The sequence below is a fragment of the Lampetra fluviatilis genome, unplaced genomic scaffold (genome assembly GCF_964198595.1).
Source record: "Lampetra fluviatilis unplaced genomic scaffold, kcLamFluv1.1 SCAFFOLD_322, whole genome shotgun sequence".
NCBI lineage: Eukaryota > Metazoa > Chordata > Hyperoartia > Petromyzontiformes > Petromyzontidae > Lampetra > Lampetra fluviatilis.
In genome coordinates, this window is record NW_027621489.1 from 48,736 (window position 1) to 104,332 (window position 55,597).

Here is a 55,597-nt window from a genome sequence, read left to right on the forward strand (position 1 = left end):
AACACACGCACACAGACACACAGAGACACACACACAGAGAGACACACACAGAGACACACACACACAGAGACACACACACAGAGAGACACACACACACAGAAAGAGGAACACACACACAGAGACACACACAGAGAGACACACAGAGACACACAGAGAGGAACACACACAGAGAGACACACACAGAGAGACACACACAGAGAGACACACACAGAGACACACACACACAGAGACACACACACAGAGAGACACACACACACACAGAAAGAGGAACACACACACAGAGACACACACAGAGAGACACACAGAGACACACAGAGAGGAACACACACAGAGAGACACACACAGAGAGACACACACAGAGAGACACACACAGAGAGACACACACAGAGAGACACACAGAGACACACAGACACACACACACACAGAGAGACACACACACAGACACACAGAGAGGAACACACACAGACACACAGAGACACACACAGAGACACACAGACACACACACACAGAGACCGAGAGACACACAGAGAGACACACAGAGACACACACAGAGAGACACACAGAGACACACACAGAGACACACACAGAGACACACACAGAGAGACACACAGAGACACACAGAGAGACACACAGAGAGACACACAGAGACACACAGAGAGACACACAGAGACACACACAGAGACACACACAGAGAGACACACAGAGAGACACACAGAGACACACACAGAGAGACACACACAGAGAGACACACAGAGACACACACACACAGAGACACACACAGACCGAGAGACACACAGAGACACACACAGAGAGACACACAGAGAGACACACAGAGACACACACAGAGAGACACACAGAGAGACACACAGAGACACACAGAGACACACACAGAGACACACACAGAGACACACACACACAGAGACACACACAGACCGAGAGACACACAGAGACACACACAGAGAGACACACAGAGAGACACACAGAGACACACACAGAGAGACACACAGAGAGACACACAGAGACACACAGAGACACACACAGAGACACACACAGAGACACACACACACAGAGACACACACAGACCGAGAGACACACAGAGACACACACAGAGAGACACACAGAGAGACACACAGAGACACACACAGAGAGACACACAGAGACACAGAGAGACACACAGAGAGACACACACACACAGAGACCGAGAGACACACAGAGACACACACAGAGACACACAGAGACACACACAGAGACACACACAGAGACACACACAGAGACACACACAGAGACACACACAGAGACACACAGAGAGACACAGAAAGTGTTGGGGAGAGGAGGAGGTGGTGGAGGAGGAGGTGGACGACGAGAAGGTGGAGGAGGTGGTGGACGAGAAGGAGAAGGTGGACGAGGAGGTGGTAGAGGTGGACTGCTGCTGCTGCTACGAGGTGGAGGATGGAACCGAGGCTGGGCCATATTCTCTCCAACGCCACCACCCTCAGAGGTGACTACTTTTTGTTAATTTTAAAGCGGCTGCCCCCCTCCCCCCACGTCGGTTCACGGCTTTATCTTTCGTGTTTTTATTTTTCACATTTCTCTCGCAATTTTCTTATTTGAAATGTATGTTTTCCAAATTTTTGTTCGAATTTTAAAGATTTTTGTTGTTGTTATTCAACATTTCAAGTTTCTTTTTCGATTTTCGTTCAGTTTTCTTTAGCAAATTTCTCCTTCAATTTCTCCTCCGAATTTCTCTTTCAAATCTTTTGAGCTCCATTTTATTGCAACTTTTACAATTTTATTTAAAATTTTCGTTTTCAAATTTCCCACTCGCATAGGCGCCGTTGGGGGAGGGGGATACAGCCCCCACCCACCCCCACCCTGAAGCCGCCGCCGCTCCCTATTGGTCGAGCGTGGCGTCACGTGATGCCGAGCGAGCCCCGCCCACCCCGCCGCGCTCATTCGGGTTACCAAATCTGACACGTCCCATCCGTCTCTGACTTCTCACCCACTAAGCGTCAATCTGACTCAGTGAGTCATCGTCTGGCTCAGTGAGTGAGCCAGTGAGTCAGTGGCTCAGTGAGTCAGTGGCTCACTGAGCCAGTGAGTCAGTGGCTCACTGAGCCACTGAGTTAGTGGCTCACTGAGCCAGTGAGTCAGTGGCTCAGTGAGCCACTGACTCACTGAGTGAGTGGCTCACTGAGTGGCTCAGTGAGTGAGTGGCTCAGTGAGCCAGTGAGTGAGTGGCTCAGTGAGTGAGTGGCTCAGTGAGTGAGTCAGTGAGTGGCTCACTGAGCCAGTGGCTCACTGAGCCACTGTCTGGCTCACTGACTCACTGAGCCAGTGACTCACTGAGCCACTGAGTGAGTGGCTCAGTGAGTCAGTGGCTCAGTGAGTGAGTGGCTCACTGAGCCACTGAGTTAGTGGCTCACTGAGCCAGTGAGTCAGTGGCTCACTGAGCCAGTGGCTCACTGAGTGAGTGGCTCACAGAGCCACTGTCTGGCTCACTGACTCACTGAGCCAGTGACTCACTGAGCCACTGAGTTAGTGGCTCACTGAGCCAGTGAGTTAGTGACTCACTGAGCCACTGAGTTAGTGGCTCAGTGAGTGAGTGGCTCACTGGCTCAGTGAGCCAGTGAGTCAGTGGCTCACTGGCTCAGTGAGTCAGTGGCTCAGTGAGTGAATGGCTCAGTGAGTCACTGGCTCAGTGAGACAGTGGCTCAGTGAGCCACTCACTCACTGAGCCACTGACTCACTGAGCCAGTGAGCCACTGTCTCACTGAGCCAGTGACTCAGTGAGCCACTCACTCACTGAGCCACTGACTCACTGAGCCAGTGAGCCACTGACTCACTGAGCCAGTGAGCCACTGTCTCACTGAGCCAGTGACTCAGTGAGCCACTCACTCACTGATCCACTGACTCACTGAGCCAGTGAGCCACTGTCTCACTGAGCCGGTGACTCAGTGAGCCACTCACTCACTGGCTCAGTGAGCCACTGACTCACTGGCTCAGTGAGCCAGACAGTGGCTCAGTGAGCCACTCACTCAGTGAGCCAGACAGTGGCTCAGTGAGCCACTCACTCACTGAGCCAGTGGCTCACTGAGCCAGTGAGTCACTGGCTCACTGAGCTCACTGAGTCACCGGCTCAGTGAGCCAGTGACTCACTGAGCCAGTGAGCCACTGTCTCACTGAGCCAGTGACTCACTGAGTCAGTGGCTCACTGAGCCAGTGAGTCAGTGGCTCAGTGAGTCACCGTCTGACTCTACAGGAGGTCGTGGGTTCAACCCCTGACCCTGTGAGATGTTGACTACCTCGCCTGGTACACAGGATGAATGAGTTTAATCCCTGACCCTGGGAGATGTTGACTACCTCGCCTCTCCTCCCTCTCCTCCCTCTCCTCCCTCCCCCTTGTCCACCCCCCCCCCCCCCCGAAGACTCATCACCATCACCACCACCACCCCCCACCACCACCACCACCTCCTCATCTGAGTTCTCCGGCCTGAACACCCCATCGCTGGTGGCTGCTCTCATCGCCCTGTGCGATGACAACATCGCTTACTTTACCTCCTCCTCATCGTCCCTCGCCACGTCACGATCCACCCCCGTCATCCACCCCGCTCCACCCTCTCCAGCTCCTCCAGCTCCACCTCCTCCACCTCCGCAGTCCGTCAGCTTCCCTGGCCCCATCTTCAGCGACGAGGGGATTGAGGAGGAGATGATGACGACGGATGATGATGGTGGTGGTGGAGATGAGGTGGTGCTGGTGGTGCCGACGGTGGCGTCTGGAGGAGCGGGGGGTGGAGCCTCTTTCTACTTGGACGGAGGAGGAGGTGGTGGTGGAGGTGGTGGTGGAGGTGGTGGTGGAGGTGGTGGTGGAGGTGGTGGTGGTGGAGGTGGTGGTGGTGGAGTTAAGACACGAGGTGGTGGAGGTGGTGGAGGTGGTGGTGGTGGTGGAGGTGTTGGTGGAGGTGGTGGTGGTGGAGGTGTTGGTGGAGGTGTTGGTGGTGGAGTTAAGACACGAGGTGGTGGAGGTGGTGGAGGTGGTGGTGGTGGTGGAGGTGTTGGTGGAGGTGGTGGAGGTGGTGGAGGTGGTGGAGGTGGTGGTGGTGGAGGTGTTGGTGGAGGTGTTGGTGGAGGTGTTGGTGGTGGAGGTGTTGGTGGTGGAGGTGTTGGTGGAGGAGGTGTTGGTGGTGGAGGTGTTGGTGGTGGAGGTGTTCAGACACGAGGTGGTGGAGGAGGTGGAGGAGGAGGAGGGACACGTGGAGGAGGAGGTGGTGGAGGAGGAGGTGGAGTGTTTGGGGAGCGTTTCGCCAACGCCTTCCTGCAGCTGCGCTCTGCAGCCGAGGGAGTGGGGGTCCTGGCCCCCCTCATCCTCCTGCACGCCCCCCGCTACGACGCCACCGCCCCGGGCCCCCCAATCGAGCGCTGGGCTCTGGGGGGCCGGGAGGGGGCCCTGGGGGGTGGAGGAGGTGGAGGAGGTGGAGGAGGTGGGGAGGATACGTGGGGAGAGGATGAGACACGGGGAGGAGGAGATGGTGGTGGTGGTGGTGGAGATGGTGGTGGTGTTGGTGGTGGTGGAGGAGATGGTGGTGGTGGTGGTGTTGGTGGTGGTGGTGGAGGTGGTGTTGGTGGTGGTGGTGGTGGAGGTGGTGTTGGTGGTGGTGGTGGAGGTGGTAGAGGTGGTGTTGGTGGTGGTGGTGGAGGTGGTGTTGGTGGTGGTGGAGGAGATGGTGGTGGTGGGGGTGTTGGTGGTGGTGGTGTTGGTGGTGGTGGTGTTGGTGGTGGTGTTGGTGGTGGTGGTGGAGATGGTGGTGGTGGTGGTGATGGTGGAGGAGGTGTTGCTGGTGGCTGGGGCGGTAACCGTGTCCCCGATTCGCTCCTGGGAGCGGGTGACTTCCATGGTGGTGGTTGCCACTTGTCGTCCACCGGCTCCTCCACCTCCTCCACCTCCTCCACCTCCTCCACCGCCTCCACCACCTCGTCATCCTCGTCGTCCTCATCTCCGGGCAACGGCTACCGGAGTCTTCACCGGGCAGCCCGAGCCGGCCTGCTGCACGCCGCCCACAAGGCGCGCTACGTGGGCTCACACCGCCACACTCTCTTCTTTCGGTGAGACGCTCGCCCCCTCGCTCGCTCGCCCGCCCGCTCGCTCGCCCGCTCGCTCGCCCGCTTGCCTACTCGCCCGCGCGGCTACTCGTTCGGTCTCCCGCTCCTTGGCTCGCTCGCTCGACCGGCTACTCGTTCAGTCGCTCGCTCGTTGGCTCGCTCGCCCACCCGTCTACTCGCTCGCCCGCTCGCCCGCCCGCTCGCTTGCCTACTCGCCCACCCATCTACTCATTCGGTCGCCCGCTCGTTGGCTCGCTCGCTCGCCCGTCTACTCGCTCGCCCGCTCGCCCGCCCGCTCGCTTGCCTACTCGCCCACCCATCTACTCATTCGGTCGCCCGCTCGTTGGCTCGCTCGCTCGCCCGGCTACTCGTTCAGTCGATCGCTCGTTGGCTCGCTCGCCCGCTTGCCTACTCACCCGCGCGGCTACTCACCCACCCGTCTACTCGTTCACTAGCTCGCTCGCTCGCTCGCTTGCCTACTCGCCCACCCGTCTACTCGTTCAGTCGCTCGCTCGTTGGCTCGCTCGCCCGCCCGGCTACTCGCCCGCCCGGCTACTCGTTCAGTCGCTCACTCGCTTGCCTACTCACCCGCGCGGCTACTCGACCACCCGTCTAGTCCAGTCGCCCGCTCGTTGGCTCGCTCGCTCGCCCAGCTACTCGCTCGCCCGCCCGCTCGCTCGCTCGGCTACTCACTCGCTTGCTTACTCACCCACCCGTCTACTCGTTCAGTCGCTCGTTCGCCTCGCCCGCTCGCTTGCCTACTCGCCACTCACCCCGCACGGCTACTCGTTCAGTCGCCCGCTCGTTGGCTCGCTCGCTCGCCCAGCTACTCGCTCGCCCGCCCGCTCGCTCGCTCGGCTACTCACTCGCTTGCTTACTCACCCACCCGTCTACTCGTTCAGTCGCTCGTTCGCTCGCCCGCTCGCTTGCCTACTCGCCCACTCACCCGCACGGCTACTCGTTCAGTCGCCCGCTCGTTGGCTCGCTCGCTCGCTCGGCTACTCACTCGCTTGCCTACTCACCCACCCGTCTACTCGTTCAGTCGCTCGTTCGCTCGCCCGCTCGCTTGCCTACTCGCCCACTCACCCGCACGGCTACTCGTTCAGTCGCCCGCTCGTTGGCTCGCTCGCTCGCCCGGCTACTCGCCCGCCCGCTCGCTCGCTCGCTCGGCTACTCACTCGCTTGCCTACTCACCCACCCGTCTACTCGTTCAGTCGCTCGTTCGCTCGCCTGCTCGCTTGCCTACTCGCCCACTCACCCACCCGTCTACTCGTTCAGTCGCCCGCCCGCTCGCTCGCCCGCTCGTTTGCTCGCCCGCTCGCTTGCCTACTCGCCCACTCACCCGCACGTCTACTCGTTCAGTCGCTCGCTCGTTGGCTCGCTCGCTAGCTCGCCCGGCTACTCGCCCGCCCGCTCGCTCGCTTGCCTACTTGCCCACGCGGCTACTCGTTCGGTCGCCCGCTCGTTATTTCACTCGCTCGCCCGTCTACTCACTCGCCCGGCTACTCGTTCGAGTCGCTCACTCGCTTGCCTACTCACCCGCGCGGCTACTCACCCACCCGTCTACTCGTTCAGTCGCCCGCTCGATGGCTCGCTCGCCCGCCCGGCTACTCGCCCGCCCGCTCGCTCGCTTGCCTACTCACCCGCGCGGCTACTCACTCACCCGTCTACTCGTTCAGTCGCCCGCTCGATGGCTCGCTCGCCCGCCCGGCTACTCGCCCGCCCGCTCGCTCGCTCGCTCGGCTACTCGCTCGCTTGCCTACTCACTCACCCGTCTACTCGTTCAGTCGCCCGCTCGATGGCTCGCTCGCCCGCCCGGCTACTCGCCCGCCCGCTCGCTCGCTTGCCTACTCACCCGCGCGGCTACTCGTTCAGTCGCTCGCATCGTTGGCTCGCTCGCCCGCCCGGCTACTCGCCCGCCCGCTCGCTCGCTCGGCTACTCGCTCGCTTGCCTACTCACTCACCCGTCTACTCGTTCAGTCGCCCGCTTGCTCGCTCGCCCGCTTGCCTACTCACCCGCGCGGCTACTCACCCACCCGTCTAGTCGTTCAGTCGCTCACTTCGCCCGCTTGCCTACTCGCCCGCACGTCTACTCGTTCAGTCACTCGCTCGTCCGCTTGCCTACTCGCCCGCACGGCTACTCGTTCAGTCGCCCGCTCGTTGGCTCGCTCGCTCGCTTGCCTACTCACCCACCCGGCTACTCGTTCGGTCGCCCGCTTGCCTACTCGCCCGCTCGCCCACTCGCTCACTAGCCTACTCACCCGCGCGGCTACTCGCCTACCCGTCTACTCGTTCAGTCGCTCGCCCACTCGTTCGCCCACTCGCTCGCCCGCCTGGCTACTCGACCACCGGTCTACTCGTTCAGTCGCCCGCTCGTCGGCTTGCTCGCTCGCCCGGCTACTCGCTCGCCCGTCTACTCGTTCGGTTGCTCGCCCGCTCACCCGCCCGCCTACTCGCCCACCCGGCTACCCGCCCACTCGCTCGCTCACCTACTCGCCCACCCGGCTACTTGCCCACCCGTCTACTCGTTCAGTCGCTCGCTCGCCCGCCCGCTCGTTTGCTCGTTCGGTCCCTCCGGACGGTACCGGTCTGGCTCCCGACAGAGGAGTGGCAGCCTCTCCTCTGAACACACACACACACACGCACACACACGCGCGCACACATGCACACACGCACATACACACACACCAGAACTGGTCCATCAGACGTCATGTATTCTACAGAGGTACAGACGGTACCGGTCCAGCTCCCGACAGAGGAGTGGCAGCCTCTCCTCTGAACACACACACCCTCCCCCCTCTCCCCTCTTCCCCCCATCCCCCCCCCAGCTCCACCCACAACCTCCTGGAAGTGGAGGCCTACGCTGCGACACTCACTCAGCTCCGATCCCTGCTGTGCCTCCCCCCCCCTCTCCCTCCCCCCCTCCCCCTCCCCCCTCCCCCCCTCCCCCCCTCCCCCCCTCCCCCCTCCCCCCTCCCCCCTCCACCCTCAGCTCCACCCACAACCTCCTGGAAGGCGAGGCCTACGCTGCGACACTCACTCAGCTCCGATCCCTGCTGTGCCTCCCCCCCCCCTCTCCCTCCCCCCTCCCCCCCTCCCCCCTCCCCCCTCCCCCCTCCCCCCCTCCCCCCTCCCCCCTCCCCCCCCAGCTCCACCCACAACCTCCTGGAAGTGGAGGCCTACGCTGCGACACTCACTCAGCTCCGATCCCTGCTGTGCATCCCCCCCCTCTCCCTCCCCCCCCTCCCTCCCCCCTCCCCCCCCCTCCCCCCCTCCCCCTCCCCCCTCCCCCCTCCCCCCTCCCCCCCTCCCCCTCCCCCCCTCCCCCCCTCCCCCCTCCCCTCTCCCCCTCAGCTCCACCCACAACCTCCTGGAAGTGGAGGCCTACGCTGCGACACTCACTCAGCTCCGATCCCTGCTGTGCATCCCCCCCCTCTCCCTCCCCCCCTCCCTCCCCCCTCCCCCCCTCCCCCCCTCCCCCCCTCCCCCCTCCCCCCTCCCCCCTCAGCTCCACCCACAACCTCCTGGAAGGCGAGGCCTACGCTGCGACACTCACTCAGCTCCGATCCCTGCTGTGCCTCCCCCCCCCTCTCCCTCCCCCCCTCCCCCCCTCCCTCCCTCCTCCCCCCTCCCCCTCCCCCCCTCTCCCCCCTCCCCCTCCCCCCCCAGCTCCACCCACAACCTCCTGGAAGTGGAGGCCTACGCTGCGACACTCACTCAGCTGCGATCCCTGCTGTGCCTCCCCCCCCCCTCTCCCTCCCCCCTCCCCCCCTCCCCCCTCCCCCCTCCCCCCTCCCCCCCTCCCCCCTCCCCCCTCCCCCCCAGCTCCACCCACAACCTCCTGGAAGTGGAGGCCTACGCTGCGACACTCACTCAGCTCCGATCCCTGCTGTGCATCCCCCCCCTCTCCCTCCCCCCCTCCCTCCCCCCTCCCCCCCTCCCCCCTCCCCCCTCCCCCTCCCCCCTCAGCTCCACCCACAACCTCCTGGAAGTGGAGGCCTACGCTGCGACACTCACTCAGCTGCGATCCCTGCTGTGCCTTGCCTTGCGGCTGCTGGCGGCGGACGGAGGACGGGGCAGCCTCTTCGTGTCCGGACTGGAAGGTCCCCAGCAGGGGGCAGACCTCGCTGAGGAGCTCATGGGCGAGTACAACACCCTGCTGAAGTCGTGTTTCTACGGCAGGTGTCTGGGGTTTCAGGTGGGTGGGTGGGTGGGTGAGTGGGTGAGTGGGTGGGTGGGTGGGTGAGTGAGTGGGTGGGTGGGTGGGTGGGTGAGTGAGTGGGTGGGTGGGTGGGTGGGTGAGTGGGTGGGTGGGTGGGTGGGTTGGTGAGTGGGTGGGTGAGTGGGTGGGTGGGTGAGTGGGTGGGTGGGTGAGTGGGTGAGTGGGTGGGTGGGTGGGTGGGTGAGTGGGTGGGTGGGTGGGTGGGTGGGTGAGTGGGTGGGTGGGTGGGTGGGTGGGTGGGTGGGTGGGTGGGTGGGTGGGTGAGTGGGTGGGTGGGTGGGTGGGTGAGTGGGTGGGTGGGTGGGTGGGTGAGTGGGTGGGTGGGTGGGTGAGTGGGTGGGTGGGTGGGTGAGTGGGTGGGTGGGTGGGTGGGTGGGTGAGTGGGTGGGTGGGTGGGTGGGTGGGTGAGTGGGTGGGTGGGTGAGTGGGTGGGTGAGTGGGTGGGTGGGTGAGTGGGTGAGTGGGTTGGTGGGTGGGTGAGTGGGTGAGTGGGTGGGTGGGTGAGTGGGTGGGTGAGTGGGTGGGTGGGTAGAGTGGGTGAGTGGGTGGGTGGGTGGGTGGGTGGGTGGGTGAGTGGGTGGGTGGGTGGGTGGGTGAGTGGGTGAGTGAGTGGGTGGGTGGGTGGGTGAGTGGGTGGGTGGGTGAGTGGGTGGGTGGGTGGGTGGGTGAGTGGGTGGGTGAGTGGGTGAGTGGGTGGGTGGGTGGGTGAGTGGGTGGGTGGGTGGGTGAGTGGGTGAGTGGGTGGGTGGGTGGGTGAGTGATTCAGTGAGTGGGTGAGTGGGTGGGTGAGTGAGTGAGTGGGTGAGTGGGTGGGTGGGTGGGTGAGTGGGTGGGTGGGTGGGTGAGTGGGTGGGTGAGTGAGTGGGTGAGTGGGTGGGTCGGTGAGTGGGTGGGTGAGTGGGTGGGTGTGTGGGTGGGTGAGTGGGTGGGTGTGTGGGTGGGTGAGTGGGTGGGTGGGTGAGTGGGTGGGTGGGTGGGTGGATGGGTGAGTGGGTGGGTGGGTGGGTGAGTGGGTGGGTGGGTGGGTGAGTGGGTGGGTGGGTGGGTGGGTGAGTGGGTGGGTGGGTGGGTGAGTGGGTGGGTGGGTGGGTGAGTGGGTGGGTGGGTGGGTGGGTGAGTGGGTGGGGGGGTGAGTGGGTGGGTGGGTGGGTGGGTGGGTGAGTGAGTGGGTGGGTGGGTGGGTGGGTGAGTGGGTGGGTGGGTGGGTGGGTGGGTGAGTGGGTGACTGGGTGGGTGGGTGACTGGTTGGGTGACTGCTTGGGTGACTGCTTGGGTGGGTGACTGGGTGGGTGACTGGGTGGGTGACTGGGTGAGTGGCTGGGTGAGTGGCTGAGTGAGTGGCTGAGTGAGTGACTGGTTGGGTGAGTGACTGAGTGAGTGACTGGGTGGGTGACTGGGTGAGTGACTGGGTGAGTGAGTGAGTGAGTGAGTGACTGGGTGAGTGACTGGATGGGTGACTGGGTGGGTGACTGGTTGGGTGACTGGTTGGGTGACTGGTTGGGTGACTGGGTGGGTGACTGGGTGGGTGAGTGGCTGAGTGACTACGTGAGTGAGTGACTGGGTGGGTGACTAGGTGGGTGAGTCATTAACCCACCTCCCCCCCCCCCCCCCCCCCGCGTCTGCCTAGTTCACCCCAACCATTCGCCCCTTCCTGCACACCCTCGCAATCGGCATGGTGTCCTTCGCGCAGAGCTACGGCAAACACTCTTCAGCCCTCGGTCAGTCTCGCTCACTCACTCAGCCACTCACTCAGCCACTCAGTCAGTCACTCACTCGGTCACTCGGTCACTCGGTCACTCAGTCACTCAGCCACTCAGTCAGTCACTCACTCACTCGGTCACTCACTCAGCCACTCAGCCACTCACTCACCCACTCACCCACTCACTCAGTCAGTCACTCAGCCACTCAGTCAGTCACTCACTCACTCACACCCTCGCCATCGGCATGGTGTCCTTCGCGCAGAGCTACGGCAAACACTCTTCAGCCCTCGGTCAGTCTCGCTCACTCACTCAGCCACTCACTCAGCCACTCAGTCACTCGGTCACTCACTCAGCCACTCAGCCACTCACTCAGCCACTCAGCCACTCACTCACCCACTCACCCACTCACTCAGTCAGTCACTCAGCCACTCACTCAGCCATTCAGCCACTCACTCAGCCACTCAGCCACTCACTCACCCACTCACCCACTCACTCAGTCAGTCACTCAGCCACTCAGTCAGTCACTCACTCACTCACTCACACCTTCGCAATCGGCATGGTGTCCTTCGCACAGAGCTACGGCAAACACTCTTCAGCCCTCGGTCAGTCTCGCTCACTCACTCAGCCACTCACTCAGCCACTCAGTCACTCGGTCACTCACTCAGCCACTCAGCCACTCACTCAGCCACTCAGCCACTCACTCACCCACTCACCCACTCACTCAGTCAGTCACTCAGCCACTCACTCAGCCATTCAGCCACTCACTCAGCCACTCAGCCACTCACTCACCCACTCACCCACTCACTCAGTCAGTCACTCAGCCACTCAGTCAGTCACTCACTCACTCACTCACACCTTCGCAATCGGCATGGTGTCCTTCGCACAGAGCTACGGCAAACACTCTTCAGCCCTCGGTCAGTCTCGCTCACTCACTCAGCCACTCACTCAGCCACTCAGTCACTCGGTCACTCACTCAGCCACTCAGCCACTCACTCAGCCACTCAGCCACTCACTCACCCACTCACCCACTCACTCAGTCAGTCACTCAGCCACTCACTCAGCCATTCAGCCACTCACTCAGCCACTCAGCCACTCACTCACCCACTCACCCACTCACTCAGTCAGTCACTCAGCCACTCAGTCAGTCACTCACTCACTCACTCACACCTTCGCAATCGGCATGGTGTCCTTCGCCCAGAGCTACGGCAAACACTCTTCAGCCCTCGGTCAGTCTCGCTCACTCACTCAGCCACTCACTCAGCCACTCACTCAGCCACTCACTCAGCCACTCACTCAGCCACTCAGTCAGTCACTCACTCAGTCACTCGGTCACTCGGTCACTCGGTCACTCGGTCACTCGGTCACTCGGTCACTCAGCCACTCAGTCAGTCACTCACTCACTCACACCCTGACCATCGGCATGGTGTCCTTCGCGCAGAGCTACGGCAAACACTCTTCAGCCCTCGGTCAGTCTCGCTCACTCACTCAGCCACTCACTCAGCCACTCACTCAGCCACTCACTCAGCCACTCAGCCACTCACTCAGTCTCTCACTCAGCCACTCACTCAGTCACTCAGCCACTCAGTCAGCCACAAACTCAGCCACTCACTCAGTCACTCACTCAGTCACTCACTCAGTCACTCACTCAGCCACTCAGTCACTCACTCACTCACTCACTCAGCCACTCACTCAGCCACTCACTCACTCACTCAGCCACTCACTCAGCCACTCACTCAGCCACTCACTCACTCAGCCACTCGGTCACTCACTCAGCCACTCACTCAGCCACTCAGCCACTCAGTCAGCCACTCACTCACTCAGCCACTCAGTCAGTCAGTCACTCAGCCTCTCAGTTACTCACTCAGCCACTCACTCAGCCACTCACTCAGCCACTCGGTCACTCACTCAGCCACTCACTCAGCCACTCAGCCACTCACTCAGCCACTCACTCACTCAGTCACTCAGCCACTCACTCAGCCAGTCACTCAGCCACTCACTCACTCAGCCACTCACTCACTCAGCCACTCACTCAGCCACTCACTCAGCCACTCACTCAGCCACCCACTCAGCTACACACTCAGCCACACACTCACTCAGCCACTCACTCAGTCAGCCACACACTCACTCAGCCACTCACTCAGTCACTCAGCCACTCGGTCACTCACTCAGCCACTCACTCAGCCAATCACTCAGCCACTCACTCATTCAGCCACTCACTCAACCACTCACTCAGCCACTCACTCAGCCACTCACTCAGCCACTCACTCAGCCACTCACTCAGCCACTCACTCAGCCACTCACTCAGCCACTCACTCAGCCACTCACTCAGCCACTCACTTAGCCACTCACTCACTCAGCCACTCACTTACTCAGCCACTAACTCACTCAGCCACTCACTCAGCCACTCACTCAGCCACTCACTCAGCCATTCACTCAGCCACTCAGTCACTCGGTCACTCACTCAGCCACTCAGTCACTCGGTCACTCAGTCACTCAGCCACTCACTCAGCTACTCAGTCACTCAGTCACTCAGCCATTCAGCCACTCACTCAGTCACTCACTCAGCTACTCACTCAGTCACTCACTCACTCAGCCACTCACTCAGTCACTCAGCCACTCACTCAGTCACTCAGTCACTCAGCCACTCAGCCACTCACTCAGTCACTCACTCAGCCACTCACTCAGTCACTCAGCCACTCAGTCAGCCACTCACTCAGCCACTCACTCAGTCACTCAGTCACTCACTCAGTCACTCAGTCACTCACTCAGCCACTCAGTCACTCACTCACTCAGCCACTCACTCAGCCACTCAGTCAGTCAGTCACTCAGCCACTCACTCAGCCACTCAGTCAGTCAGCCACTCAGCCTCTCAGTTACTCACTCAGCCACTCACTCAGCCACTCACTCAGCCACTCGGTCACTCACTCAGCCACTCACTCAGCCACTCAGCCACTCACTCAGCCACTCACTCAGTCACTCAGCCACTCACTCAGCCAGTCACTCAGCCACTCACTCACTCAGCCACTCACTCACTCACTCAGCTACTCACTCAGCCACCCACTCAGCTACACACTCACTCAGCCACACACTCACTCAGCCACTCACTCAGTCAGCCACACACTCACTCAGCCACTCACTCAGTCACTCAGCCACTCGGTCACTCACTCAGCCACTCACTCAGCCACTCAGCCACTCAGTCAGCCACTCACTCACTCAGCCACTCAGTCAGTCAGTCACTCAGCCTCTCAGTTACTCACTCAGCCACTCACTCAGCCACTCACTCAGCCACTCGGTCACTCACTCAGCCACTCACTCAGCCACTCAGCCACTCACTCAGCCACTCACTCAGCCACTCACTCACTCAGTCACTCAGCCACTCACTTAGCCAGTCACTCAGCCACTCACTCACTCAGCCACTCACTCACTCAGCCACTCACTCAGCCACTCACTCAGCCACTCACTCAGCCACCCACTCAGCTACACACTCAGCCACACACTCACTCAGCCACTCACTCAGTCAGCCACACACTCACTCAGCCACTCACTCAGTCACTCAGCCACTCGGTCACTCACTCAGCCACTCACTCAGCCAATCACTCAGCCACTCACTCATTCAGCCACTCACTCAACCACTCACTCAGCCACTCACTCAGCCACTCACTCAGCCACTCACTCAGCCACTCACTCAGCCACTCACTCAGCCACTCACTCAGCCACTCACTCAGCCACTCACTTAGCCACTCACTCACTCAGCCACTCACTTACTCAGCCACTAACTCACTCAGCCACTCACTCAGCCACTCACTCAGCCACTCACTCAGCCATTCACTCAGCCACTCAGTCACTCGGTCACTCACTCAGCCACTCAGTCACTCGGTCACTCAGTCACTCAGCCACTCACTCAGCTACTCAGTCACTCAGTCACTCAGCCATTCAGCCACTCACTCAGTCACTCACTCAGCCACTCACTCAGTCACTCACTCACTCAGCCACTCACTCAGTCACTCAGCCACTCACTCAGTCACTCAGTCACTCAGCCACTCAGCCACTCACTCAGTCACTCACTCAGCCACTCACTCAGTCACTCAGCCACTCAGTCAGCCACTCACTCAGCCACTCACTCAGTCACTCAGTCACTCACTCAGTCACTCAGTCACTCACTCAGCCACTCAGTCACTCACTCACTCAGCCACTCACTCAGCCACTCAGTCAGTCAGTCACTCAGCCACTCACTCAGCCACTCACTCACTCAGTCACTCAGCCACTCGCTCAGTCACTCAGTCAGTCAGCCACTCAGCCTCTCAGTTACTCACTCAGCCACTCACTCAGCCACTCACTCAGCCACTCGGTCACTCACTCAGCCACTCACTCAGCCACTCAGCCACTCACTCAGCCACTCACTCAGTCACTCAGCCACTCACTCAGCCAGTCACTCAGCCACTCACTCACTCAGCCACTCACTCACTCACTCAGCTACTCACTCAGCTACCCACTCAGCTACACACTCACTCAGCCACACACTCACTCAGCCACTCACTCAGTCAGCCAAACACTCACTCAGCCACTCACTCAGTCACTCAGCCACTCGGTCACTCACTCAGCCACTTACTCAGCCACTCACTCAGCCACTCACTCAGCCACTCACTCAGCCACTCACTCATTCAGCCACTCACTCACTCAGCCACTCACTCAGCCACTCACTCAGCCACTCACTCACTCAGCCACTCAATCAGCCACTCACTCAGCCACTCACTCAGCCACTCACTCAGCCACTCACTCAGCCACCCACTTACTCAGCCACTCACTCACTCAGCCACTAACTCACTCAGCCACTCACTCACTCAGCCACTCACTCAGCCACTCACTCAGTCACTCAGCCACTCACTCAATCAGCCACTCACTCAGCCATTCACTCAGCTACTCACTCAGCCACTCACTCAGCCACTCACTCACTCAGCCACTCACTCAGCCACTCACTCAGCCACTCACTTAGCCACTCACTCACTCACTCAGCCACTCACTCAGCCACTCACTCAGCCACTCAATCAGCCACTCACTCAGCCACTCACTCAGCCACTCACTCATTCAGCTACTCACTTACTCAGCCACTAACTCATTCAGCCACTAACTCACTCAGCCACTCACTCCGCCACTCACTCAGCCACTCACTCAGCCACTAACTCACTCAGCCACTAACTCACTCAGCCACTCACTCAGCCACTCACTCAGCCACTCACTCAGCCACTCACTCAGCCACTCACTTACTCAGCCACTCACTCACCCACTAACTCACTCAGCCACTCACTCACTCAGCCACTCACTCAGCCACTCACTCAGTCACTCAGCCACTCACTCAATCAGCCACTCACTCAGCCACTCACTCAGCCACTCACTCATTCAGCCACTCACTTACTCAGCCACTAACTCACTCAGCCACTCACTCAGCCACTCACTCAGCCACTCACTCAGCCACTAACTCACTCAGCCACTAACTCACTCAGCCACTCACTCAGCCACTCACTCAGCCACTCACTCAGCCACTCACTCAGCCACTCACTCAGCCACTCACTCAGCCACTCACTCACTCAGCCACTCACTCAGCCACTAACTCACTCAGCCACTCACTCACTCAGCCACTCACTCAGCCACTCACTCAGCCACTCACTCAGCCACTCACTCAGCCACTCACTCAGCCACTCACTTACTCAGCCACTCACTCACTCAGCCACTCACTCAGCCACTAACTCACTCAGCCACTCACTCACTCAGCCACTCACTCAGCCACTCACTCAGCCACTCACTTACTCAGCCACTCACTCACTCAGCCACTCACTCAGCCACTAACTCACTCAGCCACTCACTCAGCCACTCACTCAGCCACTCACTCAGCCACTCACTCAGCCACTCACTTACTCAGCCACTCACTCACTCAGCCACTCACTCAGCCACTAACTCACTCAGCCACTCACTCACTCAGCCACTCACTCAGCCACTCACTCAGCCACTCACTCAGCCACTCACTTACTCAGCCACTCACTCACTCAGCCACTCACTCAGCCTCTAACTCACTCAGCCACTCACTCACTCAGCCACTCACTCAGCCACTCACTCACTCAGCCACTCACTCAGCCACTCACTCAGCCACTCACTCAGCCACTCACTCAGCCACTCACTCAGCCACTCAATCAGCCACTCACTCAGCCACTCACTCAGCCACTCAGCCATTCACCCACTCAGATTGTGATAATGATGATGATTGTGATAATGACGATGATTGTGACGATGATTATGATTGTGACGATGATGACGTTGATTGTGACGATGATTATGATTGTGACGATGATTTTGACAGTGATGATTGTGACGATGATTTTGACAGTGATGATTGTGACAGTGATGATTGTGACGATGATGACAGTGATGATTGTGACAGTGATGATTGCGACAGTGATGATTGCGACGATGATTGTGACGATGACGATGATTGTGACAGTGATGATTGTGACGATGATGAAGATGATTGTGACAGTGACTGTGACGACGATGATTGTGATGACGACGATGATTGTGATTGTGACGATGATGACGATGATTGTCACGATGATTGTGACAGTGATGACGATGATTGTGATCACGATGATGACGATGATGACGATGACTGTGACAGTGACGATGATTGTGATTGTAACGATGATGACGATGATTGTCACGATGATTGTGACAGTGATGACGATGATTGTGATCACGATGATGACGATGATGACGATGACTGTGACAGTGACGATGATTGTGACGATGATGACGATGATTGTCACGATGATTGTGACAGTGATGACGATGATTGTGATCACGATGATGACGATGATGACGATGACTGTGACAGTGACGATGATTGTGATTGTGACGATGATGACGATGATTGTCACGATGATTGTGACAGTGATGACGATGATTGTGATCACGATGATGACGATGATGACTGTGACAGTGACGATGATTGTGATGACGATGATTGTGACATTGATGACGATGATTGTGATGATGACGATGATGATGATTGTGACGACGATGATTGTGACGATGATGACGACGATGATTGTGACGATGATTGTGACGACGATGATTGTGACGATGATTGTGACAGTGATGATGATGACTGTGACAGTGACTGTGATGATTGTGACGATGATTGTGACGATGATGACGATGATTGTCACGATGATTGTGACAGTGATGACGATGATTGTGATCACGATGATTGTGATCACGATGATGACGATGATGACGATGACTGTGACAGTGACGATGATTGTGATGACGATGATTGTGACATTGATGACGATGATTGTGATGATGACGATGATGATGATTATGATTATGATGATGATTGTGACGACGATGATTGTGACGATGATGACGACGATGATTGTGATGATGATTGTGATGATGATTGTGACGATGATTGTGACAGTGATGATGATGACTGTGACAGTGACTGTGATGATTGTGACGATGATTGTGACGATGATGACGATGATTGTGATCACGATGATTGTGACAGTGATGATTGTGACAGTGACGATGATTGTGACAGTGATTGTAATGACGATGATTGTGATAGTGATGACGATGATTGTGACGATGATGACGACGATGATTGTGACAGTTATGATTGTGACAGTGACGATGATTGTGACAGTGATGACGACGATGATTGTGACAGTGATGATTGTGACAGTGACGATGATTGTGACAGTGAATGTAATGACGATGATTGTGACAGTGATGATTGTGATCACGATGATTGTGACAGTGATGACGACGATGATTGTGACAGTGACGATGATTGTGACAGTGATTGTAATGACGATGATTGTGACAGTGATGATTGTGATCACGATGATTGTGACAGTGATGACGACGATGATTGTGACAGTGACGATGATTGTGACAGTGATTGTAATGACGATGATTGTGATAGTGACGACGATGATTGTGACAGTGATGATTGTGACAGTGACGATGATTGTGACGATGATGACGACGATGATTGTGACAGTGATGATTGTGACAGTGACGATGATTGTGACGATGATGACGACGATGATTGTGACAGTGACGATGATTGTGACAGTGATTGTAATGATGATGATTGTGACAATGATGATTGTGATCACGATGATTGTGACATTGATGATTGTGACTGTGATGATGATTGTGACTGTGATGATGATTGTGACAGTGATGACGACGATGATTGTGACAGTGATGATTGTGACGATGATTGTGACAGTGACGATGATTGTGACAGTGATTGTAATGACGATGATTGTGACAGTGATGATTGTGACGATGATTGTGACAGTGACGATGATTGTGACAGTGATTGTAATGACGATGATTGTGACAGTGATGATTGTGACAGTGACGATGATTGTGACAGTGATTGTAACGACGATGATTGTGACAGTGATGACGACGATGATTGTGACAGTGATGATTGTGACGATGATTGTGATCACGATGATTGTGACAGTGACGATGATTGTGACAGTGATGACGACGATGATTGTGACAGTGATGATTGTGACAGTGATGATTGTGACAGTGACGATGATTGTGACAGTGATTGTAATGACGATGATTGTGACAGTGATGATTGTGATCACGATGATTGTGACAGTGATGACGACGATGATTGTGACAGTGACGATGATTGTGACAGTGATTGTAATGACGATGATTGTGACAGTGATGATTGTGATCACGATGATTGTGACAGTGATGACGACGATGATTGTGACAGTGACGATGATTGTGACAGTGATTGTAATGACGATGATTGTGATAGTGACGACGTTGATTGTGACAGTGATGATTGTGACAGTGACGATGATTGTGACGATGATGACGACGATGATTGTGACAGTGATGATTGTGACAGTGACGATGATTGTGACAGTGATTGTAATGATGATGATTGTGACAATGATGATTGTGATCACGATGATTGTGACATTGATGATTGTGACTGTGATGATGATTGTGACTGTGATGATGATTGTGACAGTGATGACGACGATGATATTGACAGTGATGATTGTGACGATGATTGTGACAGTGATGATGATTGTGACAGTGATTGTAATGACGATGATTGTGACAGTGATGATTGTGACGATGATTGTGACAGTGACGATGATTGTGACAGTGATTGTAATGACGATGATTGTGACAGTGATGATTGTGACAGTGACGATGATTGTGACAGTGATTGTAACGACGATGATTGTGACAGTGATGACGACGATGATTGTGACAGTGATGATTGTGACGATGATTGTGATCACGATGATTGTGACAGTGACGATGATTGTGACAGTGATGACGACGATGATTGTGACAGTGATGATTGTGAAAGTGATGATTGTGACAGTGACGATGATTGTGACCCGTGATTGTAATGACGATGATTGTGACAGTGATGATTGTGATCACGATGATTGTGACAGTGATGACGACGATGATTGTGACAGTGACGATGATTGTGACAGTGATTGTAATGACGATGATTGTGACAGTGATGATTGTGATCACGATGATTGTGACAGTGATGACGACGATGATTGTGACAGTGACGATGATTGTGACAGTGATTGTAATGACGATGATTGTGATAGTGACGACGATGATTGTGACAGTGATGATTGTGACAGTGACGATGATTGTGACGATGATGACGACGATGATTGTGACAGTGATGATTGTGACAGTGACGATGATTGTGACAGTGATTGTAATGATGATGATTGTGACAATGATGATTGTGATCACGATGATTGTGACATTGATGATTGTGACTGTGATGATGATTGTGACTGTGATGATGATTGTGAAAGTGATGACGACGATGATTGTGACAGTGATGATTGTGACGATGATTGTGACAGTGACGATGATTGTGACAGTGATTGTAATGACGATGATTGTGACAGTGATGATTGTGACGATGATTGTGACAGTGACGATGATTGTGACAGTGATTGTAATGACGATGATTGTGACAGTGATGATTGTGACAGTGACGATGATTGTGACAGTGATTGTAACGACGATGATTGTGACAGTGATGACGACGATGATTGTGACAGTGATGATTGTGACGATGATTGTGATCACGATGATTGTGACAGTGACGATGATTGTGACAGTGATGACGACGATGATTGTGACAGTGATGATTGTGAAAGTGATGATTGTGACAGTGACGATGATTGTGACAGTGATTGTAATGACGATGATTGTGACAGTGATGATTGTGATCACGATGATTGTGACAGTGATGACGACGATGATTGTGACAGTGACGATGATTGTGACAGTGATTGTAATGACGATGATTGTGACAGTGATGATTGTGACAGTGACGATGATTGTGACAGTGATTGTAATGACGATGATTGTGACAGTGATGATTGTGACAGTGACGATGATTGTGACAGTGATTGTAACGACGATGATTGTGACAGTGATGATTGTGACAGTGACGATGATTGTGACAGTGATTGTAACGACGATGATTGTGACAGTGATGACGACGATGATTGTGACAGTGATGATTGTGACGATGATTGTGATCACGATGATTGTGACAGTGACGATGATTGTGACTGATTGTAATGACGATGATTGTGACAGTGATGATTGTGACGATGATTGTGACAGTGATGATTGTGACGATGATTGTGACAGTGACGATGATTGTGACAGTGACAATGATTGTGACAGTGATTGTAATGACGATGATTGTGACAGTGATGATTGTGACGATGATTGTGACAGTGATGACGACGATGATTGTGACAGTGATGATTGTGACGATGATTGTGACAGTGACGATGATTGTGACAGTGATTGTGACAGTGATGATTGTGACGATGATTGTGACAGTGATGATTGTGACAGTGACGATGATTGTGACAGTGATTGTAACGACGATGATTGTGACAGTGATGACGACGATGATTGTGACAGTGATGATTGTGACGATGATTGTGACAGTGATGATGATTGTGACAGTGATTGTAATGACGATGATTGTGACAGTGATGATTGTGACCACGATGATTGTGACAGTGATGATTGTGACGATGATTGTGATCACGACGATTGTGACAGTGACGATGATTGTGATCACGATGATTGTGACGATGATTGTGACGATGATTGTGATCACGACGATTGTGATCACGACGATTCTGACAGTGACGATGATTGTGATCACGACGATTGTGACAGTGACGATGATTGTGATCACAATGATTGTGATCACGATGATTGTGACAGTGACGATGATTGTGATCACGACGATTGTGATCTCCAGGCGCGGCTGCTTCCTCGTTGTTGACCAGCGGCCGCTTCGCAGTCGACCCCGAGCTGCGAGGGAGCGAGTTCGAGCGAGTCGCCCACAACCTCGACATCCACTTCTGGAAGAGCTTCTGGAACATGACGGAGACTCAGCTTCTCGCTGTGAGTGTCTCTGTGTCTCTCTGTGTCTCTGTGTCTCTCTGTGTGTGTCTGTGTCTCTGTGTGTGTCTCTGTGTGTGTGTCTGTGTCTCTGTGTGTGTCTCTGTGTGTGTGTCTGTGTCTCTGTGTGTGTCTCTGTGTGTGTGTATGTGTCTCTGTGTGTGTCTCTGTGTGTGTGTATGTGTGTCTGTGTGTGTCTCTGTGTGTGTGTATGTGTGTCTGTGTGTGTCTCTGTGTGTGTGTATGTGTCTCTGTGTGTGTGTCTGTGTCTGTGTGTGTGTCTCTGTGTGTGTGTCTCTGTGTGTGTGTCTGTGTCTGTGTGTGTCTCTGTGTGTGTGTCTGTGTCTCTGTGTGTGTCTCTGTGTGTGTGTATGTGTCTCTGTGTGTGTCTCTGTGTGTGTGTATGTGTGTCTGTGTGTGTCTCTGTGTGTGTGTATGTGTCTCTGTGTGTGTGTCTGTGTCTGTGTGTGTGTCTCTGTGTGTGTGTCTCTGTGTGTGTGTCTGTGTCTGTGTGTGTCTCTGTGTGTGTGTCTGTGTCTCTGTGTGTGTCTCTGTGTGTGTCTCTGTGTGTGTCTCTGTGTGTGTGTCTGTGTCTCTGTGTGTGTCTCTGTGTGTCTCTCACAACCTCGACATCCACTTCTGGAAGAGCTTCTGGAACACAGAGACAGACTCGCTGTGAGTCTGTCTCTGTGTGCGTGTGTCTCTCCCCGTGTCTCTCTCTCTCCCCGTGTCTCTCTCCCCGTCTCTCTCCCCGTGTCTCTCTCTCACCGTGTCTCCCCGTGTCTCTCTCTCTCTCCCCGTGTCTCTCTCTCTCTCCCCGTGTCTCTCTCTCTCTCCCCGTGTCTCTCTCTCTCCCCGTGTCTCTCTCCCCGTCTCTCTCCCCGTGTCTCTCTCTCACAGTGTCCCTCACCGTGTCTCTCTCACCGTGTCTCTCCCCGTGTCTCACACCGTGTCTCTCTCTCACCGTGTCTCCCCGTGTCTCTCTCTCTCTCTCTCTCCCCGTGTCTCTCTCTCTCTCACCCTGTCTCTCTCTCTCTCACCCTGTCTCTCTCTCTTTCACCGTGTCTCTCTCTCTCTCACCGTGTCTCTCTCTCTCACCGTGTCTCTCTCCCCGTGTCTCTCTCTCACAGTGTCCCTCCCCGTGTCTCTCTCTCTCTCACCCTGTCTCTCTCTCTCTCACCCTGTCTCTCTCTCTCTCACCGTGTCTCTCTCTCTCTCACCGTGTCTCTCTCTCTCACCGTGTCTCTCTCTCTCCCCGTGTCTCTCTCTCACAGTGTCCCTCCCCGTGTCTCTCTCTCTCTCACCCTGTCTCTCTCTCTCTCACCCTGTCTCTCTCTCTCTCCCCGTGTCTCTCTCTCACAGTGTCCCTCCCCGTGTCTCTCTCTCTCACCGTGTCTCTCTCTCCCCGTGTCTCTCTCTCACAGTGTCCCTCCCCGTGTCTCTCTCTCTCTCACCCTGTCTCTCTCTCTTTCACCGTGTCTCTCTCTCTCTCACCCTGTCTCTCTCTCTCTCACCCTGTCTCTCTCTCTCTCACCGTGTCTCTCTCTCTCACCGTGTCTCTCTCTCTCCCCGTGTCTCTCTCTCACAGTGTCCCTCACCGTGTCTCTCTCCCCGTGTCTCTCTCACCGTGTCTCTCTCCCCGTGTCTCTCCCCGTGTCTCTCTTTCTCCCCGTGTCTCTCTCTCACCGTGTCTCTCACCGTGTCTCTCTCCCCGTGTCTCTCTCCCCGTGTCTCTCTCCCCGTGTCTCTCTCCCCGTGTCTCTCTCCCCGTGTCTCTCTCCGTGTCTCTCACCGTGTCTCTCTCCCCGTGTCTCTCCCCGTGTCTCTCTCTCTCCCCGTGTCTCTCTCTCACCGTGTCTCTCACCGTGTCTCTCTCCCCGTGTCTCTCTCCCCGTGTCTCTCTCCCCGTGTCTCTCTCCCCGTGTCTCTCTCCCCGTGTCTCTCTCCGTGTCTCTCACCGTGTCTCTCTCCCCGTGTCTCTCCCCGTGTCTCTCTCTCTCCCCGTGTCTCTCTCTCACCGTGTCTCTCACCGTGTCTCTCACTGTGTCTCTCTCACCGTGTCTCTCTCACCGTGTCTCTCTCACCGTGTCTCTCCCCGTGTCTCTCTCTCCCCGTGTCTCACACCGTGTCTCTCTCTCACCGTGTCTCCCCGTGTCTCTCTCTCTTTCACCCTGTCTCTCTCTCTCTCACCGTGTCTCTCTCTCTCACCGTGTCTCTCTCACCGTGTCTCTCTCTCTCACCGTGTCTCTCTCCCCGTGTCTCTCCCCGTGTCTCTCTCTCTCCCCGTGTCTCTCTCTCTCCCCGTGTCTCTCTCTCTCCCCGTGTCTCTCTCTCACCGTGTCTCTCACCGTGTCTCTCACCTTGTCTCTGTCCCCGTGTCTCTCTCCCCGTGTCTCTCTCCCCGTGTCTCTCTCCCCGTGTCTCTCTCCCCGTGTCTCTCTCCCCGTGTCTCTCACCGTGTCTCTCTCCCCGTGTCTCTCCCCGTGTCTCTCTCCCCGTGTCTCTCTCTCTCCCCGTGTCTCTCTCTCACCGTGTCTCTCACCGTGTCTCTCTCACCGTGTCTCTCTCACCGTGTCTCTCTCACCGTGTCTCTCTCACCATGTCTCTCTCACCGTGTCTCTCTCACCGTGTCTCTCTCTCACCGTGTCTCTCCCCGTGTCTCTCACCGTGTCTCTCTCACCGTGTCTCTCTCCCCATGTCTCTCTCCCCGTGTCTCTCTCACCGTGTCTCTCTCACCGTGTCTCTCTCTCACCGTGTCTCTCCCCGTGTCTCTCACCGTGTCCCTCTCCCCGTGTCTCTCTTACCGTGTCTCTCTCCCCGTGTCTCTCTCACCGTGTCTCTCTCCCCGTGTCTCTCTCCCCGTGTCTCTCTCACCGTGTCTCTCTCCCCGTGTCTCTCTCCGCGTGTCTCTCTCACCGTGTCTCTCCCCGTGTCTCTCTCACCGTGTCTCTCCCCGTGTCTCTCTCCCCGTGTCTCTCTCTCCCCGTGTCTCTCCCCGTGTCTCTCTCACCGTGTCTCTCTCACCGTGTCTCTCCCCGTGTCTCTCCCCGTGTCTCTCTCTCTCCCCGTGTCTCTCTCTCACCGTGTCTCTCACCGTGTCCCTCTCCCCGTGTCTCTCACCGTGTCTCTCTCACCGTGTCTCTCTCACCGTGTCTCTCTCTCACCGTGTCTCTCTCACCGTGTCTCTCTCACCGTGTCTCTCTCACCGTGTCTCTCTCACCGTGTCTCTCTCCCCGTGTCTCTCACCGTGTCTCTCTCACCGTGTCTCTCTCTCACCGTGTCTCTCTCACCGTGTCTCTCTCACCGTGTCTCTCTCACCGTGTCTCTCTCTCACCGTGTCTCTCACCGTGTCCCTCTCCCCGTGTCTCTCTCACCGTGTCTTTCCCCGTGTCTCTCACCGTGTCCCTCTCCCCGTGTCTCTCTCACCGTGTTTCTCTCACCGTGTCTCTCTCACCGTGTCTCTCTCACCGTCTCTCTCATTGTGTCCCTCTCACCGTGTCTCTCTCCCCGTGTCTCTCCCCGTGTCTCTCCCCGTGTCTCTCTCTCTCCCCGTGTCTCTCTCTCTCACCGTGTCTCTCTCCCCGTGTCTCTCCCCGTGTCTCTCTCTCTCCCCGTGTCTCTCTCTCTCCCCGTGTCTCTCTCACCGTGTCTCTCTCCCCGTGTGTCTCCCCGTGTCTCTCTTACCATGTCTCTCTCCCCGTGTCTCTCTCACCGTGTCTCTCTCCCCGTGTCTCTCTCCCCGTGTCTCTCTCACCGTGTCTCTCTCCCCGTGTCTCTCTCCGCGTGTCTCTCTCACCGTTTCTCTCACCGTGTCTCTCTCACCGTGTCTCTCACCGTGTCTCTCTCACCGTGTCTCTCTCACCGTGTCTCTCTCACCGTGTCTCTCTCACCGTGTCTCTCTCACCGTGTCTCTCTCTCACCGTGTCTCTCTCACCGTGTCTCTCTCACCGTGTCTCTCTCACCGTGTCTCTCTCACCGTGTCTCTCTCACCGTGTCTCTCTCACCGTGTCTCTCTCACCGTGTCTCTCACCGTGTCTCTCTCTCTCTCTCACCGTGTCCCTCTCCCCGTGTCTCTCCCCGTGTCTCTCTCTCTCCCCGTGTCTCTCTCTCACCGTGTCTCTCTCTCACCGTGTCTCTCTCTCACCGTGTCTCTCTCACCGTGTCTCTCTCCCCGTGTCTCTCTCCCCGTGTCTCTCCCCGTGTCTCTCCCCGTGTCTCTCTCTCTCCCCGTGTCTCTCTCTCACCGTCTCTCTCACCGTGTCCCTCTCCCCGTGTCTCTCTCTCCCCGTGTCTCTCTCCGCAGGGCTTCCAGAACCTGTCTTCGTGCTCAGTGTCTGTGTCCCGCGTCTTGTCTTTGCCTCCCGTCGCCGTGTCTGTGCCGCTGGCCGTCGACCCGCGTCTCCGCGTCTCTGTGCCTCCCCCGAGTGCCCACAGCGGACCAGCGGACACGCGAGTTAGACTCATCTCAAGCACGCTGAGACAAGACCAGGTGAGAGAGACACGGTGGAGAGAGACACGGGAAGAGACACGGGGAGAGAGACACGGGGAGAGAGACACGAGTGCCCACAGCGGACCAGCGGACACGCGAGTTAGACTCATCTCAAGCACGCTGAGACAAGACCAGGTGAGAGAGACACGGTGGAGAGAGACACTGGGAGACAGAGAGAGAGAGACACGGGGGGAGAGACACGGGGAGAGAGACACGGGGAGAGAGAGACACGGGGAGAGAGAGACACGGGGAGAGAGAGACACGGGGAGAGAGAGACACGGGGAGAGAGAGAGAGAGACACGGTGAGAGAGACACGGGGAGAGAGACACGGGGAGAGAGACACGGGGAGAGAGAGACACGGGGAGAGAGAACACGAGTGCCCACAGCGGACCAGCGGACACGCGAGTTAGACTCATCTCAAGCACGCTGAGACAAGACCAGGTGAGAGAGACACGGGGAGAGAGACACGGGGAGAGAGACACGGGGAGAGAGACACGGGGAGAGAGAGACACGGGGAGAGAGAGAGACACGGGGAGAGAGACACGATTGCCCACAGCGGACCAGCGGACACGCGAGTTAGACTCATCTCAAGCACGCTGAGACAAGACCAGGTGAGAGAGAGACAGAGACACGGGGAGAGAGACACGGGGAGAGAGACACGGGGAGAGAGACACGGGGAGAGAGAGAGACACGGGGAGAGAGACACGAGTGCCCACAGCGGACCAGCGGACACGCGAGTTAGACTCATCTCAAGCACGCTGAGACAAGACCAGGTGAGAGAGACACGGTGGAGAGAGACACGGGAAGAGACACGGGGAGAGAGACACGGGGAGAGAGACACGAGTGCCCACAGCGGACCAGCGGACACGCGAGTTAGACTCATCTCAAGCACGCTGAGACAAGACCAGGTGAGAGACACGGTGGAGAGAGACACGGTGGAGAGAGACACGGGGAGAGAGAGACACGGGGAGAGAGAGAGAGAGACACGGTGAGAGAGACATGGGGAGAGAGACACGGGGAGAGAGAGAGAGAGACACGGTGAGAGAGACATGGGGAGAGAGACACGGGGAGAGAAAGACACGGGGAGAGAGAGAGAGAGACACGGGGAGAGAGACACGGGGAGAGAGAGACACGGGGAGAGAGAGACACGGGGAGAGAGAGAGAGAGAGAGAGAGACACGGTGAGAGAGACATGGGGAGAGAGACACGGGGAGAGAGAGAGAGAGACACGGTGAGAGAGACATGGGGAGAGAGACACGGGGAGAGAAAGACACGGGGAGAGAGACACGGGGAGAGAGAGACACGGGGAGAGAGAGAGAGAGACACGGTGAGAGAGACACGGGGACAGAGAAACGGGAAGAGACACGGGGAGAGAGACACGGGGAGAGAGAGACAAGGGGAGAGAGACACGAGTGCCCACAGCGGACCAGCGGACACGCGAGTTAGACTCATCTCAAGCACGCTGAGACAAGACCAGGTGAGAGAGAGACAGAGACACGGGGAGAGAGACACGGGGAGAGAGAGACACGGGGAGAGAGAGACACGGTGAGAGAGACACGGGGAGAGAGACACGGGGAGAGAGAGACACGGGGAGAGAGAGACACGGGGAGAGAGACACGGGGAGAGAGAGACACGGGGAGAGAGAGACACGGTGAGAGAGACACGGGGAGAGAGACACGGGGAGAGAGAGACACGGGGAGAGAGAGACACGGTGAGAGAGACACGGGGAGAGAGACACGGGGAGAGAGAGACACGGGGAGAGAGAGACAAGGGGAGAGAGAGACACGGGGAGAGAGGGACAAGGGGAGAGAGACACGAGTGCCCACAGCGGACCAGCGGACACGCGAGTTAGACTCATCTCAAGCACGCTGAGACAAGACCAGGTGAGAGAGACACGGTGGAGAGAGACACTGGGAGACAGAGAGAGAGAGACACGGGGGGAGAGACACGGGGAGAGAGACACGGGGAGAGAGAGACACGGGGAGAGAGAGACACGGGGAGAGAGAGACACGGGGAGAGAGAGACACGGGGAGAGAGAGAGAGAGACACGGTGAGAGAGACACGGGGAGAGAGACACGGGGAGAGAGACACGGGGAGAGAGACACGGGGAGAGAGAGACAAGGGGAGAGAGACACGAGTGCCCACAGCGGACCAGCGGACACGCGAGTTAGACTCATCTCAAGCACGCTGAGACAAGACCAGGTGAGAGACAGAGAGAGACACGGGGAGACAGAGAGAGAGAGAGACACGGGGGGAGAGACACGGGGAGAGAGACACGGGGAGAGAGAGACACGGGGAGAGAGAGAGAGAGACACGGTGAGAGAGACATGGGGAGAGAGACACGGGGAGAGAGAGACACGGGGAGAGAGAGAGAGAGACACGGTGAGAGAGACACGGGGGGAGAGAGACACGAGTGCCCACAGCGGACCAGCGGACACGCGCGTTAGACTCATCTCAAGCACGCTGAGACAAGACCAGGGGAGAGAGACACGGTGGAGAGAGACACGGGGAGAGAGAGAGTGAGAGACACGGGGAGAGAGACACGGGGAGAGAGACACGAGGAGAGAGACACGGGGAGAGAGAGACACGGGGAGAGAAACACGGGGAGAGAGAGACACGGGGGGAGAGAGACACGGGGGGAGAGAGACACGGGGAGAGAAACACGGGGAGAGAGAGACACGGGGGGAGAGAGACACGGGGGGAGAGAGACACGGGGTGAGAGACACACTCAGACTAAACACCCCCACGACTCGCTTGATAGTGGTACAACCCACTTCAATGTTAAAGTGTCTACCCATAGACTCCAATATTGAAGTGTCTACCCATAGACTCCAATGTTAAAGTGTCTACCCATAGACTCCAATGTTAAAGTGTCTACCCATAGACTCCAATGTTAAAGTGTCTACCCATAGACTCCAATGTTAAAGTGTCTACCCATAGACTCCAATGTTAAAGTGTCTACCCATAGACTCCAATGTTAAAGTGTCTACCCATAGACTCCAATGTTAAAGTGTCTACCAATAGACTTCAATGTTAAAGTGTCTACCCATAGACTCCAATGTTAAAGTGTCTACCCATAGACTCCAATGTTAAAGTGTCTACCCATAGACTCCAATGTTAAAGTGTCTACCCATAGACTTCAATGTTAAAGTGTCTACCCATAGACTTCAATGTTAAAGTGTCTACCCATAGACTTCAATGTTAAAGTGTCTACCCATAGACTCCAATGTTAAAGTGTCTACCCATAGACTCCAATGTTAAAGTGTCTACCCATAGACTCCAATGTTAAAGTGTCTACCCATAGACTTCAATGTTAAAGTGTCTACCCATAGACTTCAATGTTAAAGTGTCTACCCATAGACTCCAATGTTAAAGTGTCTACCCATAGACTCCAATGTTAAAGTGTCTACCCATAGACTCCAATGTTAAAGTGTCTACCCATAGACTCCAATGTTAAAGTGTCTACCAATAGACTTCAATGTTAAAGTGTCTACCCATAGACTCCAATGTTAAAGTGTCTACCCATAGACTCCAATGTTAAAGTGTCTACCCATAGACTCCAATGTTAAAGTGTCTACCCATAGACTTCAATGTTAAAGTGTCTACCCATAGACTTCAATGTTAAAGTGTCTACCCATAGACTCCAATGTTAAAGTGTCTACCCATAGACTCCAATGTTAAAGTGTCTACCCATAGACTCCAATGTTAAAGTGTCTACCCATAGACTCCAATGTCAAAGTGTCTACCCATAGACTCCAATGTTAAAGTGTCTACCCATAGACTCCAATGTTAAAGTGTCTACCCATAGACTTCAATGTTAAAGTGTCTACCCATAGACTCCAATGTTAAAGTGTCTACCCATAGACTTCAATGTTAAAGTGTCTACCCATAGACTCCAATGTTAAAGTGTCTACCCATAGACTCCAATGTTAAAGTGTCTACCCATAGACTCCAATGTTAAAGTGTCTACCCATAGACTCCAATGTTAAAGTGTCTACCCATAGACTTCAATGTTAAAGTGTCTACCCATAGACTCCAATGTTAAAGTGTCTACCCATAGACTCCAATGTTAAAGTGTCTACCCATAGACTTCAATGTTAAAGTGTCTACCCATAGACTCCAATGTTAAAGTGTCTACCCATAGACTCCAATGTTAAAGTGTCTACCCATAGACTTCAATGTTAAAGTGTCTACCCATAGACTTCAATGTTAAAGTGTCTACCCATAGACTTCAATGTTAAAGTGTCTACCCATAGACTTCAATGTTAAAGTGTCTACCCATAGACTTCAATGTTAAAGTGTCTACCCATAGACTTCAATGTTAAAGTGTCTACCTTAAAGTGTCTACCCATAGACTTCAATGTTAAAGTGTCTACCCATAGACTTCAATGTTAAAGTGTCTACCCATAGACTTCAATGTTAAAGTGTCTACCCATAGACTTCAATGTTAAAGTGTCTACCCATAGACTCCAATGTTAAAGTGTCTACCCATAGACTTCAATGTTAAAGTGTCTACCCATAGACTTCAATGTTAAAGTGTCTACCCATAGACTCCAATGTTAAAGTGTCTACCCATAGACTTCAATGTTAAAGTGTCTACCCATAGACTCCAATGTTAAAGTGTCTACCCATAGACTCCAATGTTAAAGTGTCTACCCATAGACTCCAATGTTAAAGTGTCTACCCATAGACTCCAATGTTAAAGTGTCTACCCATAGACTTCAATGTTAAAGTGTCTACCCATAGACTCCAATGTTAAAGTGTCTACCCATAGACTCCAATGTTAAAGTGTCTACCCATAGACTTCAATGTTAAAGTGTCTACCCATAGACTCCAATGTTAAAGTGTCTACCCATAGACTCCAATGTTAAAGTGTCTACCCATAGACTTCAATGTTAAAGTGTCTACCCATAGACTTCAATGTTAAAGTGTCTACCCATAGACTCCAATGTTAAAGTGTCTACCCATAGACTTCAATGTTAAAGTGTCTACCCATAGACTCCAATGTTAAAGTGTCTACCCATAGACTTCAATGTTAAAGTGTCTACCCATAGACTTCAATGTTAAAGTGTCTACCCATAGACTTCAATGTTAAAGTGTCTACCCATAGACTCCAATGTTAAAGTGTCTACCCATAGACTTCAATGTTAAAGTGTCTACCCATAGACTTCAATGTTAAAGTGTCTACCCATAGACTTGCTATTGGTACATTCCAACTCAGACTAAACACCCCCACGGTTAACTTGCTAGTGGTACAGTCCAACTCAGACTGAACACCCCCACGGTTAACTTGCTAGTGGAACAGTCCAACTCAGACTGAACACCCCCTCGGTTAACTTGCTAGTGGAACAGTCCAACTCAGACTGAACACCCCCACGGTTAACTTGCTAGTGGTACAGTCCAACTCAGACTGAACACCCCCACGGTTAACTTGCTAGTGGAACAGTCCAACTCAGACTGAACACCCCCACGGTTAACTTGCTAGTGGCACAGTCCAACTCAGACTGAACACCCCCTCGGTTAACTTGCTAGTGGAACAGTCCAACTCAGACTGAACACCCCCTCGGTTAACTTGCTAGTGGAACAGTCCAACTCAGACTGAACACCCCCACGGTTAACTTGCTAGTGGCACAGTCCAACTCAGACTGAACACCCCCTCGGTTAACTTGCTAGTGGCACAGTCCAACTCAGACTAAACACCCCCACGGTTAACTTGCTAGTGGAACAGTCCAACTCAGACTGAACACCCCCTCGGTTAACTTGCTAGTGGAACAGTCCAACTCAGACTAAACACCCCCTCGGTTAACTTGCTAGTGGAACAGTCCAACTCAGACTGAACACCCCCTCGGTTAACTTGCTAGTGGAACAGTCCAACTGAGACTGAACACCCCCACGGTTAACTTGCTAGTGGCACAGTCCAACTCAGACTGAACACCCCCACGGTTAACTTGCTAGTGGAACAGTCCAACTCAGACTGAACACCCCCTCGGTTAACTTGCTAGTGGAACAGTCCAACTCAGACTAAACACCCCCACGGTTAACTTGCTAGTGGCACAGTCCAACTCAGACTAAACACCCCCACGGTTAACTTGCTAGTGGAACAGTCCAACTCAGACTGAACACCCCCACGGTTAACTTGCTAGTGGTACAGTCCAACTCAGACTGAACACCCCCTCGGTTAACTTGCTAGTGGTACATTCCAACTCAGACTGAACACCCCCTCGGTTAACTTGCTAGTGGAACAGTCCAACTCAGACTGAACACCCCCTCGGTTAACTTGCTAGTGGAACAGTCCAACTCAGACTGAACACCCCCTCGGTTAACTTGCTAGTGGTACAGTCCAACTCAGACTGAACACCCCCTCGGTTAACTTGCTAGTGGAACAGTCCAACTCAGACTGAACACCCCCACGGTTAACTTGCTAGTGGAACAGTCCAACTCAGACTAAACACCCCCTCGGTTAACTTGCTAGTGGTACAGTCCAACTCAGACTGAACACCCCCTCGGTTAACTTGCTAGTGGAACAGTCCAACTCAGACTGAACACCCCCTCGGTTAACTTGCTAATGGAACAGTCCAACTCAGACTGAACACCCCCTCGGTTAACTTGCTAGTGGAACAGTCCAACTCAGACTGAACACCCCCTCGGTTAACTTGCTAGTGGTACAGTCCAACTCAGACTAAACACCCCCACGGTTAACTTGCTAGTGGAACAGTCCAACTCAGACTGAACACCCCCTCGGTTAACTTGCTAGTGGTACAGTCCAACTCAGACTAAACACCCCCACGGTTAACTTGCTAGTGGAACAGTCCAACTCAGACTGAACACCCCCACGGTTAACTTGCTATTGGTACAGTCCAACTCAGACTAAACACCCCCACGGTTAACTTGCTAGTGGAACAGTCCAACTCAGACTGAACACCCCCACGGTTAACTTGCTAATGGAACAGTCCAACTCAGACTGAACACCCCCTCGGTTAACTTGCTATTGGTACATTCCAACTCAGACTGAACACCCCCTCGGTTAACTTGCTAGTGGTACAGTCCAACTCAGACTGAACACCCCCACGGTTAACTTGCTAGTGGAACAGTCCAACTCAGACTGAACACCCCCTCGGTTAACTTGCTATTGGTACAGTCCAACTCAGACTAAACACCCCCTCGGTTAACTTGCTAATGGAACAGTCCAACTCAGACTGAACACCCCCTCGGTTAACTTGCTAGTGGTACAGTCCAACTCAGACTAAACACCCCCTCGGTTAACTTGCTATTGGTACATTCCAACTCAGACTAAACACCCCCACGGTTAACTTGCTATTGGTACATTCCAACTCAGACTAAACACCCCCATGGTTCAATTGCTAGTGGTACAGTCCAACTCAGACTAAACACCCCCACGGTTAACTTGCTAATGGAACAGTCCAACTCAGACTGAACACCCCCACGGTTAACTTGCTAGTGGAACAGTCCAACTCAGACTGAACACCCCCACGGTTAACTTGCTAGTGGTACAGTCCAACTCAGACTAAACACCCCCACGGTTAACTTGCTAGTGGTACAGTCCAACTCAGACTAAACACCCCCACGGTTAACTTGCTAATGGAACAGTCCAACTCAGACTGAACACCCCCACGGTTAACTTGCTAATGGAACAGTCCAACTCAGACTGAACACCCCCTCGGTTAACTTGCTAATGGAACAGTCCAACTCAGACTGAACACCCCCTCGGTTAACTTGCTAATGGAACAGTCCAACTCAGACTGAACACCCCCTCGGTTAACTTGCTAGTGGAACAGTCCAACTCAGACTGAACACCCCCATGGTTAACTTGCTAGTGGAACAGTCCAACTCAGACTGAACACCCCCTCGGTTAACTTGCTAGTGGAACAGTCCAACTCAGACTGAACACCCCCACGGTTAACTTGCTAGTGGTACATTCCAACTCAGACTGAACACCCCCTCGGTTAACTTGCTAATGGAACAGTCCAACTCAGACTGAACACCCCCATCATGACCACACAGTTGGTACAGTCCAAGTTAGACCACCCCCGTGTTTGTGTAACACTTTTTGGTACATTCCAATAGAGCACCCCCATGCTGAGCTTTCATTTGGTAGAGTCCATCCAGACACCGATAAATGTCTCTCTGTCTGTGTCTCTGTGTCTCACTCTGTGTCTCTCCGTGTCTCTGTGTGTGTCTCTCTGTGTGTCAGTGTGTCTCTCTGTGTGTCTCTCTGTGTGTCTCTCTGTGTGTCAGTGTGTCTCTCTGTGTGTCTCTCTGTGTGTCTCTCTGTGGGTCTGTGTGTGTCTCCCTGTGTCTCTGTGTGTGTTTCTCTGTCTGTCTTTGTGTCTCTGTGTGTCTCTGTGTCTCTGTCTGTGTGTCTCTGTCTCTCTGTGTGTCTCTGTGTGTGTGTCTCTGTGTGTCTCTCTGTGTGTGTCTCTGTGTGTCTCACTGTCTCTGTGTGTGTCTCTGTGTGTGTGTCTCTGTGTGTCTCTCTGTGTGTGTCTCTGTGTGTCTCACTGTCTCTGTGTGTGTCTCTGTGTGTCTCTCTGTGTGTGTCGCACTGTGTGTCTCTGTGTGTGTCTCTGTGTGTGTCTCTGTGTGTGTCTCTGTGTGTGTCTCTGTGTGTGTCTCTGTGTGTGTCTCTGTGTGTGTCTCTGTGTGTCTCTGTGTGTCTCTCTGTGTGTGTCTCTGTGTGTCTCTGTGTGTCTCTCTGTGTGTGTCTCTGTGTGTCTCTGTGTGTCTCTCTGTGTGTGTCTCTGTGTGTGTGTCTCTGTGTCTCTGTCTCTGTGTGTGTCTCTGTGTGTCTCTGTGCCTCTGTGTCTCACTGTGTGTCTCACTGTGTGTGTCTCTGTGTGTGTCTCTGTGTGTGTCTCTGTGTGTGTCTCTGTGTGTGTCTCTGTGTGTGTGTCTCTGTGTGTGTCTCTGTGTGTGTCTCTGTGTGTGTCTGTGTGTGTCTCTGTGTGTCTCTGTGTGTGTCTCTGTGTGTGTGTCTCTGTGTGTCTCTGTGCCTCTGTGTCTCACTGTGTGTCTCTGTGTGTCTCTGTGTGTCTCTCTGTGTCTGTGTCTCTCGGTCTCTCTCTCTGTCTGTCTCTCTGTCTCTCTGTCTTTCTCTCTGTCTATCTCACTCTGTCTGTCTCTCTCTCTGTGTCTCTGTGTCTCTCTTCCCGTGTCTCTCTCTCTCTCCCCATGTCTCTCTCCCCGTGTCTCTCTCTCCGTGTCTCTCTCCCTCCCCATGTCTCTCTCCCCGTGTCTCTCTCTCCGTGTCTTTCTCCCCCCGTGTCTCTCTCTCTCCCCGTGTCTCTCTCTCCCTCCCCGTGTCTCTCTCTCCCTCCCCGTGTCTCTCCCCGTGTCTCTCTCTCCGTGTCTCTCTCACCGTGTCTCTCTCCCCTTGTCTCTCCGTGTCTCTCTCCCCGTGTCTCACCCCGTGTCTCACCCCGTGTCTCTCTCTCCGTGTCTCTCTCACCGTGTCTCTCTCCCCTTGTCTCTCCGTGTCTCTCTCCCCGTGTCTCACCCCGTGTCTCACCCCGTGTCTCTCTCTCCGTGTCTCTCTCACCGTGTCTCTCTCCCCTTGTCTCTCCGTGTCTCACCCCGTGTCTCACCCCGTGTCTCTCTCTCCGTGTCTCTCTCACCGTGTCTCTCTCCCCTTGTCTCTCCGTGTCTCTCTCCCCGTGTCTCACCCCGTGTCTCACCCCGTGTCTCTCTCCAGGACAGTCCAGAGCTGCGCTCTCTCATGGTTGAAGATGTGAACACCACCACCACCTCCTCCACCTCCTCCACCTCCACCTCCACCTCCTCCACCTCCTCCACCTCGTCCACCTCCTCCACCTCCTCGTCGTGGATGAGGGGAGGCGCCGTGAGGGGGGGTCGCCCCCCCTCCCCTCACCTCGTGGTGCAGATCCACGGCGGGGGGTTCGTGGCGCAGACATCGCGCTCGCACGAGGTGAGACACACGGAGACACGGGGAGAGAGACACAGAGACACGGGGAGAGAGACACGGAGAGACGGGGGGAGAGAGAGACACGGGGAGAGAGACACGGAGACACGGGGAGAGAGAGAGAGACACGGGGAGAGAGAGACACGGCGGGGGGTTCGTGGCGCAGACATCGCGCTCACACGAGGTGAGACACGGGGAGACACGGGGAGAGAGACACGGGGAGAGAGACACGGAGAGACGGGGGGAGAGAGAGACACGGGGAGAGAGACACGGAGACACGGGGAGAGAGAGAGAGACACGGGGAGAGAGAGACACGGCGGGGGATTCGTGGCGCAGACATCGCGCTCGCACGAGGTGAGACACGGGGAGACACGGGGAGAGAGACACGGGGAGAGAGACACGGGGAGAGAGACACGGGGAGAGAGAGACACGGGGAGACACGGGGAGAGAGAGAGAGACACGGGGAGAGAGAGACACGGCGGGGGGTTCGTGGCGCAGACATCGCGCTCGCACGAGGTGAGACACGGGGAGACACGGGGAGAGAGACACGGGGAGCGAGTCGGGGACACGGGGAGAGAGAGAGAGACACGGGGAGAGAGAGAGAGACACGGGGAGAGAGAACCACGGCGGGGGGTTCGTGGCGCAGACATCGCGCTCGCACGAGGTGAGACACGGGGAGACACGGGGAGAGAGACACAGAGACACGGGGAGAGAGAGAGACACGGGGAGAGAGAGAGACACGGGGAGAGACACGGAGACACGGGGAGAGAGAGAGAGACGGGGAGAGAGACACGGCGGGGGGTTCGTGGCGCAGACATCGCGCTCGCACGAGGTGAGACACGGGGAGACACGGGGAGAGAGACACAGAGACACGGGGAGAGAGAGAGACACGGGGAGAGAGAGAGACACGGGGAGAGACACGGAGACACGGGGAGAGAGAGAGAGACGGGGAGAGAGACACGGCGGGGGGTTCGTGGCGCAGACATCGCGCTCGCACGAGGTGAGACACGGGGAGACACGGGGAGAGAGACACAGAGACACGGGGAGAGAGAGAGACACGGGGAGAGAGAGAGACACGGGGAGAGAGAGAGAGACACGGGGAGAGAGAGACACGGCGGGGGGTTCGTGGCGCAGACATCGCGCTCGCACGAGGTGAGACACGGGGAGACACACGCGGAGAGAGACACAGAGACACGGAGAGACACGGGGAGAGAGACACGGAGAGACGGGGGGAGAGAGAGACACGGGGAGAGAGACACGGAGACACGGGGAGAGAGAGAGAGACACGGGGAGAGAGAGAGAGACACGGGGAGAGAGATCCACGGCGGGGGGTTCGTGGCGCAGACATCGCGCTCGCACGAGGTGAGACACGGGGAGACACGGGGAGAGAGACACGGGGAGAGAGACACGGAGAGACGGGGAGAGAGAGAGACACGGGGAGAGAGACACGGAGACACGGGGAGAGAGAGAGAGACACGGGGAGAGAGAGACACGGCGGGGGGTTCGTGGCGCAGACATCGCGCTCGCACGAGGTGAGACACACGGAGACACACGCGGAGAGAGACACAGAGACACGGAGAGACACGGGGAGAGAGACACGGAGAGACGGGGGGAGAGAGAGACACTGAGAGAGAGACACGGGGAGACACGGGGAGAGAGAGAGAGACACGGGGAGAGAGACACGGCGGGGGGTTCGTGGCGCAGACATCGCGCTCGCACGAGGTGAGACACGGGGACACACGCGGACACGGGGAGAGAGACACGGAGACACGGGGAGAGAGACACGGAGAGACGGGGGGAGAGAGAGACACGGGGAGAGAGACACGGGGAGAGACACAGAGACACGGGGAGATGGGGAGAGAGACACGGAGAGACGGGGAGAGAGACACGGGGACACTCGGAGAGAGACACGGAGAGACGGGGAGAGAGAGACACGGGGAGAGAGAGACACGGCGGGGGATTCGTGGCGCAGACATCGCGCTCGCACGAGGTGAGACACGGGGACACACGCGGACACGGGGAGAGAGACACGGAGACACGGGGAGAGAGACACGGAGAGACGGGGGGAGAGAGAGACACGGGGAGAGAGACACGGGGAGAGACACAGAGACACGGGGAGATGGGGAGAGAGACACGGAGAGACGGGGAGAGAGACACGGGGACACTCGGAGAGAGACACGGAGAGACGGGGAGAGAGAGACACGGCGGGGGATTCGTGGCGCAGACATCGCGCTCGCACGAGGTGAGACACGGGGAGACGGGGAGAGAGACACGGGGAGAGAGACACGGGGAGAGAGAGAGACACGGGGAGAGAGACACGGGGAGAGAAACACGGGGAGAGAGACACGGGGAGAGAGAGAGACACGGGGAGAGAGACACGGGGAGAGAAACACGGGGAGAGAGACACGGGGAGAGAGAGAGACACGGGGAGAGAGACACGGGGAGAGAAACACGGGGAGAGAGAGAGACACGGGGAGAGAGACACGGGGAGAGAGACACGGGGAGAGAGACACGGGGAGAGAGAGAGACACGGGGAGAGAGACACGGGGAGAGAGACACGGAGAGAGAGACACGGGGAGAGAGAGAGACACGGAGAGAGAGAGACACGGCGGGGGATTCGTGGCGCAGACATCGCGCTCGCACGAGGTGAGACACGGGGACACACGCGGACACGGGGAGAGACACACGGAGACACGGGGAGAGAGACACGGAGAGACGGGGGGAGAGAGAGACATGGGGAGAGAGACACGGGGAGAGACACAGAGACACGGGGAGATGGGGAGAGAGACACGGGGACACTCGGAGAGAGACACGGAGAGACGGGGAGAGAGAGAGAGACACGGGGAGAGAGAGACACGGTGGGGGATTCGTGGCGCAGACATCGCGCTCGCATGAGGTGAGACACGGGGACACACGGAGACACGGGGAGAGAGACACAGAGAGAGAGACACGGGGAGAGAGACACTGAGAGAGAGACACGGGGAGACACGGGGAGAGAGAGAGAGACACGGGGAGAGAGAGAGAGACACGGGGAGAGAGAGAGAGACACGGGGAGAGAGACACGGCGGGGGGTTCGTGGCGCAGACATCGCGCTCGCACGAGGTGAGACACGGGGACACACGGAGACACGGGGAGAGAGACACGGAGACACGGGGAGAGAGACACGGAGACACGGGGACACACGGGGACACGGGGAGAGAGACACGGAGAGAGAGACACGGGGAGAGAGACACTGAGACACGGGGATAGAGAGAGAGACACGGGGAGAGAGAGAGAGAGTCACAGAGACACGGGGAGAGAGAGAGAGACACGGGGAGAGAGAGACACGGCGGGGGATTCGTGGCGCAGACATCGCGCTCGCATGAGGTGAGACACGGGGACACGGGGAGAGAGACACAGAGACACGGAGAGAGAGACACGGGGAGACACGGGGAGACACGGGGAGAGAGAGAGAGAGACACGGGGAGAGAGAGACACGGCGGGGGATTCGTGGCGCAGACATCGCGCTCGCACGAGGTGAGACACGGGGACACGGGGAGAGAGACACAGAGACACGGAGAGAGAGACACGGGGAGACACGGGGAGACACGGGGAGAGAGAGAGAGAGACAAGGGGAGAGAGAGACACGGCGGGGGATTCGTGGCGCAGACATCGCGCTCGCACGAGGTGAGACACGGGGAGACACGCGGACACGGGGAGAGAGACACAGAGACACGGGGAGAGAGACACAGAGACACGGGGAGAGAGACACGGGGAGAGATGGGGAGAGAGACACGGAGAGAGAGAGACACGGCGGGGGATTCGTGGCGCAGACATCGCGCTCGCATGAGGTGAGACACGGGGAGACACGGGGAGACACGGGGAGAGAGACACGGGGAGAGAGACACGGGGAGAGAGACACGGGGAGAGAGAGACACTGGGAGAGAGACACGCGGAGAGAGAGAGACACGGGGAGAGAGACACGGGGAGAGAGACACGGGGAGAGAGACACGGGGAGAGAGACACGGGGAGAGAGAGTTTGACTCCCATCCTCTCCCTGGACTATTCACTCTGTGTGTGTCTGTGTGTCTCTGTGTGTCTCTGTGTGTCTCTGTGTGTCTGTGTGTCTCTCTGTGTGTCTCTGTGTGTCTCTGTGTGTCTCTCTGTGTGTCTCTCTGTCTGTCTCTCTGTGTGTCTCTGTGTCTCACTGTCTCTGTGTGTGTCTCTCTGTGTGTCTCTGTGTCTCACTGTCTCTGTGTGTGTCTCTCTGTGTGTCTCTGTGTGTCTCACTGTGTCTCTGTGTGTGTATCTGTGTGTGTCTGTGTGTCTCTGTGGATCTCTGTGTGTCTCTGTGGGTCTCTGTGTCTCTCTGTGTGTGTGTGTCTCACTGTGTGTCTCTCTGTCTCTCTGTGTGTGTCTCACTGTGTCACTGTGTGTCTGTGTGTCTCACTCTGTGTCTGTGTGTGTCTCACTGTGTCTCTGTGTGTCTCTGTGTGTGTCTCACTGTCTCTCTGTGTATCTGTGTCTCTCTGTGTGTCTCTCTCTGTGTCTCTCTGTGTGTGTCTCACTGTGTCTCTGTGTGTGTCTCTGTGTGTGTCTCTCTCTGTGTGTGTCTGTGTGTGTGTCTCTGTGTGTGTCTCACTGTCTCTCTGTGTGTCTCTGTGTGTCTCACTGTCTCTGTGTGTGTCTCACTGTCTCTGTGTGTGTCTCACTGTCTCTGTGTGTGTCTCACTGTCTCTCTGTGTGTCTCTGTGTGTCTCACTGTCTCTGTGTGTGTCTCACTGTCTCTGTGTGTGTCTCTGTGTGTCTCACTGTCTCTCTGTGTGTCTCTGTGTGTCTCACTGTCTCTGTGTGTGTCTCACTGTCTCTCTGTGTGTGTCTCACTGTGTCTCTGTGTGTGTCTCTGTGTGTGTCTCTCTCTGTGTGTGTCTGTGTGTGTGTCTCTGTGTGTGTCTCACTGTCTCTCTGTGTGTCTCTGTGTGTCTCACTGTCTCTGTGTGTGTCTCACTGTCTCTGTGTGTGTCTCACTGTCTCTCTGTGTGTCTCTGTGTGTCTCACTGTCTCTGTGTGTGTCTCACTGTCTCTGTGTGTGTCTCTGTGTGTCTCACTGTCTCTCTGTGTGTCTCTGTGTGTCTCACTGTCTCTGTGTGTGTCTCACTGTCTCTCTGTGTGTGTCTCTGTGTGTCTCACTGTCTCTGTGTGTGTCTCACTGTCTCTCTGTGTGTCTCTGTGTGTCTCACTGTCTCTGTGTGTGTCTCACTGTCTCTCTGTGTGTCTCTGTGTGTCTCACTGTCTCTCTGTGTGTCTCTGTGTGTCTCACTGTCTCTGTGTGTGTCTCTGTGTGTCTCACTGTCTCTGTGTGTGTCTCACTGTCTCTCTGTGTGTCTCTGTGTGTCTCACTGTCTCTGTGTGTGTCTCACTGTCTCTCTGTGTGTGTCTCTGTGTGTCTCACTGTCTCTGTGTGTGTCTCACTGTCTCTCTGTGTGTCTCTGTGTGTCTCACTGTCTCTGTGTGTGTCTCACTGTCTCTGTGTGTGTCTCTGTGTGTCTCACTGTCTCTGTGTGTGTCTCACTGTCTCTCTGTGTGTCTCTGTGTGTCTCACTGTCTCTGTGTGTGTCTCACTGTCTCTCTGTGTGTGTCTCTGTGTGTCTCACTGTCTCTGTGTGTGTCTCACTGTCTCTCTGTGTGTCTCTGTGTGTCTCACTGTCTCTGTGTGTGTCTCTGTGTGTCTCACTGTCTCTGTGTGTGTCTCACTGTCTCTCTGTGTGTCTCTGTGTGTCTCTCTGTCTCTGTGTGTGTCTCTGTGTCTGTCTGCGTGTAGCCGTACCTGAGGGACTGGGCGACTGACTTGGACTGCCCGGTGCTCTCGGTCGACTACTCACTCTCTCACTCTGTCTCTCTCCCCGTGTCTCTGTCTCTCTGCGTGTGTCTCTCTGTCTCTCTGTGTGTCTCACTGTGTCTCTCTGTGTCTCTCTGTCTCTCTGTCTCTGTGTGTGTCTCTGTCTGTCTGCGTGTAGCCGTACCTGAGGGACTGGGCGACTGACTTGGACTGCCCGGTCCTCTCGGTCGACTACTCACTCTCCCACTCTGTCTCTCTGTCTCACTGTGTCTCTCTGTGTCTCTCTGTCTCTCTGTCTCTCTGTCTCTGTGTGTGTCTCTGTGTCTGTGCGTCTAGCCGTACCTGAGGGACTGGGCGACTGACTTGGACTGCCCGGTGCTCTCGGTCGACTATTCACTCGCCCCCGAGTCGCCCTTCCCCAGAGCCCTGGAGGAGTGCTTTTATGCCTACTGCTGGGCCTTGACCCATCACAACCTGCTGGGTGGGTAAAGCGGTGGGGTGACTCGCCGTCACTCGCACAGTCACTCGGTCACACGCTCAGTCACTCAGTCAGGCAGTCAGTTAGTCAGTCACTCACTCAGTCATTCAGTCACTCAGTCACTCGCTCAGTCACTCACTCAGTCACTCAGTCACTCAGTCAGTCACTCAGTCAGTCACTCAGTCAGTCACTCAGTCAGTCACTCAGTCAGTCACTCACTCAGTAACTCAGTCACTTACTCAGTCACTCACTCAGTCACTCAGTCACTCAGTCACTCAGTCACACACACAGCCACCGTCTCTCTCCCCGTGTCTCTCACAGTGTCTCTCCCTGCCTCTCTCCCCCCGTGTCTCTGCCCCCGTGTCTCTGTGTCTCTCTCACCGTGTCTCTCTCCCCGTGTCTCTCTCCCCCCGTGTCTCTCTCTCCCCGTGTCTCTCTCCCCGTGTCTCTGTGTCTCTCTCACCATGTCTCTCTCCCTGCCTCTCTCTCGCCCTGTCTCTCTCACCGTCTCTCTCTCTCTCCGTGTCTCACCCCGTGTCTCTCCCCCCGTGTCTCTCTCCCCGTGTCCCCGTGTCTCTCTCCCCCCGTGTGTCTGCCCCCGTGTCTCTGTGTCTCTCTCACCGTGTCTCTCTCCCTGCCTCTCTCTCGCCCTGTCTCTCTCACCGTCTCTCTCTCTCCCCGTGTCTCCCCCCGTGTCTCTCCCCCCGTGTCTCTCTCCCCGTGTCTCTGTGTCTCTCACCGTGTCCCCGTGTCTCTCTCCCCCCGTGTCTCTGCCCCCGTGTCTCTGTGTCTCTCTCACCGTGTCTCTCTCCCTGCCTCTCTCTCGCCCTGTCTCTCTCACCGTCTCTCTCTCTCCCCGTGTCTCTCCCCCCGTGTCTCTCCCCCCGTGTCTCTCTCCCCGTGTCTCTCACCGTCTCTCTGTGTCTCTCACTGTCTCTCTGTGTCTCTCTCTGTCTCTCTCCCCGTGTCTCTGTGTCTCTCTCCCCGTGTCTCTCACTGTCTCTCTGTGTCTCTCACTGTCTCTCTGTGTCTCTCACTGTCTCTCTGTGTCTCTCTCTGTCTCTCTCCCCGTGTCTCTGTGTCTCTCTCCCCGTGTCTCTCACCGTCTCTCTGTGTCTCTCTCTGTCTCTCTCCCCGTGTCTCTGTGTCTCTCCCCGTGTCTCTCTTTCACTCTCTCTCACCGTGTCTCTCTCACCGTGTCACTCTGTCTCTCTCTGTGTCTCTCTCTGTGTCTCTGTGTCTCTCACCGTGTCTCTCTCTGTGTCTCTCTCTCTGTGTCCCTGTGTCTCTCTCTGTCTCTCTCCCGTGTCTCTCACCGTCTCTCTGTGTCTCTCTGTCTCTCTCTCCCCGTGTCTCTGTGTCTCCCACCGTGTGTCTCCGTGTCTCTCCCCCCGTGTCTCTCACCGTCTCTCTCTCTCACCGTGTCTCTCACCGTCTCTCTCTCCCCGTGTCTCTGTGTCTCTCACCGTGTCTCTGTCTCTCTCTCTCCCCCCGTGTCTCTCTCACTGCAGGATGGACGGGCGAGCGAGTCTGCCTCGCCGGAGACTCCGCGGGGGGCAATCTGTGCCTCTCCCTGTGTCTCTCTCCCCGTGTGTCTCTCTCTGTGTCTCTCTGTGTCTCTCCCCGTGTGTCTCTCTCTGTGTCTCTCTGTGTCTCTCCCCGTGTCTCTCTGTGTGTCTCTCTGTGTGTCTCTCTCCCCGTGTCTCTCTCTCTGTGTCTTTCTGTGTCTCTCTGTGTGTCTCTCTCTGTCTCTTTCTCTCCCTGTGTCTCTCTCTGTGTCTCTCACTGCCTCTCTGTGTGTCTCTCTCACCGTCTCTCTCTCTCTCTCCGTGTCTCTCACCGTGTCTCTCTCCCTGCCTCTCACCGTGTCTCTCTCCCTGCCTCTCTCTCTCCCCGTGTCTCTCTCACCGTGTCTCTCTCTCCCCGTGTCTCTGTGTCTCTCACCGTGTCTCTCTCCCTGCCTCTCTGTGTGTGTCTCTCCCTGCCTCTCTCTCTCCCCGTGTCTCTCTCACCGTGTCTCTCTCTCCCCGTGTCTCTGTGTCTCTCACCGTGTCTCTCCCTGCCTCTCTGTGTGTGTCTCTCCCTGCCTCTCCCTCTCCCCGTGTCTCTCTCACCGTGTCTCTCTCTCCCCGTGTCTCTGTGTCTCTCACCGTGTCTCTCTCCCTGCCTCTCTGTGTGTGTCTCTCCCTGCCTCTCTCTCTCCCCGTGTCTCTCTCACCGTGTCTCTCTCTCCCCGTGTCTCTGTGTCTCTCACCGTGTCTCTCCCTGCCTCTCTGTGTGTCTCTCTCCCTGCCTCTCTCTCTCCCCGTGTCTCTCTCACCGTGTCTCTCTCTCCCCGTGTCTCTGTGTCTCTCACCGTGTCTCTGTCTCTCTCTCTCCCCCCGTGTCTCTCTCACCGCAGGATGGACGGGCGAGCGAGTCTGCCTCGCCGGAGACTCCGCGGGGGGCAATTTGTGCCTCTCCCTGTGTCTCTCTCCCCGTGTGTCTCTCTCTGTGTCTCTCACCGTGTCTCTCTGTGTCTCTCCCTGCCTCTGTCACCGTGTCTCTCTCTGTGTCTCTCTCCGTGTCTCTCCCCCCGTGTCTCTCACCGTGTCTCTCTCCCTGCCTCTCTGTGTGTGTCTCTCCCTGCCTCTCTCTCTCTCCCCGTGTCTCTCTCTCACCGTGTCTCTCCCTGCCTCTCTCTCTCTCCCCGTGTCTCTCTCTCTCCCCGTGTCTCTCACCGTGTCTCTCTCTCTCACCGTGTCTCTCCCTGCCTCTCTCTCTCTCCCCGTCTCTCTCACCGTCTCTCTCTCTGTCTCTCTCTCTCCCCGTGTCTCTCTCTCACCGCAGGATGGACGGGCGAGCGAGTCTGCCTCGCCGGAGACTCCGCGGGGGGCAATCTGTGCCTCTCCCTGTGTCTCTCTCCCCGTGTCTCTCCCTGTGTCTCTCTGTGTGTCTCTCTCTGTCTCTTTCTCTCCCTGTGTCTCTCTCTGTGTCTCTCTCTGTGTCTCTCCCTGCCTCTGTCACCGTGTCTCTCTCTGTGTCTCTCTCCGTGTCTCTCTCACCGTGTCTCTCTCTCCCCGTGTCTCTGTGTCTCTCACCGTCTCTCTCTGTCTCTCTCTCTCTCACCGCAGGATGGACGGGCGAGCGAGTCTGCCTCGCCGGAGACTCGGCGGGGGGCAATCTGTGCCTCTCCGTGTGTCTGCGTGCGGCCGAGGTCGGCGTCCGTGTGCCCGACGGGATCCTTGCCGTGTACCCGGCCGCCATGCTGGGGTGTTCACCGTCCCCGTCACGTCTCCTGGCGCTCATGGACCCCATGCTGCCTCTGGGCGTGCTCAGCAAGTGTCTGAGCGCTTATGCTGGTGAGCTGGGAGGCTACGGGTGAGACACTTTGACATTGGAGTCTACGGCAGTTGCTAGGAGCGGTTGCTAGGAGCCGTTGCTAGGGGCGGTTGCTAGGAGCTGTTGCTAGGAGCCGTTGCTAGGAGCCGTTGCTAGGAGCCGTTGCTGGGAGCCGTTTCTAGGAGTGGTTGCTAGGAGCCGTTGCTAGGGGCGGTTGCTAGGAGCCGTTGCTAAGGGCGGTTGCTAGGAGCTGTTGCTAGGATCCGTTGCTAGGATCGGTTGCTAGGAGCCGTTGCTAGGAGCCGTTGCTAGGATCCGTTTCTAGGATCCGTTGCTAGGAGCCGTTGCTAGGAGCCGTTGCTAGGAGCCGTTGCTAGGGGCGGTTGCTAGGGGTGGGGGAGCCGTAACCACGGTGCCTTTTGTGGGTCCAGGCGGAGACTCTGGCCCCGTTGCCGTGGCGACCCCGAGGCCTGCGCTTGGTCTCCGTGGCGACGCTGCCAACATCCTCAGGGGGATCCGTAACGGAGCGAGCGACTTCCTGTTGGGACTTCTGACGGGGAGAGCCACTTCCTGTGAGAGACAGCCACAACAACTATCACAACAACACAGCACAACAACTATCACTACAACTACTACCACCACAACAACCACTACTACCACAACAACACAGCACAACAACTACTACTACCACAACACAACAACAACTATCACAACAACTACAACCACTACTACTACTACCACAACAACCACAACAACCACCACCACCACTACAACCACTACAACCACTACTACCACAACAACACAACACAACAACTACTACTACTACCACAACAACTATCACAACAACTACAACCACTACTACTACCACCACTACAACTACCACTACAACCACAACAACACAGCACAACAACTACTACTACCACAACACAACAATTACTACTACCACAACAACTACAACCACTACTACTACCACAACAACTATCACAACAGCCACAACAACTACAACAACTATCACAACAACTATCACAACTACTACTACACAACAACTACTACTACTACAACTACAACAACCACAACAACCACTACTACCACAACAACTATCACAACAACCACAACAACTATCACCACTACTACACCACAACACCACAACAACCACAACAACCACAACAACCACAACAACCACAACAACCACAACAACCACAACAACAACAACCACAACAACCACAACAACCACAACAACTACTACTACAACAACTACTACCACCACCACCACCACTATCACCACCACCACCACCACTACCACCACAACCACCACCACCACAACCACCACAACCACCACTATCACCACAACCACCACTACCACAACCACCACAACCACCACCACCACCACTACCCCATCTCCCCCCATCTCCCTCCATCTCCCCCCATCTCCCCCCATCTCCCTCCATCTCTCCCCCATCTCCCCCCATCTCCCTCCATCTCCCCCCATCTCCCCCCATCTCCCCCCATCTCCCCCCATCTCCCCCCATCTCCCCCCATCTCTCCCCATCTCCCCCCATCTCCCCCCATCTCCCCCCCAGCTCACCCCATCTCTCCCATCTCTCCCCATCTCCCCCCATCTCCCCCATCTCCCCCCATCTCCCCCATCTCTCCCCCATCTCCCCCCATCTCCCCCCATCTCCCCCCATCTCCCCCCATCTCCCTCCATCTCCCCCCATCTCCCCCCATCTCTCCCCCATCTCCCCCCATCTCCCTCCATCTCCCTCCATCTCCCTCCATCTCTCCCCCATCTCCCCCCATCTCCCCCCATCTCTCCCCCATCTCCCCCCATCTCCCCCCATCTCCCCCCCATCTCCCCCCCATCTCCCCCATCTCCCCATCTCCCCCATCTCCCCCCATCTCCCCCCATCTCCCCCCATCTCCCCCCATCTCCCCCCATCTCCCCCATCTCCCCCATCTCCCCCATCTCCCCCCATCTCCCCCCATCTCCCCCATCTCCCCCATCTCCCCCCATCTCCCCCCAGCTCACCCCATCTCCCCCATCTCTCCCCATCTCCCCCCATCTCCCTCCATCTCCCCCATCTCCCCCCATCTCCCCCCATCTCCCTCCATCTCCCCCCATCTCCCCCCATCTCCCTCCATCTCCCCCCATCTCCCCCCATCTCCCTCCATCTCTCCCCCATCTCCCCCCATCTCCCTCCATCTCCCCCCATCTCCCCCCATCTCCCCCCATCTCCCCCCATCTCCCCCCATCTCCCCCCATCTCTCCCCATCTCCCCCCATCTCCCCCCATCTCCCCCCAGCTCACCCCATCTCTCCCATCTCTCCCCATCTCCCCCCATCTCCCCCCATCTCCCCCCATCTCCCCCATCTCTCCCCATCTCCCCCCATCTCCCCCCATCTCCCCCCATCTCCCCCCATCTCCCTCCATCTCCCCCCATCTCCCCCCATCTCTCCCCCATCTCCCCCCATCTCCCTCCATCTCCCTCCATCTCCCTCCATCTCTCCCCCATCTCCCCCCATCTCCCCCCATCTCTCCCCCATCTCCCCCCATCTCCCCCCATCTCCCCCCCATCTCCCCCCCATCTCCCCATCTCCCCATCTCCCCCATCTCCCCCCATCTCCCCCCATCTCCCTCCATCTCCCCCCATCTCCCCCATCTCCCCCATCTCCCCCATCTCCCCCATCTCCCCCCATCTCCCCCCATCTCCCCCATCTCCCCCATCTCCCCCCATCTCCCCCCAGCTCACCCCATCTCCCCCATCTCTCCCCATCTCCCCCCATCTCCCTCCATCTCCCCCATCTCCCCCCATCTCCCCCCATCTCCCTCCATCTCCCCCCATCTCCCCCCATCTCCCTCCATCTCCCCCCATCTCCCCCCATCTCCCCCCATCTCCCCCCATCTCCTCCATCTCTCCCCATCTCCCTCCATCTCCCCCCATCTCCCCATCTCCCCCATCTCCCCCATCTCCCCATCTCCCCCCATCTCCCTCCATCTCCCCCCATCTCCCCCCATCTCCCCCATCTCCCCTCCATCTCCCCCCATCTCCCTCCATCTCCCTCCATCTCCCCCATCTCCCCCATCTCCCCCCATCTCCCCCATCTCCCCCCATCTCCCCCCATCTCTCCCCATCTCCCCCCATCTCCCCCCATCTCCCTCCATCTCCCCCCATCTCCCCCATCTCCCCCATCTCCCCCCATCTCCCCCATCTCCCCCCATCTCCCCCCATCTCTCCCCATCTCCCCCATCTCCCCCATCTCCCTCCATCCCTCCCCCCATCTCCCCATCTCCCCCCATCTCCCTCCATCTCCCCCCATCTCCCTCCATCTCCCCCCATCTCCCCCATCTCCCCCCATCTCCCTCCATCTCCCCCCATCTCCCTCCATCTCCCCCCCATCTCCCCATCTCCCCCATCTCCCCCATCTCCCTCCATCTCCCCCCATCTCCCTCCATCTCCCCCCATCTCCCCATCTCCCTCCATCTCCCCCCATCTCCCCCCATCTCCCCCAATCTCCCCCCATCTCCCCCATCTCCCCCCAGCTCACCCCATCTCCCCATCTCCCCCATCTCCCCCCAGCTCACCCCATCTCCCCCATCTCCCCCATCTCTCCCAGCTCACCCCATCTCCCCCATCTCCCCCATCTCCCCCATCTCCCCCCATCTCCCCCATCTCCCCCCATCTCCCCCAGCTCACCCATCTCCCCAGCTCACCCCTTCTCCCCCATCTCCCCCATCTCCCCAGCTCACCCCATCTCCCCCATCTCCCCCCATCTCCCCCCCATCTCCCCCATCTCCCCCATCTCACCCATCTCCCCCATCTCCCCCATCTCCCCCAGCTCACCCCATCTCCCCCATCTCCCCCATCTCCCCCCCAGCTCACACCATCTCCCCCATCTCCCCCCATCTCCCCCATCTCCCCCAGCTCACCCCATCTCCCCCATCTCCCCCATCTCCCCCAGCTCACCCCATCTCCCCCATCTCCCCCATCTCCCCCCATCTCCCCCATCTCCCCCAGCTCACCCATCTCCCCCCAGCTCACCCCATCTCCCTCCATCTCCCCCCAGCTCACCCCATCTCCCCCCATCTCCCCCATCTCCCCCATCTCCCCCCATCTCCCCCATCTCCCCCAGCTCACCCCATCTCCCCCATCTCCCCCCAGCTCACCCCATCTCCCCCATCTCCCCCATCTCCCCCCATCTCTCCCATCTCCCCCAGCTCACCCCATCTCCCCCATCTCCCCCCAGCTCACCCCATCTCTCCCATCTCCCCCATCTCCCCCAGCTCACCCCATCTCCCCATCTCCCCCCAGCTCACCCCATCTCCCCCCATCTCCCCCATCTCCCCCATCTCCCCCCCCATCTCCCCCCATCTCTCCCATCTCCCCCATCTCCCCCATCTCCCCCAGCTCACCCCATCTCTCCCATCTCCCCCATCTCCCCCATCTCCCCCCATCTCCCCCAGCTCACCCCATCTCTCCCATCTCCCCCATCTCCCCCATCTCCCCCCATCTCCCCCATCTCCCCCCATCTCCCCCCAGCTCACCCCATCTCTCCCATCTCTCCCATCTCCCCCCCAGCTCACCCCATCTCCCCCATCTCCCCCCAGCTCACCCCATCTCCCCCCATCTCCCCCCAGCTCACCCCATCTCCCCCCATCTCCCCCAGCTCACCCCATCTCTCCCATCTCTCCCATCTCCCCCATCTCCCCCCAGCTCACCCCATCTCTCCCATCTCTCCCATCTCCCCCCATCTCCCCCAGCTCACCCCATCCCATCTCCCCCATCTCCCTCCATCTCCCCCCATCTCCCCCCATCTCCCCAATCTCCCCCATCTCCCCATCTCCCCCAGCTCACCCCATCTCCCCCATCTCCCCCAGCTCACCCCATCTCCCCCATCTCCCCCATCTCCCCCATCTCCCCCAGCTCACCCCATCTCCCCCATCTCCCCATCTCCCCCCATCTCCCCCATCTCCCCCATCTCCCCCAGCTCACCCATCTCCCCCAGCTCACCCCATCTCCCCATCTCCCCCATCTCCCCCAGCTCACCCCATCTCCCCCATCTCCCCCATCTCCCCCCATCTCCCCCCATCTCCCCCCATCTCCCCCAGCTCACCCCATCTCCCCCATCTCCCCCCAGCTCACACCATCTCCCCCATCTCCCCCATCTCCCCCCATCTCCCCCCATCTCCCCCAGCTCACCCCATCTCCCCCATCTCCCCCATCTCCCCCATCTCCCCCAGCTCACCCATCTCCCCCATCTCCCCCATCTCCCCCATCTCCCCCCCATCTCCCCCATCTCCCCCCAGCTCACCCATCTCCCCCAGCTCACCCCATCTCCCTCCATCTCCCCCCAGCTCACCCCCATCTCCCCCCATCTCCCCCATCTCCCCCCATCTCCCCCCATCTCCCCCATCTCCCCCAGCTCACCCCATCTCCCCCATCTCCCCCCAGCTCACCCCATCTCCCCCATCTCCCCCATCTCCCCCCATCTCCCCCATCTCCCCCAGCTCACCCCATCTCCCCCATCTCCCCCCAGCTCACCCCATCTCTCCCATCTCCCCCATCTCCCCCAGCTCACCCCATCTCCCCCATCTCCCCCAGCTCACCCCATCTCCCCCCATCTCCCCCATCTCCCCCATCTCCCCCCATCTCTCCCATCTCCCCCATCTCCCCCATCTCCCCCCAGCTCACCCCATCTCTCCCATCTCCCCCATCTCCCCCATCTCCCCCCATCTCCCCAGCTCACCCCATCTCTCCCATCTCCCCATCTCCCCCATCTCCCCCCATCTCCCCCATCTCCCCCCATCTCCCCCCAGCTCACCCCATCTCTCCCATCTCTCCCATCTCCCCCCAGCTCACCCCATCTCCCCCATCTCCCCCCATCTCCCCCATCTCCCCCCATCTCCCCCCAGCTCACCCCATCTCCCCCCATCTCCCCCAGCTCACCCCATCTCTCCCATCTCTCCCATCTCCCCCATCTCCCCCCAGCTCACCCCATCTCTCCCATCTCTCCCATCTCCCCCCATCTCCCCCCAGCTCACCCCATCTCCCCCATCTCCCCCCCATCTCCCCCCATCTCCCCCCAGCTCACCCCATCTCTCCCATCTCCCCCATCTCCCCCCATCTCCCCCCATCTCCCCATCTCCCCCATCTCCCCCCAGCTCACCCCATCTCCCCCATCTCCCCCATCTCCCCATCTCCCCCATCTCCCCCATCTCCCCATCACCCCATCTCCCCCATCTCCCCATCTCCCCCCAGCTCACCCCATCTCCCCCCATCTCCCCATCTCCCCCATCTCCCCCCATCTCCCCCCATCTCCCCCCAGCTCACCCCATCTCTCCCATCTCCCCCATCTCCCCCCATCTCCCCCCATCTCCCCCCATCTCCCCATCTCCCCCCATCTCCCCCCAGCTCACCCCATCTCCCCATCTCCCCCCCAGCTCACCCCATCTCCCCCCATCTCCCCCATCTCCCCCATCTCCCCCCAGCTCACCCCATCTCCCCATCTCCCCCCGGCTCACCCCATCTCCCCCCATCTCCCCATCTCCCCCATCTCCCCCCATCTCCCCCCATCTCCCCCCATCTCCCCCCAGCTCACCCCATCTCTCCCCATCTCCCCCATCTCCCCCCATCTCCCCATCTCCCCCATCTCCCCCCAGCTCACCCCATCTCCCCATCTCCCCCCAGCTCACCCCATCTCCCCCCATCTCCCCATCTCCCCCATCTCCCCCCAGCTCACCTCATCTCCCCATCTCCCCCAGCTCACCCCATCTCTCCCATCTCCCCCCATCTCCCCCCAGCTCACCCCATCTCTCCCATCTCCCCCATCTCCCCCCATCTCCCCCCAGCTCACCCCATCTCCCCCATCTCCCCCCATCTCCCCCCATCTCCCCCCAGCTCACCCCATCTCTCCCATCTCCCCCATCTCCCCCCAGCTCACCCCATCTCTCCCATCTCCCCCATCTCCCCCCATCTCCCCCCAGCTCACCCCATCTCCCCCATCTCCCCCCATCTCCCCCCATCTCCCCCCAGCTCACCCCATCTCCCCCATCTCCCCCCATCTCCCCCCATCTCCCCCAGCTCACCCCATCTCCCCCATCTCCCCCATCTCCCCCAGCTCACCCCATCTCCCCCATCTCCCCCCATCTCCCCCCATCTCCCCCCATCTCCCCCCAGCTCACCCCATCTCCCCCATCTCCCCCCATCTCCCCCCATCTCCCCCAGCTCACCCCATCTCCCCCATCTCCCCCATCTCCCCCAGCTCACCCCATCTCCCCCCATCTCCCCCATCTCCCCCCATCTCCCCCATCTCCCCCATCTCCCCCATCTCCCCCAGCTCACCCCATCTCCCCCATCTCCCCCCAGCTCACCCCATCTCCCCCATCTCCCCCATCTCCCCCCATCTCCCCCATCTCCCCCAGCTCACCCCATCTCCCCCATCTCCCCCATCTCCCCCAGCTCACCCCATCTCCCCCATCTCCCCCATCTCCCCCATCTCCCCCAGCTCACCCATCTCCCCCAGCTCACCCCATCTCCCTCCATCTCCCCCCAGCTCACCCCCATCTCCCCCCATCTCCCCCATCTCCCCCATCTCCCCCAGCTCACCCCCATCTCCCCCATCTCCCCCCAGCTCACCCTATCTCCCCCATCTCTCCCATCTCCCCCCATCTCCCCCATCTCCCCCAGCTCACCCCATCTCCCCCATCTCCCCCCAGCTCACCCCATCTCTCCCATCTCCCCCATCTCCCCCAGCTCACCCCATCTCCCCCATCTCCCCCCAGCTCACCCCATCTCCCCCATCTCCCCCCATCTCCCCCATCTCCCCCCATCTCTCCCATCTCCCCCATCTCCCCCATCTCCCCCAGCTCACCCCATCTCTCCCATCTCCCCCATCTCCCCCATCTCCCCCCATCTCCCCCAGCTCACCCCATCTCTCCCATCTCCCCCATCTCCCCCATCTCCCCCCATCTCCCCCCATCTCCCCCATCTCCCCCCATCTCCCCCCAGCTCACCCCATCTCTCCCATCTCTCCCATCTCCCCCCAGCTCACCCCATCTCCCCCATCTCCCCCCAGCTCACCCCATCTCCCCCCAGCTCACCCCATCTCCCCCCATCTCCCCCAGCTCACCCCATCTCTCCCATCTCTCCATCTCCCCCATCTCCCCCCAGCTCACCCCATCTCTCCCATCTCCCCCATCTCCCCCCATCTCCCCCCAGCTCACCCCATCTCCCCCATCTCCCCCCATCTCCCCCCATCTCCCCCCAGCTCACCCATCTCTCCCATCTCCCCCATCTCCCCCCATCTCCCCCCATCTCCCCCATCTCCCCCATCTCCCCATCTCCCCCATCTCCCCCACTCACCCATCTCCCCATCTCCCCCATCTCCCCCATCTCCCCCCAGCTCACCCCATCTCCCCCATCTCCCCATCTCCCCCCATCTCCCCCCAGCTCACCCCATCTCTCCCATCTCCCCCATCTCCCCCCATCTCCCCCCATCTCCCCCAGCTCACCCCATCTCCCCCATCTCCCCCATCTCCCCCAGCTCACCCCATCTCCCCATCTCCCCCATCTCCCCCATCTCCCCCCATCTCCCCCCATCTCCCCCATCTCCCACTCCCATCTCCCCCAGCTCACCCCATCTCCCTCCATCTCCCCCCAGCTCACCCCATCTCCCCCCATCTCCCCCATCTCCCCCATCTCCCCCCATCTCCCCCATCTCCCCCCATCTCACCCCCATCTCCCCCATCTCCCCCCAGCTCACCCCATCTCCCCCATCTCCCCCATCTCCCCCCATCTCCCCCATCTCCCCCAGCTCACCCATCTCCCCCATCTCCCCCCAGCTCACCCCATCTCTCCCATCTCCCCCATCTCCCCCAGCTCACCCCATCTCCCCCATCTCCCCCCAGCTCACCCCATCTCCCCCCATCTCCCCCATCTCCCCCATCTCCCCCCATCTCTCCCATCTCCCCCATCTCCCCCATCTCCCCCAGCTCACCCCATCTCTCCCATCT

The 55,597-nt window shown here is 57.4% G+C and overlaps 1 protein-coding gene across 1 annotated transcript; it reads left to right on the plus strand.

Moving 5' to 3' along the window:
• Nucleotides 1-9,089: 9,089 nt before the first annotated feature.
• LOC144955322 (hormone-sensitive lipase-like) lies at nt 9,090-47,335 on the plus strand (the record flags this gene model as incomplete). The annotated part of the gene is made up of 8 exons (XM_078885574.1): nt 9,090-9,295; nt 10,947-11,037; nt 22,403-22,548; nt 26,849-27,034; nt 36,743-36,976; nt 43,125-43,269; nt 46,380-46,607; nt 47,019-47,335. Coding segments are annotated over exons 1-8 (1,407 nt in total), but the record flags the coding sequence as incomplete, so codon positions are not given.
• Nucleotides 47,336-55,597: the final 8,262 nt, after the last annotated feature.